The sequence below is a fragment of the Protomyctophum bolini genome (assembly GCF_963924005.1).
Source record: "Protomyctophum bolini genome assembly, chromosome: 8".
In the NCBI taxonomy this organism is placed as follows: domain Eukaryota; kingdom Metazoa; phylum Chordata; class Actinopteri; order Myctophiformes; family Myctophidae; genus Protomyctophum; species Protomyctophum bolini.
Genome location: NC_137869.1, coordinates 28,694,584 through 28,758,922, shown reverse-complemented (window position 1 = coordinate 28,758,922; position 64,339 = coordinate 28,694,584). Strand labels below are relative to the sequence as shown.

Sequence of the window (64,339 nt, the reverse complement as noted above, 5' to 3'; positions counted from 1 at the left end):
AGCTTTGTGTGTCCTTATGTACAGATATGTGTCTGAGCACGGACAGCTGCAACACCTAAAGTGGCCAATAGAGTACAGCACAGAGTAAAGTGGCACAGAGTACACTAAAGTACAAGCCCCTGGGCACATTCCTGGGAGTCTGGATGTTCCGGGGGCCCCCACACGGTAACTCTGTCATTTCTCGAAGATATTTTCCAAAAATAATCTAAATACAATGCAGAGCACAGTACACTAAAATACAGTACAGAGCACAGTACAGTACATTAACTATAACAATAAATGTATAGTTGCACCGCTCAGTTCACACAGGTGTGATTTAAAATATATATATAAGCTATAGTATCTAATTAATACATCAGAATGTTCCCTAATCTCTACTCTGACTCCAGTTGAGGGAAGGCATTTTAATCAATCCTTGCGTGAGCGTCCACAGCTGGGACAGGAAGTGGGCATAGAAGCTCTCATTTCACCCATGGCTCTAACCTTTCTTTAAGGGTTAATGTAATGATTCACTTTGTTGTGGAATATTTAATTAATTATTCCTCATTACTCTCTCTCCGGTAAAGGTTCATCTTATCTTAACAGATACAAAGAAAGGTGACTTTTCCAACCCTAGATGTCATGTGATTACTTAAAAGAAGGTATAGCCTACTACAGAATTAACATGCTGATTACATCAGCATTCTTAATCCAAAGTTTTTGACATAGACACACACAGCTCACTAGATTACCTAATACCATATATTTTGCTTTGAGAGATAGAATACCATAGTGAATGAATAGAAAGAACAGTGCAGGCAGAAGACAGGCAGATAAAAGTGCCAAGACCAATACCTGCAGACACAATTATTGCCATATAGTGTCTTCACAAACGTGTGTGTGTGTGTGTGTGTGTGTGTGTGTGTGTGTGTGTTTCAGGCTTTCATCTTTTGTTTGCCTACCATTTCCGTATACCATTCATATTATTTTCTTTTCCAAACACACACCATCCTTGTCCATTACAAAGAAGTTGTTCACATGTTTTCTTTCTTTATTTTTTCTTCTTTCTCTCTTTCTTTTAAATGTGGCACCACTTCATACTTCATACAATGGCACAGTCATTTGGGCCCTATCTTCTTCCAACCGTGCACCGGCCTTTCGCCCATTTAACTTGCACAATAGAGTACCTGACGTCAAAACCACGACCCCATGTCAAACAGAAATATGTTTTTCCCATTCTAAATCTCATAGACTTTAAATATGTATAATCATGCAATATAAGAACCGTGTTCCAAAAATATAATACAATGTGTTTTTGCATTCTGTCAGGGAGAGGCAAGAGTTTATATATTCGATACAGTCTGTGTTTGGAGAAATTTGATTTGATTTAGCGGTGAACCAGAAAGTATACTGCAATAGGAAATCACACGATTCACTGTTCCCACTGATGTAGTTTAAGTTCATTATAGTTTGATTGATGAAACGGAGAACTGACAACCTTACAGAAAGAAAAGATCCAATGCAACACGACGTAATGCTGATTGATTGATTGAAGTATTTATTAACAGTTTGCAGAATTACAGTACATTTCAGGCACAACTCAATAGAAAAACTGTTAACTGAGTGGACGACACCATAAAGCATTACACTTGTTTACAAGAGGGTCCACCGTTTTCAATTCATCATAACATTTAGAGACGTACGAATATACACTTATAGCCAAAAACAGGAAATCATCATAAAGGAGGTAAAAAAGGGGACAAAAAATATACAGTGGGGGGAAAACGGTGTGTGGGGGGGGGGGATTCAGATTTTACGGGGGGCAGTTTCGAATTGCAGCCGTCCGTAGGTGCCCTTTGAGAGTGGTTTTGAAGGAGTCAAGGGATTTGCATGTCTTAATGACTGTTGGTAGGGCGTTCCACATTTTTGTGGCATAGGAGCAAAATTAATTTAGTCCCTTGTTTGTACTCCCTCTGGTGTTGTGGGTGTGGACTTTTTTAATTACATTGGTGGCCATTTTATGACCGAAAGATTTGCCTCCAGGATGGAACCTAGGTAGGTAATTTCATCTTTTCGTGTGATAATATTGTCACCCACTCTAACCAAGAAGCCATCTGCCTTGCTGAGATTATTATTTGATCAAAAAACAATGGATTCAGTTTTCCCCAGGTGTAAAGATAGTTTGTTATCAGCGAGCCAGGTGCAGATTCTACAGAGTTCAGAGCTGAGGGCCTTTTCAACCTGCAGTTTGTTCCTGTCCAAGACTAGCAATGCTGAGTCATCTGTAAACAGGAACAAGTTGCAGTCACAAGCTGATGTCATGTCGTTTACATATATTTGGAACAGTAAAGGGCAAGGTCCTAGTATGCTTCCTTGTGGAACGCCACAGCTCACTGGGAGGGGGGGCGGGGCAGTGTTCTGTTCACCTCCACCATCTGTTCTCTTTGCATCCAGCTCACTGGTGTGCTATCAACACCAATTGCTTTTAGCTTGTGTAACCAGTATGGAGTGGTTCACGGTGTCAAAAGCCTTTTGGAGGTCCAGCATGACCATGCCGTAGTGTTTTCCAGCATCCACCTCATGTTTGATGTGGTCACTCAAATAGAGGAGGCATGTGTCAGTGGAGTGGAGTGTTAGTTGTAGTTGTTAGTTCATTCAGACGGCCTTTTACTTTCGTACTATTTTCAGTGTCCGTTGATGCTTCATAACCATGTAAAATGCACAAACTCATTTCAATGAAAGGAGAGATCGACACCAATTTGATATAAAAGCTAAAATGTTTGTTAAATAAAGTGCTGATTTAGGCAAGTAGACACCATTAACATTTAAAGTGCATAGCACAATAGCTATAGGCCGAAGATGTGCAATGCGGGAGACAGTGAGTTAAGTGGAAATGTAAGTGTATAGTTGCCATGTGGAGCTAAAGTGGGTCCTACGCTTTTTATGTTGACCTGAATGTAGTCTTTCAGTGATCTAATTTCCTCCAGACAGATGATGTGGTCTCTCAGTCCATTGTATGTGCCAATGCAGCAGCATGTGTAGTGCTAGTTGTCACTGATGGGCTCCACTGTGAGTACATGCAGTACCTAGGCACAAGTGGTATACCTATACCACTTGTCCTGGCACTCTATTGTCTCCGATGATGAAAATGTGGCCGAATTCTTGGAACAGGAACGCTGTTCAGACTTCCTTCGATTTCTGAAGAGAGTGGTGAAGAAGAACCAATACGAGAAGCATTAATCTGTCCCTTGTCCCTGCCTGTATACAGTACAGTATGTCCATCTAACAAGGGTTGATGAATAATGATTCAGTTGAGACATGTGCGCGGAGAACATCATAAACCAGGCAGTATTACACATGACACATTCTAAAGATTAATAGACCACTGGAGCAGCCATTGGTGCACACAGCTTTTTATGTGGGTGGGCCACGGAATGTGTCGTGTCACGTGTGTAATACTTTATATGGGTGGCCGTGGCCCACCCACATAAAGAGCTGGCCCACCCAATCAATTTTGGCCTCCATCGTGCTCAGAAACTGTCTTTATCAACCAACAAAACAGTCCACAGTTGTTGTAGGCAAGAGGCACTTCCAAGTTGGCCACAGAAGTGGGGTGTGGTTATAAGCACAAGCCGTGAAGTTCAGGATTTACAATATCACGCCTCTGTGTGTTGTTGGTGCGCAAAAGACTATACACATCCCAGAAAGCTGAGCTCCAGCGGCTGGGAGTCATGTAGCCTACTTCTAATTTAGTCCATCTACTTCCTCTAAATAGAAAGGCGAAAGGCTCTTATTTTGAAATCTGCTTTAAAGATCAATACTTCTGCTTGTTGTTAGCTACTCGTTGGCGTTGCAGCTAAACTACCATGCCGGTTTTCAGACGTAAACAAGAAAGACATCTCGTGGATTTTACTCACGATTTTGGCTAAAGTTCATATTTATGATACTAGAACAGTGCAGCGGGGCCGTTTGTATTTTATCAATTTATAATGTATAAAATATGTATATATATATATAATGTATTTTATAGGTCAGTGGCTGTTGGCCACTGACCTACTTGGAACGATGCAAGTTGGAAATGCATGCACCACCCAGATATTATGCGTTGGAGCCTCTACAGCGGTGCCCGTTGGGGCACTGGCCTACTTGGAACAATGCAAGTTGGAATTTGAAGTCGGTTCTCCAGTTAAGTGGATTACACACAAACAGAGACTTGGTGCATTTCTAGAAGAAAGCGGCACAGGTCTCCACCAGGATTAATATAAAAAAGAGTGTTGAGCATAAATGGGCCTCCTGGTGGCGCTCGAAAAGAGAAAGGCTGATTTGAAAAATGTCAATTGGCATTGCTTCCTCAGCCTAGTGGGAATATGCGTGCATAGTTGCACTGCACTCGGGCCCTGTGTTCATGATTTGCAGCATTTTGTACAAAACGGGACACTCCTGAAAACTTTGGAAGGCAATCACCAATCAGTGTATACAATCTGAGAAATGCAACAGTCTTGATCACATAACTACAGAGATCATGTGTACCGATTTGTGTGAGATTTGCAACTAATATAAACAAATGTGTTTTAATCGGCGTCATGGTGGCACTATAACCAGCAGATGTGGAGGGATGCAGGGAAAATGTTATCCATGGCTCGGGAGTGCGCATATACAAAGTTGTACACAGATTGATTGTGACCTGTTATAGCGCCACCATGAGGCTGATTTGGAAAAATGACGTTGCATGTCGTCCTTGGCCTAGTGGAAATGTGCGTGTATAATTTCACGGAAATTGCACACTTGTTTTGTTCTAAACGGACTAATCATGCAAAGCAGAGCTACAGTCTGTGTGAGGACATCATCTCTTTACCGCAGTCCGCAGTGCCACTTTAGCCAGCCCAGCACGAGTCCACTCATCTACTGTAATGTTGCAGAGGTCAAAAGAGTTTTAAAGCACACTTCCAAACGGTATACATAGTTTAAGTCACAGGAACGGAATCTGCTTTTCACATCATAAATATGAACTTTCGTGTAGCCTGTAGTAAAATCCACATGATGTCTTTCTTGTTTACACCTGAAAACCGCCATGGTAGTTTAAATGTCTTGATTTTGATTGATTGAATAGTTACTTATTAGACAGGAATGTAAAAAACAGCAACAGAGTATACAGTAAAACATTTAGTCCAAAAGGAATAGCACCAAAAAACAGTCTTGCAGTGTTTCTTTCCAATTAGGCCCTTACTCATCCCAATGCACCTGTGTCTCTTTCACACTGTCGCACGCACGCACGCACGCACGCACACACACCACTCTTCAAGGTTGGTGAACCAATAGGGAGCCCCCGTCTGTTTCCAGCAGGAGTTTGACCCGCCCTATCTATGCCCAGGAAAGCATAGGGTGGGGCCTTGTTGTTGTTGTTGTTGGGGCCTTAATTTACCAAATATATGCGCATGCACACACGCATGTGTGTGTAGCATGCCAGTGTGTTACTACGTCTATTAATAGACGTAGTAACTAGTAAGTATATACAGTACATTGTGCGGTCTCTAATGCAAGCGAGCACGTTGCCTTGGTAACCAGCAACCTGTGTGTGTGTGTGTGTGAGAGTGACTGTGTGTATTGTTGACGCATGCACGCACGCACGCACATACAGTACATCCAATAACAAGGATAGCCTTTGGGTGCAACACACTACAAATTCCGCAGCTCACCTTCTTGTTTCATGACACATCAATGAAAGGACCTATACATCTGTTCTGTTTCTGTTGAAAAAAGGCAACGCCTCAAACGCTCCGATTCCTGCTGTTCGTCTGACCTTTCCCTTGCTGCCCTACCTTTGATAGTCATCTTGTCCAGACTTGGCAAACAATAGATTGGCTAAAATACCAACCAGTGTTTCAAGCCTTATCTACTGTCCCTCTCTTGTCAGGTAATAAACCTGGGAGCAGGTTTCTTGGGAAAGGCAGTTGAACGGACCACTGGGATGTGGCTGTCATCCATGTCTGTGACCATCATTACGGCAAGTGCCAGGATAAGCCAATCAGACAGAGAGAAACGAGCACGAATCCAGACCTCACATGCCAGCAGCAGGTTCAGCTGACAAAGCACAAAAGGTTGATTTCTGCCATTTTGTATGGTCTTGACCTTATCATGGAGCACTGCAAAGCAGTGACATTTTGTATCAGTAATATTAAATGGGTGTTGAATAGTAGTCGCCAAGTTACAATGTATAATAGGAACTCCAACCCTCCGTCCCCCCGTCAAATGAAACTCAGCTTCTTCTATGCAACGGTAGAGTCTGTGCATCAGTACATAACTCAGCAAGAGTACACGTTACCAACAATAATCTGTACACATGACATGAACTGATGACATGAACTCTATGTTCAGTTTAAAAAGAATCATTGGCACATTATCGAGTCCGATCCTAGGTTAAGAAAAGCTTTTTCCAGATAAACCTAGACTTGTATTCAAAAGAGCTCCCAACTTTAGGGACAGTCTGGTATAGTCAGATGTGGGTACTCGGACTATTAACAATTTCCCTACTGTACCGGATGGTAACTATAGATGTTGCACCTGTGTGCAATGCACATACACTAAAAAATGCAAGGTTTTCAGTCATCCTCACACCGGCCGGGATATATCCATACGTGGTGCGATAACATGTAGAACCATGCATCTGTGGTATATCTTATTTGTTGCCCTTGTGGGTTGGCATATGTGGGCAAGACATCCCGTGCTCTACGCACTAGGATTACCGAACATAGGAGCTGTATAAGAACTGGTGACGAACACAATCCAGTTGCAGCTCATTTTAAAAAGGCGGGGCATAATCTTAATAAGTTGTGCTATGTTTGTATTGAGAAGGTTTTGTCTGTCCTGATGAAGTTCGAATAGACCGAAACATTGAATAAAGAGCAACATTTTTGGCAAATTTCTGACAGTGTGCGGGACCCTTCTTTGTTTTTCAAAGATAACCTTTTTAAGTATGCTTTATTGCCCTACACACCTGTCACTAGCCTCCTGAGGTGTGCATCGGCCTTTTGCTAAAAAGGTATTGAGAAGGTTGAAAAACCACCCAGAGGTGGTGATCTTGAAAGGTTACTTCTCCATCGTGAAACGTATTGGATTTATTTCCTCAATACCATGTCTCCTGATGGTCTAAATGAGGAATTTGATATAAAGCCTTTACTTTAGAATAAGGTTCATTAGTTTCTTGTTTTTCTGTTCCCTTTTTGGGACCTAGATTTAGTTTTAGGCTTGTCTCCCATACCCAGTGGTAGGGGGTGGCCTACCTGTTCCCCAGTGTACTCAGGATAATATCACTGCTTTACATGCAAGCTCACATGCAATATAAATGGACTAAAGCCCTTGAAATAGTTCATCAGAACCCAGAGGTTTCCTGCAAAACTGGGCTATTAGATTGGGTTCATTTAAAAAAGATGGAACCCAGCTACAGAATACTGACATCATTACCAGTCAGAGAGTGGGATAGCTCTGTGATAAGACAGCATGTCATTTCAAAATCTTAAAGAGGACACAAATCGTTCTTGATTTTAACGGTGCCAGTTGTAGACATTTGTGCAATGCAATCAGCATTTTAACTTATAGGCCGTCCTCAGATGAGCCCTCCCTCGTCACTTCCAGTCGTCCCGGTTCTCCATACATCTGGCCTGACTGGCCAGCTTGTTGGTGCTTTGCGTTCTTGCGTCTTTCTTGAGTACATTCCTGTCTGTTGGGACGTCCTCGTGACCGGTGCCCATGTGTTTGTTCCGAGAAGAGGAAGAACATCTGCACACCAGTTTGTAGAGCTCAGAGACTTAGGTTAATAGGACATCCAACATGACAAAATGTGTATATGCCTATCCATGATAGGGGTTCTGTTGGTGTGCCTGGTGAGCTTTGAACCAGGGATGTTCTGCATCTTGATTTCACTCACAATGATGCCCGGTGTGAATTACAATTTGCTGAACTATACAAATCTCTTAACTTGCTTCTGGAAGTCCCTGGAACAAGATACTTTTCAGAAAACGGTTAGCATTTAGAAGACATTTGTAGAATCTGTCTCCGGTCTTGGGTGAAAGTGAGCTTTGCATCCATATCTGTTTCTGTGAACACATTTGTGAAAGAGTCCCTCGGTGAGGTTTTCCAGGCGTCTAATGGCAGGTGTCAGAATTGATATAACAGAAAATGATTCCTCACAGGACTGACAGACATGTGTTATCCCGGTGTAGGTCAAAGATTTCTCAGCTGTAAATTGAATTCCAGCAATGCATCCATCTGTCAGTATATCAGTACCGTTATAACACAGTGTGTGTGTCTCTCACACACACACACACACACACACACACACAGACACACATTGTGTGTGGGAGGCCGATAATATCGGACTTCCCTAAAAATAAGAGTGCCTATACACATTTTGTGTTTGGCCCCCTAAAAAAGTAAATTGGCTACAGTTACAGACCTCTAGGGCAGGGGTTCTCAATGTTTTTGGCTGCAGGGGACCCCCAGAAATGCTTTGACCATGTCTCATGACATGCCCTAATACAAATTGACCGCTACAATAACCTTAATAATAGAGAAGATGAATCATGAATAAATACTGGAACCAGATAAATAGGAAGGTTTATGCATAATGTAAAATCGTCATTTCCATTTTCCAGCCATTCAGTTGCAATGGCTGGTTGAAAACCCCTGCTTCCTCTCAAGGAACACTGAGGGTCTGTGAAACCCACTTTGAGAACCACTGGCTGATCTATTCTGAATCATGCTATGAATCACTACTCTTTCTTTCTTACTTGTTACAGCAGTTGTGGCCCAAAAATGTTTATTCTCTGTTTTTGTTTGTGAGGATGTGACACTTCCAACTGACACCAATGACCTGGCCTGCCATTTGATCTGTTTGTCTGCTCTAAATGTGACTCATCATCCCCATGGAGGATGAATGATGACATCTGCGACCTAAAAAGAGAGCGCAGGCGGTTGAAAAAGACCAAAGAGACAGTTCATCCATATGAAGGAACTTCTCTCTTCTTCATCCAAAGAGTTTAGGATCAATTTAATTGATCTTAACAAGAATAAGCCAATTTAAGCTCTTTTTGACGTAATTAACTTTGATCAAACTTTAACCGATTTCCTGCTTTTTTTGACAATTGCGACAATTGGGTTGGATTTGATATAACATTGTGCATTGTTCTACTGTGACCATGTCCCTTTATCATATCGTCTCTGTCGTGTCGGGCTCATATGTCAAAAACTCTTACTTTTCAGGATACAAATATAGCAAAAGTAGCAGATTTACAAGCTCAAAACGCGCTGCATTTCGAGCTTGTGGATCAGCTACTTTTGCTATACCTTTGTGTTAAGTTGTACTATGTTCAAGTAGGGCATTCATTTACGAATAAATACTAACACCCGACAGCAATGATATTGTAAAACATTAATGACTGGGCCAGAGAAGTAGAAAACAAGGCTGCCTGATTCCGCAGGGGCTTGAGTAGTTCTTGTTTTTTTGGCCCCAATCCGATAGCCACGTCCCTTATCACACACCCTTGCCCCAAATAGAATTTTGCCCCAAATTGAATTTTGTGACCTACAGAGTCCAAAAAGGCAGTACAACCATGAATGAGTTTCACAGGTGCATAGCTGTTATGAATGAATGAGTTTCACAGGTGCATAGCTGTTATGAATGAATGAGTTTCACAGGTGCATAGCTGTTATGAATGAATGAGTTTCACAGGTGCATAGCTGTTATGAATGAATGAGTTTCACAGGTGCATAGCTGTTATGAATGAATGAGTTTCACAGGTGCATAGCTGTTATGGCATTATTATTACATCAGATCATGGAGTTGTAATATCCAGTATAGTCGCCTCTGGGCAAGACATTTTGCATCTGTGATTCAAAAACACAGATGCACGTCATTGAATCTGACCCAGCACTTAAATGCTGAATATGCTGTATATGTACAGTATACAGTATACATTATAGTTATGCTTAGTGTGTGTATACTGTATAAGTCTCTTGTATTTATATGGCTGTGGTACGATTCCTTATACTCGGTTCATTACTATTACCACCTGTTTAGACTAGAAGATGTACCTAATAGGTTAATTATTCCTTTGTATTTTCTTCTTAACTTCTTTGCATTTATTACAGCGTACACCTGTAATGGAAGTTTACGATGTTACTAGGTTTCAAAGACCAGGAAGAGAACACAGGACTGTATGTCAGGAATCAATGTCTTCTTTATGAGACGTCATCATACAGAGATCCTGTTGTGTCAGCCTATATACAAAACTGTCACAGACCTTTTTACAGAAGTACACAAGACAAAATGGTCAGTTTCACTAACTCACAAACACATTTTAGAACGTGCTAGGTTCGTGTCAATCGGCTGTTGTAAGGGGGTTGTATCCAATCGGTTAAGAACAGGGGATGATGTCACCCCCCTGCAGAGGGTGACAATTAAGCGGCATCTCGCTACCCAACTTATACTTTGACCTGTACATGAAATTAATACCATAATCACTCATGTGAATGTTGTGCAAGTTGTTAGATTTTTTCCTCTGTACCGTGTTAGATACATGTCAGTTGTGTACATACTGTATAATTGCATTGGGCTGTATGTAATGATGTAGTCACTGGGGCCAGTCGGCTGGCATAGACGTCCGGGAACCTATGCTGCTAAACCCACAACAGCAGACTTTTTTTTTTTTTTACCTGTGTTCGCAGTCACACATTGCACTATATATAGATGTATGTTTACTGTTAGTTTTGTGATGAGCATTGGATGTCATTGGAACTTTTCCACAGAGACTGTGCTAACTAAACAATATAATATTGTTTATGGCGGCTGTAGCTTATAATAATAATAATTATTATTATTATTATAAGAATAGCTCAAATTAATAATGCTTTTGTAAGTACCTAAAGTCGCTTTACATAGGGAAAGGAAGGAACCAACTTTAAATGACTAAAGCAAGTACTAGATTAAAAACGATAAAAGTGAAGCAGGGTGCAGTGCTGTGTCATCATTTTGGCATTGAATTGTAGATTCTGTTTTATCTTGCTTGGGGATTTCTGTCCCCCTTTCACCTCGCCAATGCCTTTTTGGCACTGCCGCCAGTGCCAAAAAAGGACTGTTGGGACAGACACCAAAATAAATACATTGACCTAGCTTTTCTAGCAGCAGTCCTCTACCCCCCCCTATACAGTTTCACATTGGCTAAATGAACTATCCAATTCCAGTTACACTCCTCTAGACAAAATTCATTATAATATTAAGAAAAGGCAACAGGACTTTTGGAATGTTTGGCAGCTCCACATGGATTACTTTGCAAAGTTAGTTAGTCTAGTTTTATTTTGTTGACGAAATTGTCAATATATTTACTCATAGTTTTATAAAATCAACACTAGGGTAATAATCAAAAGGCCACCACTTCCCCTCCTGGCCAGCACATGTCAAAGTGTCCCTGAGCAAGAAGGACACTAACGACTAACCCTAACCCCACTTTTGAGATGGAACCTGGACAGTGTGTCCACGAATAACCACATATATTACCAGGCCCGGTCGATTGAAATGAGCCTCCAGAAACCTTGTATCTCCCGGAAGCCTTCTAGAAACCCAGGTCTGAAGGAGTAATATGAAAAAAGTGTTGTACATAAGTACAGAGCAGATCAGAAAAATGCAGGTCAAACGTTTTTCCTTGGGCTAGAGAGTGTGCATACAAAGCTTTGCACAGATCAGTGCAGTTGTAGGTAAAAGCACGAATGGGCCAGTTATAGTGCCACCATGAGGCTGATGTGAAAATCTTCAAGTGGCAATTCTTCCTCTGCGTAGTGGGAATGTGCATGCAAGTTTCCCTCAAATTGCACTCTATGTTCATGATTTGTGGCATTTTGTTCAAAACGGACCAATCCTGCAAACTTTGGAAGGCAATCTCAGCCAATGAGGATTGAATATGGTGAAGTGGACAGGTCTGTGTTGATCACGTGACTGTAGAGATAGTGTATACCGATGTGCGTGATGTTGGGATAAATTATGTATGAGTAATGTAAAGAAATGTGTTTTGCAAAAGTCTGTCTCATGGTGGCGCTATGATATGACAGGCCGTTGTGGAGAAATTGGGGCAGAGGTTCGTTGTTGGCATCCACGGAGTGTGTGTGCACTGTTTGGCATCGGCCGGGCCAACAGTGCCGGAGATTAGCTGTACACGGATGGACGGACAGACATACAGACACATGGACGGAGTGCAAAACATACTCTCCCCATGCCTTCGGCCTGGTGGAGACCCCCCCCCCCTGCTTACAAGACATAAAAACCTGGATGGCCACCAACTTTCTAAAAAAATTTCAACTTCGCCTCCTCACCAAGGTCATGCCTTATCTTCCCCCAAAACAGTGAAGACCACAATCCACATCTTCGTTTAATCAAGACTTACTGTAACTACTGCAATTCCCTATACAGGCATCAAACAGTCGATTAGAGACGATTGGAATTGGTCCAAAATGCTGCTGCTCGCCTACTAAAAAAACATGAACATATAACCCCTAGCTGTCTTGGCCTCACTTCACTGGCTCCCTGTAATTTTTTTGAATTGATTTTACTGCAAGGTTATTATATTTGCTTTTAAATCTTAAAATGCTGGGGGCTGCCCCCCTTGCATCTCTCTGGCTTTGGAATAGCCTGCCCCTCCTACAGATCTGCTCAGTCCATCAAAGTTTTTCAGTCTCTGCACAAAACTTTTATTTATTGTGTTGTGTTGTGTTGTTGTTTTTGGTTGTCATTTTGTGTACTATTACTACACGTATATGTTCTGTTTTGTTCTTGCTTTCTTCTTTCCATAACTTCAGAGCTCTGACAGCTGCAAAGAAAAAACTCTTTCTAAGCATTGAGCCCATGATTGTGAGAAGAACCCTCCAGGTCTTTCCATTTTGCTTATTCCACCTGCTGTCGTATGTGTCGTGTCGGGATGGCAGAGGGCTTTGTGATTCTACTCTATGGCAGAGGGCTTTGTGATTCTACTCTATGGCAGAGGGCTTTGTGATTCTACTCTATGGCAGAGGGCTTTGTGATTCTACTCTATGGCAGAGGGCTTTGTGATTCTACTCTATGGCAGAGGGCTTTGTGATTCTACTCTATGGCAGAGGGCTTTGTGATTCTACTCTATGGCAGAGGGCTTTGTGATTCTACTCTATGGCAGAGGGCTTTGTGATTCTACTCTATGGCAGAGGGCTTTGTGATTCTACTCTATGGCAGAGGGCTTTGTGATTCTACTCTATGGCAGAGGGCTTTGTGATTCTACTCTATGGCAGAGGGCTTTGTGTGCAAGTCAAAAGTTGAGCCGATTCTGCTCTATGGCTCCGAGACAAGGACACTTTCAAAGAAACAAGAGAATCAGTTGGATGGCACTTACATCCGCCTTCTAATGAGAGCGCAAAATCTGTCTTGGAAGAGCCACCCATCGACTAATCTAATATACGACAACCTTCCCCGTGTTTCTTTACTGGTCCGATCCAGAAGAGCGCAGTTTGCCGGCCACTGCTACAGAGCTGCCAATGAGGTTATATCTTCCCTTCTTCTCTGGAGTCCTGCCTCAGGGCAGACCAGAGGTAGAAAGTTGTATTATATTATATATTGCTTCATAGCTTTACGGTCTATAGCCCATGGAAGAGTGATGTTTTTCTGCCTTGAAGTCTCACTTTTGTTGCAACCCCCCCCCCCCCCCCCCCACTGCTGCACTGGGGAACCACTGCTCTACACTAGAAAGACCTGTTTAAGAGCTCTGCCTCTGCTTACATAAATCCATGATGTATATGTGGATATGAGGAATACATCCTCCTTGATCTTTTCGACATTCATAAAAAAGGTGTTTTCCTGGTACCACTAAGTCCTTGGCTGCAACCTTCTCAGTGGTGTAAAGTAACATATACTCAAGTAGGCCTACTGTACTATAATTTTGACTGAGGTACATTTTACTTTCCTGTAGTATTTCCACTTTTCAGTATACTTTTACTTGGCGCTTTGGCATGGGGAGTCAGATCAACATATGGAATGAATTATGTACGTGCCATAGCCTATATGGAGCATGTCTTGAGTGTACAGGGTTTGATGAGGTCAGATCAACATATGGAATGTCAGAACAGGTCAGCTGGAGATGTAAGGGTGGCAGCGGGGCAGTGTCTTGTGTGTACAGTACAGGGTATGATGAGGTCAGATGAGGTCAGATCTTAGAGTATATTAATAGACGTGCAATGATAGTCAACGGCCAGCGTGTTCATGTGTTTGGCCCAATCAATCCCAGAATCGCCTCATGTGCTTTAGAGGTTTACTTAATGCAAGTGGATGGGAGGAGAAATCCGGTGCCGTCTCTACTAAGGGTCAGATCAACATTATGGAATTAATTCTGTATTGGCCATATGGAGCTTGTCACGAGGTGTGTCTGACGGAATGACTGACAGGTGTGACTGACTGACTGACAGGTTTTCAGGTTTTCCTACGGTCGCAATTATTTCAATACACACTATACCACCTTCAGCGATATATTTCGGCCATTTGAAAACACCAGATCTACAAGATCACAATATGTCGCGATGTGAAACATTGTGAGCTTTTTTTGGTCATCAACGTTTTTAATTATTTTACAATAAAGCATACAAAATACACATGACTTGAATAAAAACCAAGCCAAGAAAAAACAAACAAAAGACAAAACACTACTAGCAGTCAAAAACTACCCGAAATGGACAACATCCCTCCACATTCTGTTGTTGACAATAGTGATTATATCATCTGTAATGTATTACACTTACAAATTGTTAATGCAACAATTCTTTAATATACAAATAAAAGTAGTCCCATATTTCATGGAACTTTCCTTTGACATTGTTCCTCCTGGCAATTGAGTATTTGAAAGATGCCGTTTCAGTCATATAAATTCATATAATCCAGTCTGTGATCTTGCACTTTGCAGTTTCTCAGTATCAATCTGGCTGCAACGCATTGTGAGCTTGTAGATTGGCTGTTTTTTTTTTTTTTTTCAAACTAGATTGAGATGAGATGTTCGATTAGAACGCGTAATAGACAGGTCGGGAGTGGAACTGCCTGGACGCACAACAGCAGAACATTCACAGCTCAGAGGTCCCATTCTCCACAAATCACAAATTGATTGTAGCACAAAGCACAAAAAAACGACCGGATTAAGTTTGATGAGGGGTGCGTTAAGATGACGTTGGACACACAAATAACCCTCTGTATTAAATATTTAATTTATTCTGCGTGGCTCTTCCATGGGCCATATGTTAGGCCAGATATCACTCGTTGGAAATCACTCAACCGTCCTGCGTACCACCTGTTTCTAAATGTCACATAATGCAGGAGGCAGAAAAATGTTGTGTTATCGAAAACAAGCACTTCCAAACTCTGACACTTCCAGAGTGCAAGGCATGCAGGGCATTACTTGACAGAAAGTAGCTCATAACGTTTCTATGGTGGATTTTTATGAAACAAAAACGTTGCAGATAGAAAGAGGATATGAGCAATGTATTTTCTGTTTGGATGAATGGGCTGTCAAGGCCAGAAAGTAGTTTTTTGCCACTCAGTGGGCGTTCCCGCATAACTTCGATGGTACGATGATGTCACGAGCATACCCTCTATATACCAAAGTATTCTCAACTCCAGAATATGAATGGCGCCATCAAAGGCGCACGCACACACGCACGCACACACGCACACACACACACACGCACGCACGCACACACACACGCGCGCGCGCGCACACACACACACACACACACACACACACACACACACACACACACACACCACTTGAGGCTCAATTCAGTTTGCCCTTTTTCAACTTTCTCCTGTGCACTTCAAAGAATGTTCAGACTGAGTCTGCAGAGTGCAGACTGCTCAGTTTAATCTGCGGGCATGGAAAGATGCTCATCATCCATGCATGCAGTGCAGCGCAGCACCCTGTAATGACTGTGGAAAGCTCACACTCACTCACCTACAGGCAAGATTAAACATACTAGCAGCCCAGACGGGAAAGAAACGGGGTGAAAGATTCAGTTGGAGATGACAAACAAGGTCACAATTTAGTTTTAATATATTCTGCCGTGATGGACACATAGTAATGAGGACATCTCTGCAAATATGTCTTATTTACCATCCTAATACACACGCATGCACGCACTACAAAGGCTACAAAGCCAGTCGTTTGCACACCTACACGTATACGAAGGTAACGGGTGCTTAGGAGAAGACCAAGGAGGGCCCCAACGCACAGAAAGAAAATAAATCAGACCCGTCAGAGCTGAGTGGTGGTACTGTACTCTGTACTGTACTGTACTGTACTGTACTGTACAAGCTCTCCTCCCTGGTGTGTGTGTGTGTGTGTGTGTGTGTGTGTGTGTGTGTGTGTGTGTGTGTGTGTGTGTGTGTGTGTGTGTGTGTGTGTGTGTGTGTGCGTGCGTGCGTGCGTGAGACACGTATGTACAGATACATGTCTGTCTGTACGTAGACATAGGGACACACATTTTCTTGTCTATAGGAGTGGCTAGCAGCACCACTCAAAAACTCCCACACACTTCAAATGCAATTAAAGAATGTGAATGGGAATAACGTTCCGGTCTGTTAGTTAGACCTTCATCAGGCTATCTTCTATCCCAGGTGTCTGACATAGTGCCGGGTCAACCTCATCCACATCCCTGTGTGTATCCCTGAGCAATATGACTCTTAACCCCTAATTGCTCCTTCAGAACCGTTCAGAAACTGCTCACTTAAGTAGTCATAAGACGAGTACATTTTACAAATGTGCATATACACATACAGTGACACAAAAACACCACAAGGAGTGGCAAAAAAGTTAAACAATGTTGTCTGTTGTGTTTTGCTTGTGACATGGATGCATAGGCAAAGGATTCAGAACTGATTCCAACATTCTATAAGTGCTTTGCACAATGAAGAGATTGAAAGATGAAAGCAGCATATCAATAAAAGAAGAAGAAAGGGAAATTGGATTTGGTTTATGGAAAACTATTATATAACAAGGCACTATTGGGGACAATAAGCTGCTCAGGAGTCCTTTTGTCTACATTCACATTTTGGCCATTTTACATCACACTTACATCATGCATCTTCTCCTGCTGGGGGGCAATAGACTAAGGTGCTGTCTAGACGAGGACGTATTCTGCCGATCTGCCCTTTCTAAGATACGGGGACGGCAGTGGGTGGCTCAGGGGAAGAGTTCTGGTAGAGCAGCTGGATGGGAAGTGTGAGGTTCCCAGTTCGATCCTGCTCTCCCCAGGTTACAGTAAGAAAATGGCTAGTACTTTAATTTAACTTTTGCGTTATGCATCCTTTATTTTTCTCAGTGTGACTTCTCATAGTGTTGTTTGATGTTGTATTCCTTTTCGACAGCCACCTACTAGCATATTCAACTCACAGTAGAAATATGATGTTCCAGCCGGGGCGCCTGATGGAGAGGGAACGGCATTGAATGACATGTTCCTTTCATGCGAAATGTTCTTGAAGTAAAAGCAAAAGTAGTCATTGTGCAGACTGCAGAATGTCCCATTTCACAAGTTTTCAAATGAATAAAATAAAAGATGAATCGAATCTACTGAAAATAGCAGATGTAGGCCTACAATCTGTGAGGTTGTAGACGATCTACAATCTTATACGATCTTTACAATATACGATATACAATCTTTTTTCAAATAGACAAATTTAGAGATGTGTAACATTTGCCTCTGAGATGTAGTGGACTAAGTGGAGTAAAAATACAGTATGGAAAATTGGAAATACTCCAGTAAAGTAAAAACAAATACCTCAAAATTGTACTTACTTTAGTAAATGTAGCCTACTTTCCACCACTGCAGAGTATACTCTGTGTTTATATTGTGTCTGGCGACGTAGTTATATTATGGAAATTGTCTATTTATCTGTTGTCTACACAGGCTCCCTAATGGCTTTGTTGAGAGACTGCACAGACAGTGACAGAACCAGTGATGTAACTTCTGTCTATTGTTATGCTAAATACAACAAGCTCTCACCAGCGAGGAGGAGACAGCTACAGACAGCAACAGCAGCGAGGAAAGCATGAGAGGGGATATTAATTTTGTTTGTTTGTTTTGTTTGTTTTTCTGAAAATCATCTGGCAGGCTGGATTAGACCCCTTCGGCCTGAGGGCCACGTACCAGTTTGACATAACTGGGCTAATTGTTTCAGGACATCCTATTTAGTTTAAAGTAATTAAATGTATGTAAAAATCATACTTGTGTGAATCAAGGGGCGTCTTTTGTTTTTGCTTTTGTACATCTGGTCCATGCAGGACAAGACAACCAGGCTGGCAAATACATCCCTGGGTATAGGTTTAAGAATCAACCAGAAGAAGACCAACATAATGTCAATCAACACCCTGAACAATAACCCAATTACAGTAGGCGACAAACCAATTCAGGCAGTCGACTCCTTCACCTACCTCGGCAGCATTTTAGATAAGCAGGGCGGAACAGAGAGAGATGTCACAGCTAAAGTAGGTAAAGCTAGAGCAGCCTTCATCATCCTGAAGAACATCTGGTCCTCTAAACAAATAGCCTTGACAACCAAAGTGCGGTTCTTCAATTCCAACGTCATATCCATACTTCTCTACGGTTCAGAGACGTGGAGGATGACTAAGAGGACATTGCAAAGGATCCAGACATTTATTAACAGCTGTCTGAAGCGCATTTTCAAGATCTGGTGGCCAAACAAAATCAGAAGTGAAGAACTCTGGAGGAAAGGGAGTCAGGAACCAGTGGAGAAACAGATCCTAAGGAGAAAGTGGGGATGGATTGGCCACACCCTGAGGAAACCGGCAGCTAGTACAACGCACAAGGCGGGACACTGAGGCGGAGCTGAAGAGACAGGGAATCAGCTGGGGAGAGGCGGAAAGGATAGCCCAAAACCGCGTTGGATGGAGAAGAGTAGTTGATGGCCTATGCTCCACTGGAAGCGACGGGCCTAAGTAAAAGTAAGTACATCTGGTCCATAGACTTGGCTGCTACGTGACAAGGTGGCGGTGGTAATTAGTCAGTAAAACTATGTAACCTCAGTAAAACTAAACCATCCTAAACTTCACCTCAGTAAAATCTCACTGGTAGACGGCCGGGTTTCTCAATGGCCCACAGCCCCCCCAGACGAGTAGAACATAATTGTGGCATTTTATCATGAACATAGTGAGGATCAATTATATGAAGGTAGGTTGAAAAGTGGTGAAGTGGTCCTTTAATCTCAGTAAAACAAACACAAGATTTCAAGAACCGCTGGTGCGAGCCGTCTGCAAAAAATGAGGGCGAGTGTGTTTTAGGCAAGCCTTCTGTTTACCCTTTTGATTATAGATTCAGAGAGAGAATAATAAAAGAGAGCAATTAAGCCAGAAAAGTAGCAATACAAAATAAGTGAAAAGAAAACATGAGAGAAAAAATATATAGGCCTAACTAGAAAAAAAAAGACAGGGCAAGGAAGGGTGTGCTGCATGCATACACAGTTTTACACAGATCGGTGCAGTTATAGGTATTAATACAAATAGGCAATTAAGAGCAATTAAGCCAGAAAAGTAGCAATAGAAAATAAGTGAAAAGAAAACATGAGAGAAAAAATATATAGGCCTAACTAGAAAAGGAAAAAAAAGACAGGGCAAGGAAGGGTGTGCTGCGTGCATACAAAGTTTTACACAGATCGGTGCAGTTATAGGTATAAATACAAATAGGCCAGTTATAGTTCCACCATGAGCCTATGTGAGTCTGAACCTGGCCATCATCGGCGCAATGAGCGCATCTGCATTAAATCTTTGTGCCCAAGACGTCTCCAGATGTCTTTAGAATTATCGCATGGTGTGCCCAAGATGTCTGTACTCGTCTTAGGAGAAAAAAAAGGGGGAAAAAACTATTATAAAAACATTTCGTCACTGGATAGGCCTATGTCATGTCGTATGTTATATGTTCATTCGAGGGACCGTCACCTCTCTCTCTCTCTCTCTCTCTCTCTCTCTCTCTCTCTTCTGGGCAGGCAATCAAGCAAATGCGATTATGCATGTGAATGATTAATAGTGGCAAAGCAAGCAACTGCTCATTTTACTTTGATAACCAGTAATTTGGGCTGCAGCTGCAGCTTTCCTAGTGTTTAAGATTTTGAGATATTCCTCTAAATCTGGGTAGAAATGTAAAAGAAAAATAAAGGTGCCTCTCTCTCTCGAAAAGCAACTGAACTTGCTGACGGGGTGGGCGGGTTGATGATTAATATATTGTTTTGCGAGGCAGGTTGGCTCCCGTGGTGGGACGAGATGGGCGGGTTATGCAAAAAAGCCGGCCCGCGCAACACTAGTGTGCAGGCTGCGATCAAGCCAACGGTGCCAGAGATTAGCACAGACGGATACACGGACGGGGACACAGACGGACGGACGGACGGACGGAGTGCAAACAAATACTCTCCCCATGCCTTCAGCTGGTGGAGACAATAAGGACTGTGGAAAAAACACCCAAGGATTAGAGTAAATAAGAGGCAAAATGCCACAAGCAGACATAACCCAGTCATGTATCTAATGGCACCGGGGTCCAAATGTTCTGCCTGCATAATTGTCAAAACTGGTCAAAAAGCCATTCCTATGCCCCTCAGCAGTAGCAGCATTTAACCTTTTCTGGTATGCGTATCTGCTTTGAAACCTTGCTGAGATGCAGATAGGTATGTTAATTTGACTTGGACAATTTTAAGCCTACACAATGCCTGGCAGTTTCCTCTGTCAGTTTAATCAGTGGCTCCCATGGCACTCGCCGCACTTAATCAACAGCAACACAATAACTGTATAACAGCAGGGCTGTTTCTAGCTTTTTGGTGGCCCTATACAATAAAATGTACGTCCCCCTTCAATGAAATTTACAATTGAACAATAAGTGCATTATTATAACATCTCCCTCGGTTGATCCCTTATCAATTTATTCAGGCTCTGTTCCAGTAGCACAGTGGTTCTCAAACTTTGTGGAAAGTGTACAAATGGAACCATATCCATTTGTACACTCTCAGAGTTACACTTTATTTCAGTATAGCTACTCTGCTATGGAGGACAAACGGAATGTATACACTAGGGAGCTATACATTGTGTGACATACGTGTGTCATCATAAAAGGTAAAAATACCAAAAATATGTACAGGTTGGGGAATAAAGAAGGGGTTATAAGGAGGTGGGGGCAGGGGTGGCCTTAGGAATCTGGAGGCCCGTTTCAAGTCCAAATATGAAGCCCCCATATAACCATAATTATTTTGTTGATGCAGAGATCCGTTTATCTACATATGTAATATTTTCAGGCAACGGACCTATGTCCGGTCGGGAGTTATTAAACCGAACGTGGACGCTGTTCCAGTGTTACATTTGCTGTGCATATGGGATTAATTGTAACGGCATGCGCGATAAATGTAACAACAAAAAACACCATTAAACATATCATTTTCAGCTTAAATCAATTATATTTCATTGAAGCAACTTGTTGTGAATTATATCCATGCTGTCAGAATGGCAGCCTCTGGTGGACACTCCCCATTCCCTGCATCCACAATCACACATGTGTTTGCCATCACATCACTCAACTCACTAGCCAATCACAGTTTAGGTGTGCCACATATAACCAGCAACTCGCTCCACACACCTCACTCAGTCTCCAGCCTTCACACAGGCAACATACAGCACCCCACCTGCAGATCTCACTGACCCACTACTCCAGCCATGCGTACTTGACCAAAGTAAGCCTTTGTTCCCCTGTACTGTATTTACTTTAATATATTATTTGTACAACATGTTGATCGGTTATTGCTCACTTTGCCATAATGTTGAGATAATATGCTGTATTCTGAGTACTTTGCCATTGCACTAGTTGCTAATGTATTCCTTTGTTTGTAGAAACCATGGTGAACGAAGATAATAAACTGCCTACTTGTTATTTGTACCGTGGTGTCACAACAATCCCTCTGACCGGGGATACTTGGGTGGTCAGCTCATAGCCCACAAACACAACCAGCTGAATATTTATTACAACTCTTTAACATTGTTTTCATGCCATCGATGTGATAAGAAAATGTATCAAACATAAGGGAATTATTAGTTCAATGGAAAAATACATTGATTACACAAAAGATAAAACGTTTGAGTTGTACAATGTTATACAACCCTAAACTAATTTAGAATACACTCTGTAATTGAAAGACAGCTAACTGAACATAATATTGGCCAATGTCAAATATGTAAATATTACATGAAATAAGCCCTACCATATCGTTGTTCTCGCTTCCTCTTGTATTGTGGCTGTGGGAGGCACTCACTTTTTTGAGGTAGTTTGTCAGGTATGCGGGTACAGAGGGCATAGAGGGCAAAGCTGCATTTACAATTTTAAATGTCAGTCCCAATTTCAATTGCTGCCTTAACTCTTAAGGAATTAGTTCCTTTTCCAGACTAGTAACTAATTACTAAAAGTAACTTGAACAACACTGCTTTTTAGGCCCAATTGATATCATGTGTGATGACTTCATCATCATATACTTCATCTCCATGATAAAAGGCACCGCTCACTTCACACAAGTTGAGGGACGCTATTTTCTCTCCAACGTCTGGCTTTTGAAATTACATCATATGCACACACACACACACACACACACACACACACACACACACATGCTGTACAGAGAGCATCCCACATTTCTTCCCCACACTGGTCCAAATGCAGTGGGTGTAGGGTTCCTTCAAGGTTGAGTAGAGGGAATCAGCATTAAGTGTTGCTGTTAACAACTACTATTAATTCAGCATCATACAAGCAAGGAGAAAGCGTGTCAGCCTGATTGTCCAGTGCCTATTACATGGGAGCACTAATAGCACGGAGAGGGACAAAGGCAAGGAGAAGTGTATGCATGTGGCCTTGAATGGATGTTGTTTGTTATTCATATAGGAATCTTCACTTATTGTGTCCTTGGCAGGATGCTAATAGAATTGCTATAAAGCCCATCTAGTGTGGTGTTGGCACATTGTGTGTGGCTACTTAGCTATGTTCAAATAGATTTCTTGATTTTTGTGCGGTGCACACCGCTCCTTTAAATGGCTCTGTATCCCTGTGTCCGTCTGTCCGTTCGTGCCTATTTCTGTCCGTTTAGAGTAGGACCTATTGACCCTTACGACCTATTGAACAAAACGTTATAGAGGCATTTGGGGGTAAAAGTTTGGAACCAGACAATTGAACATAATTCAAGGGTGCTGCATCTGAAAATCATGGTTCCTAAGCAAAACAAAAATAGGTTTTAACCTTTTCATTTGCATAACAAAATGGCTACCAATGTTGAACTATTTCTTCAATAACAAGAAAAGCTGACAAAGGGGCTGGGCGTTGCCTGTCCCCTTTTACGTTCCCAGTTCAGGCATTCAAATGCTAATCTCGTGGCTTTTGTCTTAACGTAAGTTCTTAAAAGGTGTCAAGGGGACTACTTTACCAGAGATCACAGGACTGGTGAAAGTCCAGACTGTCCCTGTATCATGCAGCTCAGAAAGGTCATTTTCAGGGTGCTGAAATGTTGAAACAAGATGCTGAAACAAGTCAAAAACAAATGAGTGAATAATTTGTTAATTGTGAACTGAAATCGTACCACTGTTTATTAGCAAAGTAGTTTCCCCCCGCTATGGGGTACACACAAACAGACAAAGATGGCTAGCACCTCTCAAAAATCACACTTGTGTGAAGTGAGGGGCGTCCACTGTGGCTGTCAGATGACGTCACTGCATGCTTAAAGCAAAGCATTAAATTGGGGGGGGGGGGTATGAATAAGACAAGCCAGCCAGACATCAATTCCTTTCCAGAACACATAATCCTTTATTTGTACAGAATAAAACCTGTAAGCCAGATCATGGGTCATGGCCATAATTTTCATCTCACAGGCTGTAATCCTGCACTTGGCTTATACCTATACCTTCTGAAGTTATACCCTCTATATTGTTATTGCAATGTCTCACAGCTTTGAGACATGAAGCAGATGGGAAATATTTAAGTTATGAGCCATCATTGGTAGAAAGTTACTACGTACATGTATACAAATATACTGTACTTAAGTAAAAGATTGAGGTATTATTACTTTACTGTAGTATTTGCAATTTTCAGTACTTTTACTTCTACTCCACTACATCTCTAACCTGACCCAACCGCTGAAGGTGGCAGGTGATTGGATGGGACTGTCTGTCTATCACTGTCTGGGCCAGAGTCATTATGATGAGAGAGTTGCGCCAACTCCGTTGACTTCATGGTGAATTTAGCCATTCACGGTCACATTATTATTGCATCATCAATGTTGGTGAAAATAATTCCGATTCCTACACACTACAGATTATATCGTTTATCTATACTTTAAAACACCTGTCATGTTGCACACATCATTTATTAAAATTGCTGATATTTGCACGGCCTCCTTGAAAACAATGTACTTAAAACACCAGCTTGTCACTCTCTGGTCATGTGACCGCATGTTTTCTTCCCCCTGGTTGGTGGCACTCTCTCTACTAGTACTACACATCTCTGGTCTGGGTGTGCCAACTCCAACCAATATTATGATATTGGTGTGACTACATGACTCATAGCTGTGCCAGCAGGAACGTACTGTAAAGACTAAACTAACGGAGGAGAGCAAAAACATATTTTCCACACACAAAAGCCTTCAGTGCCATTCTTTGCTATAGCTTGTCTTACCTATTGAGTAGCCTGTACTCCTCTCCTATTATTATTCTTTCTTATGAAGCAACCTTTTGAACCCCCCAATGGCCCCATCAGTCTTGTCTTCAGTTCACTGCAGCATACTGAGACTGTATATGTCTGACATGGTCGATACTGCTAATAATGTAGCAGAGCTTTTTAGCCCTGACTGTGTTGTGAACCACCACATGATCCTTGAATGGTTGCCCTGGGTCAGCACTCAGCACTATGGTTTTCTCCCTGCATGTCTGACCAGGACACCAGGTGCTCCATTTTAGTAATGTATATCAGGAAAGAAAAGATGTGTTCCTGTGTGAATGTGTAATATGTGTGCATGCAATTGGGTAGGCGGTAGGGGAGTGCGGGATGAAGATTTAATTAGATTTTTCAGCACACCTTCAGTAGTCTTGTATGTGTTGTTGAGTCTTGAGAGGCCGTCAGACATGTGCGAAATGTTGACTGGACTGGAACTCCTCTTTGGATGGACGGACGGACGGACGGACGTGGGGGTAAACCTCCACCCTCTGCCCCCCCCCCCTGCCCACAAACACAATTGAATGACTTCTGTGTTTTCTTTGAAACATTAGACTATGTGAGGCCGAGCAGAGGGTCGAACAAACGGCAACCTTCCATTCCCAGACGGCCTCTCCCACTATGGTGGGGTTCGACGTTAAGGTTTGCACTGTGTCCTCACACTGCCTGAATAAATGAAATGTAGCGAATGTGCACCGAGGCAATTCAACGACTTTATCAGACAATGGATAAGTTTTCTTGTGTGCAATAGTGATTCTATTTCTTGAGTGACGGTGGCACCAGCCACTTTAAAGAAAGGGATTGTTATTTTAGTACATTTCAACATATGAAAAGCCAGTACACTCGCACTGAGGGACCAGCCTAATGATCATCATGCAGGTGAAATATTAACTTTTACACACTCATTTAGCTGACAGTCTATAGAGCCCTGCTCGTGCAGAGAGATAGCAGTTGAATATCCTGTAGTCCATGAGCAAAAATGCCAGACATGAGCATGATTCATTAATCCAAGGCCAGAGCGGTACGCCTGGTGGCTTTGTTACATAGATTCATGACTACTGCGTGTGCGTGCGTGTTTGTGAGCACATTAGTACCGCACTGGACAACTGAATCTAAATACATTTTTGACAGAATTGATTATTCAACAGAAAGCATAACTTAGTGGTTATTGGTTGCAATGCAATTTGGGTTTCAACAGAGGTCTTTCATGGTTATTATTAAGTCCTGCAGCATCCATCATCCCAGTTATATCAGTATAATGACACTTTGAAGTGAAGGGCTGCGCAGGCCTGCTATGTGTCTGATATCCATGTGACAAATTGACAATATAACCGTAGCCAAGTCAAGTAAATGTAATGCCTCACTGGTCTAGTAGGATGGGCTGTCAGATTTTGAGGTAACAGAGTTTGAACAAAACACGCAAACAACACAGAACTGGTGAAATCAATGGATATAATTTGAAAGACATCTTTCTGCAGGGTATAATGTCCTCATGATAGCTTTTCAAGGGAGGGAAGCTATGATCAAGGGCCACATAATGCTGTCTTGCTTTTCGAAGGGCTCTCTAATCCTGCTCAAGTTTTTGTATGCGAGTAGTCATGCACATACTGTATCTAGGGCACATGCACCAACAAAAGGTTCTTTGTTAAGCCTAAAAAAACGTGGTGATACAGGCAGATGGCATAGAAATGAATTTACACTTTTTATTTAGCAACTGTCCATATTGATATGAGGAAAGTAGCACCATATTTAACAAAACACGTGGATTCCGAGGCTACACCATATTCAATCCCACTCTAAAACTTTGCTTTACGTTTCTCACTCAACACAGATGGTCAGACTCACAAGACAAGACCATTTACATTTAAATGTACATTAAAATGTGCATTTAAATGCATATTTCAATGCTTATTTCAATGTGTATTTAAATGCATATTTAAATGTGTATAAATAGTCAAATACATTTAATTATTGATTTATATATTTATTTATTTATTTTTGCATTTATTTATTACATTTATCCATGTATTCTTTATCTTTTAGATATGGCAGTTTTATCCCTATTGACAAGGTAGAGTTATGGGCAGAGGTCCCTATGGGGTCAGTAGTTGCAGAACTACAAGGTAGAGTTATGGGCAGAGGTCCCTATGGGGTCAGTAGTTGCAGAACTACCTTACAACAGGGAAAGTGGTTGAGTGCAAACAATATTATTGCAAAGTGACAAGGACAAGTATACATTTTACCTGCCTATTTGGCATCTATAAACAAGTAAACTTCACAATATATATGTATAAAAATCCCGTGTGAAGTGAGGGGCGCTCTTATCATTATACATCTTGACATACATCATCTCACGAACAGCTGAATTTATGTGATTGGTTGGTTAAATTCATATTTGGTGGACATTTGACCTAATTTCTCCTTTCAATGGCAGTAGGGACAAAAGCTGTAGGAGGGGCTAGCACCCCTCAAACATCACACCTGTGTGAAGTGAGGGGCGCTCTTATCATCATACATCATCTCATTCCGGCCAATCATAATTGCGTCCTCACTTTTTTTGTCTATGTCCGTCCATTTTATCCTCAATATGTACTTATATCAAATCATCACTATGGGGTGATCAGCCAATCAAATCATCGCTATGATTCACACAAACACACTAAGCTGGGCATACGAGGGGCTAGCGCCCCTCAAAAGTAATACAATCTGGTCTCTGTCTCCACTCGGTCTCGCCTCCCGTCGGTCTCGGTCTTGACTTGGACTCGCCCTCCTTCAGACTTGGTCTTGACTTGGACTCGCTTTAGGTGGACTCGACTGAACACTATCACAAACGCATCACAAACTTGTATATCTGCTATTTTCACTTATTTCTAAAAAGTCTAATAAATAAAAAGTCCTTTCTAATTTGTAGCTACATTTGGATAGGCAAGATGGAGAGCTGTGATCCCCCCCCCCCTAAAACATGATCATCGGGTACTATGGTTCATACTAGAAGGAAGATCTTTTTTCTTGTATTATATATTTTTTAAAGTGTACATAAAATGTAAAGAAAATTAACACTTTCTGTACGCTTAAAAATCACACCCCTGTGAAGTGAGGGGCGCTAATATATTAAACTTTTGTATCCATTTTTGGGGGTTAAACCATATTTTGATTTACCTAAAACTACTCGGTCAAGGACAGGGTGATCGCACTATTAATGATCTCTACTACCGTCCGTAACTGTAATGCACAATCGAAGCGCCTTGGATAAAGTCGCTATATGAATGCACCATTTAGCATTTACCATTTATTAGAGTATGTTAACTCCATAGACACATATAAAACAGAAAACGTACAAAAATCATCACTCCATCTTAAAAAGCAAACAAAAAGGTAGGAGAGCACACCAATAGTGGGGAGGTGCTGACCACGGGAGACAAACATGGAAATAGAAAGAGGTCGCACAGCTCGTAGTCACGATGCAAAAAATACTTTTTATTGTGTTACCAACCTTTCGCCAAACAAAATGAATTGCCTTCTTCAGGTGAGAACACATCCTGAAGAAGGCAATGTGTTTGCCGAAAGGTTGGTAACCCAATAAAAAGTATTTTTTGCATCGTGACTACGAGCTGTGCGACCTCTCCTTTCTATTTCCAACTCCATCTTAAAAAATGTACATGTACTTTCAAATAGCCTATTTAAAAAAATATTGAGAGAACTGCCGATTTAGAAGGCATTTAGTAGAATCGGCATCGTCCACCTGCAGGTCTTTAACGGGTTAAGTCAAGTACACGTTTGACAAAGCAACCCTCACTGTTGAGTAACATTCGACCAGGAGTATATATTTTTTTACTTTCTTTTTTACTCATTTCAAGTGTACTGGAGTTGAGTACTTTGTCCACCTACTGTCCACATTCCCACATAGCTCTACTCTTCAGTCTGCTGCCAGACTGTGTTCATGTGGCCAACATGCTGTTGACATTATGGCCAAATATTCTATAGCTTTCAGTCTCCCACCTGTGGGGTTTAATTGCCAGAACTTCCGCTTGACAGCGTGTTTCTCTGTTACTTCCGTCTTTGCCAGCCCTGCCTGCCAGCCTGTACCCCCCACGCTGTGTGTTCTGCCAGCCAGCCAGCCTGCCTAGCTCGCTCGCTCCACCGTTCCGCAATGTTTGTATGTCTGCCTCATTCAGAATCACTTCCACCTAGACTATAGTCACATACCCTTTAAGGTTGAGAAGAGTCAATTTACCTACTTAGGCGTATCGGTTACGCGCAAATTTAAGGATCTTTTCCCAAAAAACTCTGTCTCTCTTGCATCATATATTTGGCAGAATAATTAAGAGGCCGCGTGTGAGCAGAATGTTACTTAAAAGGGTAGAGAGGGATGGAGGCATGGGGCTCCCAGATTTTCGTCATAACTATTGGGCTGCTAACATCCGTGTCTTGCCTTTTGGAATAATTTCTACCTTAAGCCTAATTGGAGCTCTGGAGCTCCATCTCTGGAGCTAAAGTCGTGCAGGGATTTATCACTCGTGGTGCGTCATATGCTGATTGTGGGCCCAGTTCAGGAAAACTTATAATTATATACCTCTCCCTGGTCAGTCCTGTGGCATCCAACCACCTTTTTGTTCCATCAATGCAAGACATGACCTTTCAGAGTTGGCATGGGAAGGGCATCAAATGGTTTAAAGACCTATTTATAGAAGGGAGCTTTGCATCCTTTGATCAAATTTCAAAGAAATATAGTCTACCTAGACCACACTTCTACAGATTTTTGCAGGCCCGACATAATGTGAGCTCTATATTACCTGCCTTCCCCAATAAGCCTAATGCTAACCCTATTGATGAATTTCTGTCTTTTGACCCAACAATTAAGGGCGCCATTTCAATATTCTATGATATCATTTCAAATTCGAGGCCAGCGCCCTTAGATAAGATAAAGGCTGACTGGGAACATGATCTGGGGCTCACACTGTCTGAAGTGTGGGATTCTATTTTTTCTTCTATACACAAGTCCTCTCTTTGTGCACGACATTGCTTAGTGCAGTTTAAAATAGTCCATAGAGCTCATATGTCTAAGGCTAAACTGGCTAGTATTTATCCTGACGTAACTCCTACCTGTGACAAGTGCAAGAGCGGTGATGCAACTTTGATCCATCAGTATTGGATGTGTCCGAAATTACAACCATTTTGGGGGAATGTGTTCAACTGTGTTTCAATGTACTCTACATCAAAATCTAGACCCAGATCCCTTAATGGCTCTCCTTGGCACTGCTGTAAGGGATGACCTTCCTTTAACACTCATAGAGTGTCGTATGGTTGACTTTGCCTTGTTGCTCGCTAGTCGTGCCATTCTGCTCAAATGGATTAAGGATGCTGCCCCGCCCGTGCTCCGTCAGTGGCTTCGTGATATAATGTCCTGTCTCGAGTTGGAGATGTTAAGGTTTTCAATTGCCGGCTCTGAGAAAAAGTTTTACAAGACCTGGGGCCCGTTGGCATTCTACCACAACACACAAACTGCATAGTGTGCCGTGCCTATGCCTCGGCCAACGCCAAACCACAACAGAAACAAATTCTGCTCTGCTATCTTTTTTATTATTTTTATTACATTTTTTGTATTTTTATTTCCTCCAGACTGTTTTTCCGACAATCCTTGGGATTGTGGGTGGGGGGAGGGTGGGATAGGGGATTGAGTTTTATTTTTATATTTTATATGTCTGTTTAATACTTGCCCCTGGGCTTCTGTTACAAAAATAGAAATATTTTGAAAAGAAAGAATCACTTCCAACTGCACTTCCCTCTCCATAACAAACAGTTCACTGTTCCCGCTTGTTCTTTTGCTCCATAATATTGTCATTGTGGTGCGACTCATCGACATCGTCACCCTAAATCACTGTTTAATAAACCCGTTTTTGGCTTTTCTGCCTTTATTGATATAGTTTCACGTGAAGACTGACAGGAAAGAGGGAGAGAGAAGGGGAGAGACATGCAGCAAAGGTCGTCATGAATGGGACTCGAACACGCGATGCGCTGTCAGGCCAGAGCCTATATGGGCATGCGCCTCGACCACTAGGCCCGGGTGGCTGGTGTACCTAGCTCGACAACGTGACGCGGGTTCGATTCCCGATCCCGACAACCTTTGCTGCGTCACTCCCCGCGTGAATCTATTCTACGTCCGAGCAAACTCCCCGCCTGCCTCTGATTGGCCTATACCGACACTGCCCGTCTTGCCCCCATGGTCTCACCAGACTGTTCTCTGAGAATGACAGCTTGGCACACGTGACAGGCTGCAGCCTTCTAACTAACTTGTGACTTTTATTTTTGTAGAAGAGGCAAACTAATATTGTTTATGCCGTTTGCTTTGATTGAATGATTGAACACGTACGTTGTACTATGATTTGATTTGGGTGTGTTATAATTAAAGTGTTAGTGTTGATTATCGTGTATTAACCTATAGTAAACTAATGCTATTATACTAAAAAGGATAAAGACTAGACACATCAGACTATCCAGCATAACGCTATATCCACCTCGGAAGCAAGTTTGGTAAGGCCGGCAGTGTCAGTATAGGCCAATCAGAGGCAGGCGGGGCGTTACCATGTCTTTGCTCGGACGTAGAATAGATTCACGCTCACTTCCCATCTCTCTTTCCAGGGCTATTTCCTATTTACTATAGTCCTAATAAACCCCAGGAAATTTAATCTGGCCACAAAACATCACGAGATCTACTGAATGTGTCAAACTGCATATTGAGCCCATATGACACAGTGTGGCTTCCCCCCAGTAGGCTACCTTCACATTCAGTAGATCCTGTGATTTTTTTGTGGCCAGATGTAATTTCCTGGGGTTTATTAGGACTATAGTAAATAATAAAAAAACAAATCGCCATAATATTTTGTAAAAGAATACATATTTAGCCTCATGCCCCCTGTCAAAAACAGCTAAAATCCCTAAAACGAAAGAAAGCAGCAAATGAAAAAAAATTAACACTCGTCTTTTACTTTCTCTAATAACAACCTGAACCTTGGTTGAAAAAAACTAAAGTTGTCCTTTAAGTGAGAACCAACAGGCTTGAATTGTCACTCTGCATGTGCCTTGAAGAAGAGCTGACTGTAATCACTCCCAGGTGATTGGCAGTGTGGGTAGTGTCACCATGAAATATGATGGAATGGAAATGGAAGGAGACCAGGTTCAGTTAGGGACACACACTTGCCTCCAGCAGTCTGTCCAGTCACTTTGACACTGCTGCCATTGCAATTTACAACTCATTTTCCAATTAATAGTTCTTAATCAAAGTTAAATTTCCATTTAAATAAAATTTTAAACTGTAAATTTGTTCGTATTTTGTATGCATCTTGAAAATAATAGTTAAAAACATGCAGCAACATGGATTAAGGGTGGTGAAAATGTTCCTAATTTGATTTGACATATTAGCTACATTATTACTTGGAGCCATGCGTGTTCAATAAAGATTCTGGTAGAGTGACCTCAATTATCATAAAAGTAATAAAATCTTCACATCTTCCCTAATTATAATCGAACCTACAGCAATGATGGAATATGTAATAGATAAGGATAAAATGAGAAAAGACATGATGATAATAATTCTAGACATATAACTTCACTGCACAAAAGGCTTTTGCTAATGTCACCGGTCACAGAAGATACAATGAAACCACACATTTACACAAAGAGAGCATTCAGACATTCAGAAAAGTCAATACATTTGTGGCACTGGGAGCATATGTTATTCCTGCTGAAATTACTTTTCTTTCCCATACAGGTACATCAGGACGCTGTGATGGGTGATATTGATATAGCCATGGTTTAAGTAACCTGACCCATTCTGCCTACACGTGACGTGTCATTCAGGACGTGGTCTGCGCCACTTTGAAATAGGGCTAAACAGTCAGTTGAAACCAATGGGAAGCAGTGCAGCAGTCTTTCATCGTATAGAGTTTCATTAGTTAAGCTGTTAACTTAACTTTTCAGTTTTTTGAGGGGCGCTAGCCTGTAATGGGAATTTTAGAATGTCAATACAGTCCACATATATGCATTATTGTGTATTTATCTTCCTTCCATTAAGTCTCTTTGCTCACCAATGTGCTCAGTCTAATTCATGCAGCTGTCAATCTAACTAGCTGACTTGACTCCTCCACGCTGTCAGCTACGGTATACTTATTTGTGTGTCGCCCTTATATTTAGCGCAGATCCGTATATGGACATTCAGTGTGTCATCTCTGTTAAGACAAGACTATAAGGACTGTCTGAGAATAGGGTTGAGGAGGCTTGCGCCCGGAGGGGCTGCTGGAACAGGCAAGGAGGCCTGTTCCTCACTCACTGTATGTTGTTACTCTGCTGAATCTTCTACATCTACATTGAAGATGGTGAGGACGCAAATTCTGATTGGCCAGAATGAGTATGATAAATATACAATGGTAAGAGCGTCCCTCACTTCACACGGGTGTGATTTTTAAATGTCAGCTGACTACTTTGAACTAAAGGGCTCGCACCATTTAAGAGCATTAGCTCAGTATAAACAAAAGTTGGCGACAGAGTGTCCATACACACTCCTCGGAGACGGAAATGCCCCGGGCCACGCCCCGAAATACCCGTGCCTCCCTATTATGTTTGAACAAAAGGATCAATCAAAAACAAGTGTGTCCAACTGTCCATATTAGATAATTAATTACCTCACCAACCACTGCTAAACTAGGTCATTCGCACATCCCATAATTAAATTTGTCTGTGAATGGGTGGAAGGGGCACTTTTCAAATTTCAATTGAGTACCTCACTCAAATCTTGAGTGGCCTACCAAATATGAATGCTTCTTAGCAGATAGCAGTAAAACAAAAGGAGCTTTAAGACACGATAATGTGCTGCTAAGGCCAAAAGTAGAAGAAATCACATTCAGGTCTGAGTTCTCGCTGTCATTTCAATCCATAGCCAATTACACAGCTGGAGATGCCTGCCATTTCTCCCTGTCTATCCTGTCTAGCATGCTGTCAAAGTATTTTCCAGTGTCATTGCAAAATGGTTGATACGGCATAACTGACAGGTTAGGTGTGGGAGTAAATTAAATTAACATTACCCTTTTCTTGCTCACCTTCTATCGGGTAAATTAAACTGCCGTGTGTGTGTGTGTGTGTGTGTGTGTGTGTGTGTGTGTGTGTGTGTGTGTGTGTGTGTGTGTGTGTACAAAGCTATGTTTGTACACTCTCAGAGTTGAATTAACAGTCAGGAGTTTGCAGAGTTGTACTGCAAGTCTATCTGTAATCAAATCATTTCAGAGAGACTGGGCGAAAAAGGTGAACAAACAAACACCCTGCTATTGCTGCCAAGGTTCCCTGCTCAGCCTCAGTGCTCATACATACAAATAAATCAACAAAAATCACACACGTGTGAAGTGAGGGGCGATCTTATCGTCTAACTCATGTTGCTATGATTAGGTGATGTAATGATGATGATGATTTAATGTTTGTGTTAGGGATAAAACAAACATTAAACCTGTATATAGGAAGGGCTAGCGCCCCTCAACAACACAGATGGGATCCATGCAAAAGCACACAAGATTTGTCAATCATTCCCCCCTGGGCAAGACTAGGGTGAGGGCACTTGAATGTGTTGGGAACTCCAGTGTACGGAATTTAATTAAACTAACCTCTTAGCTTACGGTTACCTGAGCTGGAACTATCAGTAAAATTACTCAATCACTCAAAATTGTAATAAACCCAAGCAAACAACAACATTGTCTTTTTTTTAAATATATATATGATTTTTATCTAATGTGATCCTGGGCTCTACACACCCTCCGCCAACCTAGTCCCCATATATGGGGGACATGGGGAGAGCAACGGACTTGAACTCATGCTTCCTTCATGCCTGCAGTGTCCAAGTTGCTCCTTTACACCTGACCGGGGGGAGTTTCCCTGGTTGGACGTAGCGTGTGGAAGGAACACGTTATTCCAACTAGTTCCTTTCCCCTCCATCAGGTGCCCGGCTGGCCAGGGGGAGGCAGTATAGAGACCAGGATTACTGCATGTTTTTTGTGAGGGTACCTACTACCTACTCTAGGGGACACGGGGAGAACATGCAAACTCCACACAGAAAGGCCCTTTCGCCAACCCGCCAACTCAGGTATGGGCACTGATGATGCGGAAGAGGAAACACGCCGCCAGCACCCACAGCGTCCCGAGCGGGAATCGAACCCAGGACCTTCTAACAACATTGTCTTTTAGTAATTTATTTACTAATCACACAAAACACGTATTAATTAAACTATACTGTGAAAAGATATATGAACATGCCCGTCGCCCGACTTGCGTTCCTCACAAGGCGGTTAGTTAAAGTCAAAACTTGAACTGGTAGGTATACTGTAACACTGTCTAACACAAATGATTACAAAGAAAATAAACTATTAACATCACGGTAACAGGTACGGTTGCCCCTTTTCCATCTCGCCCCACTACTGTACCTAGCTGTAAATAACAAACATAATTCATGTTGGTGATTATATGAAAGGTATTATCATATTAATTTATCATTGTTAAGTTCACTCTGTATATCCACAGTATAGAGATTGACTACTATACAATCAAATAAATCTGTATACAAGATGTATACTCGCAGGGCGAGTCGTTTGGTATTCAACATCCCCCTCAGATGTCTACCATCTCCGACTTAACTCCTAGTAGCTGCACATCTAAAAATAGACGTGAATTATTGTTTTGAGAATATATTATGTCGAAAAGAAAAATCAATAAATATATGTAAAACAAAAAGCTGCACATCTAATATCCATGAAATAGATTGTAACGAGCGAAAAAGGTGCTAATTTATTACCAGTAAGACGCAGACAGCAGACTGCTGGGCGAGCGCTGGCGCTTTGGCATGGGGGGTCAGATCAACATATGGGCCTGTTGAGAACTGCTGCATTAACAACTTTTGGGCAGGCCTGTCTAGTTTATTTTGAGCCCCAATCCCGGCTGTCCACCTCATGAACAGCTCTCAGCGGGTAAATGGGGCTGGTCAAGGTCTCAGGTTCCAACTCCGATATTTTAGGGGGGGGGGGCTCAGAGTGCGTCCACTAAGGAAAGTAGTCTTTCTATTGACACAACCCGTCTTTGTATTGGTGAGTAGGTCAAACGTTCGTGAGATTTCCACAAAAGAGGAGAGGCTGGTCTGATTTCGATTTGAGTCCCATAGCCTTACTGCAGGGCAGAATCAAATAATAATGCATTATTATTATATTATTGAGATCAATGAGATGCCTGAAGAAGGTCTTTGACCTAAACGTTGCCAATAAAGTTCATATTGCAAGTGCAGACGGTGTGCGGGTCTTTGTGCACCTTTCTGAATACATTGAGCCCTGCCTACGCAGTACGCACCCTTGCAGAGCATACAGGTGAATACATTGAGCCCTGCCTACGCACCCGCCTCAGAGCATGCAGGTGAATACATTGAGCCCTGCCTAGTGCCTACGCACCCGCCTCAGAGCATACAGGTGAATACATTGAGCCCTGCCTAGTGCCTACGCACCCGCCTCAGAGCATACAGGTGAATACATTGAGCCCTGCCTACGCACCCGCCTCAGAGCATACAGGTGAATACATTGAGCCCTGCCTACGCACCCACCTCAGAGCATACAGGTGAATACATTGAGCCCTGCCTAGTGCCTACGCACCCACCTCAGAGCATACAGGTGAATACATTGAGCCCTGCCTACGCACCCACCTCAGAGCATACAGGTGAATACATTGAGCCCTGCCTAGTGCCTACGCACCCGCCTCAGAGCATACAGGTGAATACATTGAGCCCTGCCTACGCACCCACCTCAGAGCATACAGGTGAATACATTGAGCCCTGCCTAGTGCCTACGCACCCACCTCAGAGCATACAGGTGAATACATTGAGCCCTGCCTACGCACCCGCCTCAGAGCATACAGGTGAATACATTGAGCCCTGCCTACGCACCCGCCTCAGAGCATACAGGTGTGCATAAGACTTTGTTGCCTAATAATAATGTATAAAATTAAAATTCACAAAGTAAATAAAGTTTTCAAATAATTGTGTTGAGTAAAAGTATAGTTGCCTCTCAGATGTATAAGTAAAAGTATAGAAAAATGCATTATGGGAATAGTGCAGATAGGCTACAGTAAAGTGAAAGTAGCCTACTTCCAAATGTAACGAATTTGAGTACTACATTGTTTCTTATACCACTGGACTATGGAATATATAGCACTGACTAACATGGAGCTGACACAGCTGGTTAACATTCTATGGCACTGATATGAAAGCAGAAATCTCTGAATATGATGCAGAGGCACCATCTACTGGAGGGACGAACATAATGTGACGTGGCACTGCCAGCCATATCCAGTGGTGGAAAGTAACATTTTCTACAGTTTTGAGGTATTTGTACTATACTTTCCAATTTCCAGTACTTTTACTTCTACTCTTCTATACATCTCAGAGGCAAATGTTGTACTTTTACTCCACTATACATTTATTTGAAAACATTAGTTACTATAGTTGTTACTTTGTAGATTTTGATTATTATTACAAAACATGTAACAATTAACATTAACATTAACAACTTCAGCCCTATATTTCAGCCATTTGAAAATAGCCGATCTACAAGATAGCCGATCTACAAGCTACAATGCATCGCGATAGAATGAATTGTGAGCTTGTAGATCTGCTATTTTCAAATTATTTTTATACATTTGGAAAACTTTAAATGGAATATTCTGCATAATGAGTACTTTATACTTTTGGTAGACCTACTTAAGTACATTTTGATGCTGATATTTCTGTACTTTTACTAAAAAATGTAATTCCGGACTTATTTCTACATGCAGTATTGATACTTAAAACAAAAATAGTATGTTTTCTACCACTGGCCATATCTTTATTATATTTAATGCACTGAGCCAAACCAATATGACATGAATGAATGGGATTATGAATACATGAATGGGATTATGTTATATCCATCTATTGCCATAAATATTGTAAAATCTATACATTTCGTCTTCTGCAGACAAGGAGATTGGCTTCACATTCACATGGGTTTCTAATCCTTATTAACTAATGTAAACTAGAACTAAATCCTTCTTTTTTTTTTTTTTTTAACCCGTAGAAACCACATTGAGACTAAAGTCTCTTTTACAAGTGTGAACTGGCCAAGAGAAGAGGCAAAATAAGTAACACAGCTGAGCTCTGCCAGTAAAAATACAAGACAATAACAGGAGAGACAATCATGCAACGTTCATAAATACAGTAGGCCTACCGAAGAAACTCAAAGGGAGAACAGGAACATTCAACCAATAAAGGCTAATATATTGCGGTACATTATTTTACAGGACACCCTAGTCCCTACCGTATACTATACACTGTACAGAGCAGTGTTGTTTTCGTCGACTAAAACTAAGACGAAAAATGTTCGTTGACTACCTATTTTTACTGACAAAAACAAATGGAAACTAAATGAAAACTAAGCTACGATGACTAAAACTAAGACTAAATATACTGACAATTTAGTCAACAAATATGCCTATCCTCATTACATAAGAACCACCATTTTGCTATATGTCAATGCAGGAGCAATGTTTCAGAAGTGTGCCCATGGCAGTCCTTTTAAAACTCACTAGGGGAGTCTGGTCTGTAGGTCATTCCAAGACCAGGATCCAAAAAAAGCAAGACTTTTTTCCCCCCCAGACACAGAAGTGAGAATTACAATATGCCATTGTAGCAACCTGCGAGACATTAAAGAGCACCAACCCACTAAGGCGTACAGAGTATAGCTACACTGACAGTGATGAGTCACTGCAGGGAGTCACTGGGAGTTCTTGCACCACCTCTCTTCAAAGGACATGATATACTCTCTTTATTTAATTTCCTTTATCCTTCATTGTGTTGAAAATGTGTTGCTCACCAGTCACCATCCAAAATTATTGTAAAATGGCATTATTATTATTATTATTATTATTATTTGCAACCAGGCGGCTTGGCTGGATGATTATAAGCTCCAACTTTGGACTGGACTCAGCTTCGGTCACTTAGAAGTGAGCCATAGCCTGGGAAATTCCTTTTGGGTACTTAAATGTGTGTGTGTGAGTGGATTGGTAATAGGAAATTATGTTGAAAGAATTTGAGATATATGCCCACCCCGAACCATAGGCCTTATGTAGGCTATGATTGTCACGGCCACTCTCTAGGGAGGCTGGTGAGCTTATAGTCCAAGACTCATGAGTAATCATATTTTATTTGTAGGCCTACTTTATAACATTGTAAGCTTACTTCAAAATATTGAGAGGTCAATCCAATTTTAGTGACATTAAAATGCATAGGCCTATTCTGAGAAAACAAGCTGAAATTAATAATTAATTAATTATATTCATTATTCATTTTAATTACCTACCGGTATTGCATTTTGTCATCGACCAAGGTTTTCTCTTAAAATTCAATAAATAAAGTGCTGATCTTATGACTCAAGCTGCTCAAGTGGTTGCAGGAGACGAGATGACGTAAAAGCAGTACGTGCTTACGCAACATGTTACGCACATGGTATAAAAGCGTGCGTGTTGACGTCAGCTGTCTCTTCCCTGCCAATGCCCCTCGTGAGCTGGGCAGCGTAACAATACTCTCCTTTTCTCCACTAAGCGAATCACCAGCCATCTGTCAAAATGGTAAGTCGAAATTAGATATTTGTTTGGTTTATGTACCCGATGCTTACATTAGAATTGTCTAACATTCCTATTTATTTACATTTAGGTTTGTTTTTATTGCGGATTTGATTGCCTAACTCAGCTGTGAATTGTGCCTTGGAACAAAATGGCGACCATTTTATCTTTTGCCGCACCGTTATTTCTCAACATAACATGACTGAAGTGTCACACATTCCGTTATGTTGTCAGGAGCTTTTCCTCAATATTCACGGTTTATAGCTGCTCTGTTTTGAAGACTGTTCCACCTGATCCAATGAAGCATAATTATCAGGAATGAGACTACGTCTCAACATTGGTCTTACGCCGGTTGTCTACGTGTCGTGCTTGTGTCGCAGCATAAAATAAACGAAACGGGTTGTCTGAAACTCGAAACGACAGTTTATACCAGTATTGTGGCCTTGAGTAGCTCCCAATGTTGACGGTGTTAATGTTTACTGTCACTGACATGTCTAGTATGATTGGGTGGATACCGGCATTTCGGGTCGTTTGCTAACTGGATAGTCTTAGCATTAAATGCTACTCTGTACACGTGGCCTATTATGCCGGGCGTAGCCGGTTAGACTGTAAATGTTGCGAGGTTTTGATTATCTCAGCCGGCTTAAGTGCAACTGCATTTTAAGGTTGCCGAACCTAAACCTTATGGTTTCAACGTAACCATAAGTGACGATTGCTGGCCACTAGCAATGTGATGGCAGTTGGCAGACGGCCTTGTTAAATGGGCCTGGGAGTGTTGCCTCACAATGACGCACTGGCTTTTGCTCGCAAAAGATGTAATTTTGCTTCCGAATGATAGCATATGTTTTTTGCATCAAGTGGCGTTATATATCTACGTGTATGGCTTTTGCTCACACAAGATCAAGATTCTGGTGCAATATTGCACGTAGACCACATCTACGTTTAATTTTGCATCAAGTGGCGTTATGTCTACGTGTATGGCTTTTGCTCACACAAGATCAAGATTCTGATGCAATATTACACGTACGTGTAATATTTCATCAGAATTATTCGCTGGTCTCACAAGACACTAGGCGGGTTATAAATCTATAATATGTAATTTGTTTTGAGTGAGTTTAGATTGGAGCATGCTGCTCAGATGACAGCTGAGCTGTCATAGCCAATTTATGTGTAATCACTTGGAAAGCTGACCATAATGAACCACCCTGAATGCAGTATAATGGCATGACAATCCAGCACTTTCCCCCATTATCTATGTGTTTAGAAATCATTGTCGTAGAACAATGGTCAGTGGAATTCCTGGCCCCATGCTATAAAACATGTCTCAATGGAGTAAAATAAAATGGGATGAAGCTGCAAGTGAGAATTATAAACTCCTTAAAAATATCTATTTGCATCTTAAAAATATCCATTTGCATCTGACATTGTTATGTTATGCATTATGACATTGTTATGAACGTATGTTCTGCTGCAGTGCTCTAATCAAAGCTTTCCCCTCAGGTGAACTTCACGGTAGACCAGATCCGTGGCATCATGGACAAGAAGGCAAACATCCGTAACATGTCTGTGATTGCGCACGTAGACCACGGAAAGTCTACCTTGACTGACTCGCTGGTGTCGAAGGCTGGCATCATCGCCTCTGCCCGTGCCGGTGAGACCCGTTTCACCGACACGCGCAAAGACGAGCAGGAACGTTGCATCACCATCAAGTCCACGTAAGTGTTCTGTGTTAAATCTTATCTGAATCACTCCTTAGTCCCATAGTTCCATTCTCAACATAATCTAATGAGATGCCCTTTTTTGCCTCAGAATGCTGACTCACCTGGTCACGCCACATTTGGCAGCAATTGGAACAGTGTTGACTTGACTCCAAGTTTCTTATACTGGCGTTTGCTCAATGTGATTTAAGGAATGGAATATTCCTGTGATTGGATATTGTCTCTATTCAAATCTTGGTTCCAGGTTTATGTAATTTTTGCAAGATGCAATACTTGCTTACATAAGAGTCAAATTATGTCTGGTTACTAAATGAGTTATAAAAATGACAAACATCTGAATGTGAAAGGTTCTTACTCCTAGGTTCTAAACATCAGAGTGCAGATGTTGTAAAGTGACCTGGCTGGTACATGTCTAACTGCTTGTTCTGTCATCTCAACTTCAACAGTGCCATCTCTTTGTACTATGAGCTGCCAGAGAATGACCTGGCCTTCATCAAGCAGAACAAAGATGGTGTGGGTTTCCTAATTAACCTGATCGATTCACCCGGGCACGTTGACTTCTCCTCTGAGGTGACCGCCGCTCTTCGTGTCACTGACGGAGCCCTCGTTGTGGTCGATTGTGTGTCTGGTAAGATATTTCATAAATCAAGAGTGCCATGTAAATCTCTTTCATTATTGTAATTCTGTGAGGTCATGTATTTTAACTGAACCCGTTGCACTATGCTGTGTTGGACTTCTAATCATCCAAGTGGCTAAATATGCATCCGTCTGTGTTTTCCCACCAGGTGTGTGTGTGCAGACCGAGACTGTGCTGCGTCAGGCCATTGGTGAGCGCATTAAGCCTGTCCTGATGATGAACAAGATGGACCGTGCCTTGCTGGAGCTGCAGCTGGAACCCGAGGACCTCTACCAGACATTCCAACGTATTGTTGAAAACGTCAACGTCATCATTGCCACCTATGGAGAGGATGAGACTGGACCCATGGGTAACATCATGGTGAGTGGGCAGTCTTTGTCCCATTTGGTATTTTTATTTATTTGGAGCTATAATGGCGCTGCTTGTCTGCTTCCATTTTCCCTTGAAGACATGAGTCACTTCCCAAGAGTAATTACACTTTTGTACTAGCGAAAGTGTCGGGCCCTTATTAAATGTATATGAAGCCAGGAAATTAATAAGTTGTAATATCGGACTTGTAAATACAATGGACGGTTTCAATCTAAATCTTTTCTGATTGTGTATATTTCTATACATTTAATTTATGCTTCCAGATTGACCCAATCGTTGGTACAGTTGGCTTTGGTTCTGGTCTCCACGGCTGGGCCTTCACCCTTAAGCAGTTTGCTGAGATGTATGCAGCCAAGTTTGCTGCCAAGGGCAATGCACCATTGACGCCAGCTGAGCACTGCAAGAAGGTGGAGGACATGATGAAGAAACTGTGGGGTGATAAGTAAGTTTCAGTCCAGAATGTATGAGATGGATACAACTTAAAGGAATTGTCCTTACGTTAGGTGCTGAGACACACAAACCTAACAATTGATTCAAGGCTAAGCAAATTAATAGACATTCGAGTATCTATTTATAATCTAATATAAAATTGCTTTTGGCTGCTACCTTGGAAGTTTTATTGGCTTAATACACATTAAATATACAGTCTAAAGGTGATTTCATTTTTTAGGTTCTTTGACCCTGACACTGGAAAGTTCTCAAAGGCTCCTGTTGTCGATGGCAAGAAGCTGCCCCGTACATTTGCCCAACTCATCCTGGATCCAATCTTCAAGGTGATTTATTATAGCAAGCTAGCTGCTGATTTTCTAAATCTGTCATTTAAACATTTTCAGTTAATCCAATTTACGCATTGGAAAAATATATATATTTTCAATGCTTTCTTTCAGACAACTTAAAGATGACAATTGTAAAACACATGTAAGTGTGTAAAGCATGAGTGTAAAATGCTTATTGTGAGTGCATAGCATTTAGCAAGCATAACATTTACCACAAATGGAAGTACTGCTTTTGCTTAGGCTTGTGGTTTTTTCAGGCTATTCATGTTCTGTTATGTAGGTGTGTGTTTATTGCGGAGAAATGCAACCATGCGATTAAGTGGGTTGTGTGCACGTTCACGTTTGTTGTTGCTTTTTTGGCAGGCAGTAGTTTTGCAATTCGACCACACCCATGACAAACCTCATTTCCACCAACAAATGGAGCTCACTGAAAATAAATCTCTCCTTGCATTAGTTTTCCAAGAGTGCAAACAACTCTGGCAAATAACTTGTAATGTTTTTTACACCACTTTTGTCCATGCAGCTACATTACTCACTGCTCTTCTGCAGTGCACACATCTTGAGAAAAGTGTCCACTCAAATGAATCTCCACAATTGGATGCACAGAAAATTCAGTGATCAAAATAATTTGGCAGTGTTATCTTATTTTTGATGTAAATTAACAGTGATTACCAATGGTAAAACGTGGCTTAATTAATATTGCCATTCAATGGGTACTGATGCCTGGCCTGCTCAAATATCAGTGCATGTTCCCCCACTAAATACTGGCCTTTACAGCACTGATTGTTGTACTCTTAAGTTCAAATGTGTACTGCTGCAACTAATGTATGGCTCACTTTCAGAATGAAAACTTGTGGAAAATGACATCTTATTTGTAATTTATTTTGCAACAGTTAAATGTGTGTGGATTTATTTGAGTGCCTATTTGACAGATTATATTAGTCTAATTCTGGAAATGTCTCTTATCTCTTCCTATGAATACAAATGAGAGTTCCTCTTAGCATATAATGGGTGTTTGTCACATGAATACGAGGCTAGATATACCTTTTGTCTTGAGTAGCTTACTTTTCTGTACTCTATTCATGTGTTGGCATGTTTTCACTTTTTGAGCCCAGAAAAGCTTAATCATTCTTCCTTTTCAGGTACTTGTGCATAACTGTAGCCGTGTAGTGTCATGTAAGCTCACCTTTGCACATTTAGCTGTCAATGGTCTTTAAAGACTTGAAGGCAAAGTGTTCCCATACGTTGGAAGATTTGGGTTTCACTCGTATCGTGTTTAGCAGTGTTGGCGACTTGGCGGTCAACATGAAACATTTGAAATTAGTTGCGAACATATTTGTTATACATTGCTCATTATATTTGTGTCTGCGTTAATAAAAGCTACCCAGTGTCAAGTCAGTGGGATATTAATGGATGGGAAATTGACATGTCTGATCAATATGTAGTCTGCGCCTGCAAGTGATGACACATTATCTTCACTTTGACCTGACTGTCCAGTGATGAATATCTTAAGTCTGAGCATGGCAAGCAGCGGTTTGCCCCCATACCTCTACTCAGATGATCCTACACTACCGGTATATCGTATCTCCATATACAAGTGTTTTGTTCTCTGCTGTTTCCCCAATTTAGGTGTTTGATGCCATCATGAACTTCAAGAAGGAGGAGACGGCCAAGCTGATTGAAAAGCTGGACATCAAGCTGGATGTTGAAGACAAGGAGAAGGAGGGCAAACCCCTGCTGAAGGCTGTGATGCGTCGCTGGCTGCCTGCTGGAGATGCTCTTCTTCAGATGATCACCATCCACCTGCCTTCCCCTGTCACAGCCCAGCGCTACCGTTGTGAACTGCTCTATGAAGGACCTGGAGATGATGAGGCTGCCATGGGTATGAAATGCTTGATATGACTATAAATCAATTCCTTTGCTACAATTATGGCTTATCCTAAAATATTTCTTGATCAGTGTTTGGTGAACTAGTTGTGAAAATTGTGGTCTTACTATAATTTCCTAGGTATCAAGAACTGTGACGCCAAGGCTCCCCTGATGATGTACATCTCTAAGATGGTGCCCACCACCGACAAGGGACGCTTCTATGCTTTTGGCCGTGTCTTCTCTGGCACCGTTGGAACTGGCTCGAAGGTGCGCATTATGGGACCAAACTACACCCCTGGAAAGAAGGATGACCTCAACATCAAACCGATTCAGAGGTTTGTTTCTGCTGTTGGATCAATGCTTTTTTTTCCACTTAATTTTTATTGACAAAGACAAAGGAGAGACACAAACAAGGCTGCATTTTTCATATTACAAGATGCATTCATTGAAATGATTATTACTAGGCTGAGAAGAGATCCAATATGGAACTTATCCTCTTGTAGTCCAAGTATGAATGTTAGTTTTTTCCATAACATATACAGTTCCTCAGTAATGTCCATCCAATATTCTTTCGTTGGTGGGTCCTGTTGGTACCAGCGTCGTGTGGTCGCTTTCTTACTTGTTAAGACGATCTTGATTAAATATTTATCATGTATTAGAAACTCTTCAGGGATATTTCCCGGCAATAAAAAGGAACAAGCCTGAGGTATCTTAAAACAGAATGGTCTCCAAGGTAGAGTGGATATCCTGCCAGTATTTTAGGACTAGTCCAGAATATGAGTGATCCGCCTCGTTGGATCAATGCTTTAAAGTTTGAGTTGAGAGAAGCAGCTTCGGGTTTTTAGCCTGTACTGTATGTGAAACTAGACAGATGTATAATGATGCATTTTTCTTTCTTTTCAGGACCATTCTGATGATGGGACGTTATGTTGAGCCCATCGAGGATGTACCATGTGGAAATATTGTAGGTCTTGTGGGCGTTGACCAGTACCTTGTCAAGACCGGGACCATCTCCACCTATGAGCATGCCCACAACATGAGGGTGATGAAGTTTAGTGTCAGTCCTGTGGTCAGAGTGGCTGTGGAGGCCAAGAACCCAGCTGACCTGCCTAAGCTGGTGGAGGGTCTGAAACGTCTGGCCAAGTCTGACCCTATGGTCCAGTGTTCCATTGAAGAGTCTGGGGAGCACATCATCGCTGGAGCTGGAGAACTGCATCTGGAGATCTGCCTTAAAGACCTCGAGGAGGACCATGCCTGCATTCCACTCAAGGTAGGAAGTACAATGTGAAATGAAAGCTGAATTTGATCCACAACCTACTCCTTGTATAGCTCAACTGAAACATCATCTTTTGTTTGTGTAGAAATCCGACCCTGTGGTGTCCTACAGAGAGACAGTCAGCGAGGAATCATCAGTGATGTGCCTCTCAAAGTCTCCCAACAAGCACAACCGTCTGTTCATGAGGGCAGCTCCCTTGCCAGATGGCCTTGCAGAGGACATCGAAAAGGGTGACGTCAGCAATCGTCAGGAGCTCAAGGCTCGTGCCCGTTACCTGACTGACAAGTACGAGTGGGAGGTCACTGAGGCCCGTAAGATCTGGTGCTTCGGACCTGAGGGAACTGGACCCAACCTGCTGGTTGATGTGACCAAGGGAGTGCAGTACCTTAACGAGATCAAGGACAGCGTTGTCGCTGGCTTCCAGTGGGCTACCAAGGAGGTAAGAGGAGGCGATGACTGGTGTTGAGGCTAGATGTTTTTGCCATATTGCATGAAATCGGTAGCGAGTAGCGATGATCATAGCTATGATGGCGCACTACTGTTGGGTCGGCAGTGAAATGTAATTTTGCAAGTATCTAAACATTCACTCTGTCTAGGGTGTCCTGTGTGAGGAGAACATGCGTGCTTGCCGCTACAACATCCATGACGTCACCCTGCATACTGATGCTATCCACCGTGGTGGCGGCCAGATCATTCCCACAGCTCGTAGAGTACTGTATGCCTGTCAACTCACAGCTGCACCCAGACTCATGGAGCCTGTATATCTGGTTGAGATCCAGGTAAGTGCCCCTCCTTTGCTACATGTTTGACTCGTTAAAAATGTAAAATGGTATTCTTTTTTTTTTAAATTTCCTCCAGTATATCTGACTTAACCCCTTCTCAATTTCCCCCCCTAGTGTCCTGAGCAAGTGGTCGGTGGAATATATGGTGTGTTGAACAGGAAACGTGGACACGTGTTTGAGGAGTTCCATGTCATGGGAACACCCATGTTTATTGTCAAGGCCTACCTGCCTGTCAATGAGTCATTTGGTAAGTTTACATTGTGATGGGAATTTCTGTTATCTGCTGTGGTGTGTAAAATATGAAACTGGATGACGCAGTGTGAACTTTTGCTTAGAAAAAGATCCGTTTTAACCTCCCTTTGCATTGTTCTGTCTAGGTTTCACAGCTGATCTGCGTTCCAACACTGGTGGCCAGGCTTTCCCACAGTGCGTGTTTGACCACTGGCAGATTCTTCAGGGAGACCCAATGGATTCTACATCCAAGCCTTGTCAGGTCGTCACTGAGACACGCAAACGCAAGGGTCTCAAAGAAGGCATCCCTGCATTGGACAACTATATGGACAAGTTGTAAAAGGAAGCCCCCCACTTCTTCCCTAATTCCGCCCCGCTTAAATTACCTACACATTGTAGGACGGACTGTACAGAACACCATGAGCACCAATGTTTGCCAAAAGGATTGTTATTATCCACAAAATGATTAGAAAAATTGTAAACGTTAATAAAGGAAATAAAAATTTACATTGTGTAGATCTCATTCATAGTTGTGTGGTTAAGTTGTGAGAATTGAGTTGTCACACAGTGGTAGAGACATAAAATTGAATGTGGCAATACACTTTATTTACAACTTGCATGAACAAATGGGTGTTGGGGCTCAAAAGCAAACATGTACTGTGTGATATGGTCTTGCTGGTAAACCTGTTGGGCAATGCACTCAAAGCCCATTTTCAGTTTACATACACCTTGAGTATTGGCCAGTGTGCAATTTTTGCTTTGGCTTTTCTTGCATGAAACTTATGACATGCAACAACTTGCTGCTATACTTGTATAAAGATATCTAAGCATGTTAAGATGCTAGCATAGAAATTATGCAAGACTAAGTATAGCATTTATGAATTGTAAGCTTTAACTACCAGGTCAGGAAAGGTACCTTTTGTTGTCATGGAAGGATAAAATTGTTGGCTGCGCTTGCACCCAACGTGGGTTTAAAGCGCCATGTCATAATTCTGGCATCCTGTCAAAGTGCTTCAGTGCCACCATTGCTTGGGTAGGAAACTACTCTTGCTGCCCTGCATGGTTTTTCCATTGTTTCTGCACATTAATGGTATTTACATGTTGAGAGGGGTAATTAAACCAGTTCTGCATGCCATTTACAACCTGACCCCACACCAGATGAGGTCTCACTAGAAAACATACCTGTGCTAAATTGTTTTCTGGAAAGAAAGTTCAACCCTGTTGGATGACTGCAGAGGTCAAGTGACGATGACGTTCTCCTGACAAGTTAATTTGCCGTGGAAGTAGCTTATTAAAAAGTCAGACTATTCTAATGGCATTTGAACTTCACACAGTATGAGTCAGCATGTGATGGGTATAATATACAGAAGGTATTAAAGGTCTTATGTATAGAAGATAACTTCTGGGATCTGTCCATCTTCTACAGAAGTGCCATTGTTGTTGCCTGCAGCATAGCAGAAAGTAAAGCATGTCTTGGTGCCAGTGGCAGAACCCTCATGGGTGACCTTCCGCATGCCTTTGGTACCATAGTGAGAGTCTGGCCCCTATGAAATAAAATTGGCATTTTAGTTCAATGTCACATGTTCATACTAACCATACACTAGGTGGTTTGTTTCAATCAAAAATGGTATCCCAAAATGACATAGTTAGTAGTTACTAGAGGTGCTCCGATCAGGTTTTTTGGGACCGATCACTGATTGGTTTCCTCGCGCTTGGCCGATACCGATCTTGGAAAAACTGTTCCTGTGCGTTTGGCAAGGAAGGGGAGAATGTTCAAGCCTCTCACAAAGATCCAAAATGATATACTAATACTATACGTGTGTGTGTGTGTGTGTATATATATATTTTATATAGCACTTATGTTATAAAAGATCGCCTTCTCTAGATCAGGTCATTTGGAGTGAAAATCGGCCAATCAATCGCCGATTATGTAACAGAGCACCTCTAGTGGTTATGAACAGTTGTGAAATAATTGTTGGGGTATTCCCTTAAGACTTTCCCCATAATGGATAACTGCAGTGTACTGTAAATATTGGAGAATGTGTGAGATATGCATTCACCTTGAGAGTGGCACAGGCAATATAGTTGACACTAGGCAGAATTTCCACTGGTTCCTTGAACATGACGCGGAATGCACTGGCAGAGCCATCACAACTGAAGCCTGTATCATTCTGGCCCAGGATTGTGTTACTGTCTGTGTGAATGATCTGGAAGACATATTTAAGGATTGTACATGTGAGAAGATTGTGCTGAAATTAATCTGAGTGCACAATCAAATTGAGACCAACCATTTTTACATTGCTATAGGAATTCAATTAAAATCTTACAGCTCTGTGAGCTTGTTAAACTTATTCGTTGTTATAACTTAATCTGGGACTGCATCTGTGTCACAGTAGTTGTTATATACGTAATTTATATATTAGCATATGTTTTTCAGAAAATCTAGGTTGGGGTTTAGAAGGAGTTTTTAGAATTGGCCTCAGGTCTAAATGGGTTTAGAGCTGCCAAATAGTACATAGTACAATAGGAATATCACATGTCTAGAAGTAAAAGAACACACCCTCTCATATAATATTGCTTAATTTGACTATTCTTTGAGAATGGAAGTTGTACAGGAACCTCTGTCTTCTGTACAGCTTCTAATACTGGTAACAACAAAAAACGCAACACATGGTTGCTATTCAAGATGCACTGTTGAAACTGATCTAATAAGCACCCCAACATTCTTCCATACCTGTATGTTGACCTGGTAGTCTGTAGGACCATGTATTGAACCATATAATCCGAAGCCCACAACAAATATCCTGCGATTTACTGAAAACCTGCATGAAGACATCATACAATAAAGTTTAATAAGCAACATATTGTCTTTGTACATGAACATGACTGGTGTGTGTGTGTGTGTGTGTGTGTGTGTGTGTGTGCACGCGCGTGTGTGCGCGTATCCATTCCACATGCATTAATATGACTAGAAGACTCACCGAATGCGGTCACTGGTCCCGCTGTATCCCCATCGGCTCTCCACCTGTCCAAAGCGTGTGATGCTGCACTCCTTGCCCCTCAGGCAGCAGCGAGGACGGTCAATGAACTCCACATGAGGCTTGGGATTAACTGTGAAGTGGAGGAACAGACTCACCACCTCCCGGTCTGTCAGGACACCAGACTGTGCAGGACCTGATATAAAACCAACAACATTGAGACATGCGTCATCAGCACAGAATGTATCATTTTGTATACAAGTGTTTGTGTGAATAATGTCTGTCATATCAGCACTGTACCAGCGGCAAACTCCTCGATAGTCATCAGAGGGAAGCGGATGAGAGAGATGGCTTTGCCCAGGACTTTGCGTCTGTTCTCTGGAGTGGGCTGGAACTGCTGCCGCGGAGTTTCTGCCTCTGACCAACGCACTGCTGCTGCAAACAGACGTATCTCACGCACTCCCAATGTGTCCCTCTCAAGAACTGCAACCAACGTGTCTGTGTAGCAGGGCATGATAATATTACCTTAGTAAAACTATTGCTTTTTGTTCAAGTCATACATTTGTTTTGCTTTCTGTGGGCTTAAAAAAAACACCATGCATAACCAGCAGCCTCAATGACCTAATCCTTACCTACCCAGGTCAATATCAGTGAAGCCCTCTGCAGCCAGAGCATCCGCAGTGTTCTTGTCAATGTTCTCGAGACAGAGGCTGGCCAGCTGGGGCTCATCAAACAGTCTAGCCTGAAATAAAATAATGATTGTTAATTTGCATTTTGGTTGAAGACTCAACTGTGTAGAGTACTGTGTTGTTATTGTGTTGTTACCTATACATTGAAAATGAGGGCCTGCCCCTCAATTGTACTTCCAAATTGAAATAACGGTTATGATGATGAACAACGATGACTAATTATATGGACATGAGTTCTCAATAATCACACTGATTCTTGGTCTACTTATATTTAGTTTACAAATTCTCCACTTTCAACTATGTGAAACTATGTTTGGCCATCTAAATGTAGGCTATAACCTGTCATGTTACACAAATGTAAGATTGGGCTACATATATAAAACCAAGGTGGAGCAGTACAAGTGAGTTATTCTGTAGTGTGGGAGTATACACTTTTCATGCCTTACTGACTGAGAAACTTAATGTATAAATGTATGTGTCGGCTCAATGAGTCTCAAAACTGTATAATTATGCTGCTATGTAACCCCAGCTTCAGTAGCACTAGGTACCGGTCTGCTTTTAGGAAGCACTGGTATCAATGTTTATTGTAAAATTTATGTTTTATGGGTTAGGGGTGTTTCTTCTCTGTATGTAGTGTTTTATGTTGTCTGTTTTTTATTGGACCCTGAGTCTGAACAAATAAAGTTGATTGATTGATTGATATGGACAAAATATGTCACCTAAGCAACTTTGACCATAACGATGATTGATGCCAGCACATCAGAAGAAGTGGTTGTTGCCCTCCTGAGCTCTTATCACACTAGAACAAGTCCTAGGCATAAAAAAGCCAATGCATGCAGTCTGAATATCAAGGATTACCTGAGTGAGAAGCATGAAGGCGTTATCAGCCCTCAGGTTTTTCTTAAGAAATTCGACACAGTGAGCCTCCAACGCTGGAACAGCATATTTCTTAGCCGAGTACAGAGTGGTCATCACTGTCTCAGGGCCGATCTGCACCTCGTCGGAGTACAGAAACCTGGAACCATGGCATACAGTTGACATATGTTAATGAGTATGGATGTAATTTGGGTAGAAAAACACTCTTTTCTTCAAGCAAAAGAGTTGCACCTTGAGGACAGAAAATAATGACCTACACCAAGTAACACGATGGACGCATCAAATACATTGAACATGATTGTAGGAAATGGGAGAGGTTAAATCTGGAAGAGCATCACTTTAGAGTGCAAGAAGAGCAAAGAATAAAGCATGGTTTGTCAGTTTTCTCACTTGTGCATTCTGTTACTGCTAAGCTTACTTGAGCAGGGCAAGGAAGGCAGCAGGCTCCACGTCAGGCAGTTCGATCTCAGTGGAGGTGGTGGCCATACCGCCATTGAACATGGCATCGAACACTGCACTTCCAACTGCAAGGGCAAATCTACCAAGACAATTTGATATTAACTAATCATATAGGCTACTCCCTTTCATCTCTGGTAGCTTATTGTAAAGCATATTGAATAATATTAAATAATACTAAACAATGATCTACAAAGTAATGACATAACATAAACAGTCTTTTTTAAAGTGCAATTATTAACCCATCTATGTGGCTATAGTCCAAGTCCAATTTCAAGCTGTGTAACAGTGTATCGATTAACAAAATCTAATTTGCTGCATTTTTGTCAGAACGTATAGTGATTCACCCTTTGCTATACATTATGCCCATTCTATTCTGATTCTACCGTTACTTACCTATGAGCCGGTATCCGCTGCACTCCCATTCCCTTCCCCACAAGAAAATGCACGTCACTTAGCACTTCGTTATTGAACAAGAATGCGAATCTCTCTTTCACTGTGTTTTTGGTGGCCTGCCAGTTGTAAACCGGTTCCCGGTACACCAGCACGGCTGCGGAGGACGACGACGGGGTATTCGGCAGCGACGGCGACGCCAACGAGACGGTTGGTGCGTCTGCAGAAGAGGTTGAGGAGGATGCTGCAGATGAAGAGGAGGCTGCCGCTCTGGCTGCCATGGCACCGGGAGGAGCCGTCGGCTGCTGCGGGGCTGCGTGCTGTCGATGCGGGGAAGTGTCTACTCGAACATCGGCGCCAGCCGCGCCAGTGTCCCTGCCAGCAGGGCCCGTCTGTGGGTTGTTTGCGTGACTGATCGCCGTCCTGCTCTGGGCCCCGCTGCCCCCCGGTGTCCCCTCGTTTGTGATCGCCAGAGAATGAGCGTTGTTGTTGCTCGGCGGAGCGTTGCCCAGCGGTCCAGGTGAGGGGAAGCGGAGCGACGGCGCTCTGCTACTGCTTTCTCCAGAAGCCATCTTGGATCGGATGGTCGGATGGAGCGCAGCGAAGTCTGCAGGGTTCGCTCTGCTGCTGCCTGGGATCAACAAGCAGCACATGCAGCGCCTGGTTTAGAAACATGAGAATGAATGACATGTTAATAGGCCTATGTGAAGCCAGATGCAGGATTTAACTCAGTGGTTAACTTCTCAAACCTTTTTGTGCCTAAATGTATATATTTGGCCGCGGACCCCTTTGATTGATTGAAGTATTTATTAACAGTTTGCAGAATTACAGTAGGCTAGATTTCAAGCACAACTCAATAAAAAACTGTTAACTGTGGACGACACATTACACTGGTTTACAACAGGGTCCACCACTCCACCATCATCTGATTTTCTTTTCTTTCTTTCTTTCTTTCTTGTGCCAGTGTAAAACAAACAAACACCGCAGGGGACAGGTCCTAGGGACCCGTATAGGCTACTCCCGGGGACCCCACTTAAAGAACCGTTTAACTCACTGCGTATGTGCAATTGTAACAAAATGTATGTAGGGCCTACGCATGCTATTTGTACATTTTGTAATAAGTCTCTCTGAGTTAGGATTAGGAATGAATCAATAATTATGTGTTGATACAATTTTAATTTCCATCACACAGTAATACCCACTGGGAATTAACAGATAGCCTACCTTTGTCAATTCCTAAGATGATTTATTGTGTCTTAACTTAAACTTTCTTACAGGTCGGCTAGCTGTGCTGCTGACTTTTGTGACGCGAGGTTAACATGTGTAACCTAACCTAACCTGCTGTCATGGCAACGCCATGAACGGCGGTAAGTTAATTAGTAAACGGAAACGTATGGTATGATGTCATATGACTCATTTCTCATTTAGTCGTTTGTCCAGGACAAACGTATTTCGTATTTCTTCTTATACAATATTTTGGTATAAATTACTGAATACGTTAACAAACATCGGCTCCAGTGGTACATTGTAAGGTATGTAGTTAAACGTAAAATAAATTATTATTGTTAATCATAATAATAATAATAATAATAATACATCGTAAAAAATGAACACACGTGTTCATTTTTGGTTGTAGCCTAAGATGTTGACTCGTATAATGTCAGAATCAATAAATATGTAGCCTCGGTCCCAGGCTTAGGCTATGTTGGTTGGTAGAATGAACTAACCAATCGTCAGGGCGCATGGCGTCAGCCAATCAAATGTGAGCCCCTCTTCCTGTTTGGGTAAGAAGAGGTTCATCATAAGGTGAGTAACCAAATGTTTTCTACGGCTAAAAGTAGCCGTTCTTTTTTACGAGAAAAGCGCTGATTTGTATGCATAAATGTCCACCCACCCGATGTCTTAACGATATGAACTGTACGTGTACTGTTTCTTGTAAGCGATCGCATTCGATTGCCGTATTTTCCATTGTCCGTTGCTTGCACGTCCCATGCGAATTGCAGTTTACATTTCGTTGCACGGCGGTGTCGCATGCCGAAAATAGCCGATCTGCAAGCTCACAGCGCGTCGCATACGCGACGCGTTGTGAGTTTGTAGATCCTCTTATTTTCTATGCATGACCGAAATTAACCAGCTAGCGTCGCCGAGCTAGTAGTACTATCTAGGGAGATTAAGTTACAAACCAGCCCTTCGTTTTGTAATAATACCGCGCCGTTAGCTGGTTAATTACTAAATGAGCGCATGCTTCATTGCCGGTAGTTAATATGGTCATAATATGATGTCTTCATTTATTTTGCTATTCGTCGTCGCTTGAGGATTGTTGGTGAACAAACTGCTTTTGCACAGGGATTATGGGAGGAGTGAAACAGGAGCAGAGCGATGCACCGCCGCAACCCAAAGGTACACATCCATCTGGGCCAGCAGTACAAGAAGAGGTGAGTAATTGGTTTTTCCAATTTAGTTTATTTTCAGCACTTTCGGAAAACAAAAATGCATGTCTGTGTGTGTAATGTACAGCAGTACGATTTAGAACAAGGCACAAACGATGTCAAAAATCCAAGGCACAACCTGTCGTGTCCACCACTTTTCATAATAAGGTGTCTCTACTAGATGCCTAAAAAGGGACAGGGAGAACTAGAAGCATACTGCTTATAGTTATCGAGAGATGCATAATAATAATAATAATAATAATATGCAAATCCATGGCTAAGGGGTGCTGGGGGGACAGAGGTGGATTTTTTTTTTAATCAAAACGGATTTCTGTTACTAGGCCTAATAAATATGCTATCACAGTATCGGTGCCTTATCCTGGTTAATTGCCTGTGTCAGTATGCTCGTGTGTGTGTAGAAGGAAAGTAAAAGTCACTTTTCCACGTGCACGAGCATTTCGCACACCTCCTACTGTAAATATCTTCCCGCCGCCATGCAAATATAGCAGTTAATTGTTTCCCATTGATTCCCAAGGTGGGAGTAGCATTAGGCAACATTTTTCAGGTGAAGGATCCCTAGCTGAGAGAGGGATGAAGCAGGGACCCCCTACTAAGCTAGTAAGCTACTGTATAAAATTGTGTTGCATGACACTTAGATAATCATAGATAGCTTCCTAGACTTGTTTGACAGCGCTATACTCATACTGTAAAGGTGGTTGCACACTGGACGCGTTTTTCAGAAAAAACGACGGAGAAACGCAGCTAAAAATCGGAAAAACACGCTCTGTGTGCAGGGGCCTTTCATGTTGTGTAAATTAATGTACCTGTATTTTGTTTAAGACATCCAACCACATCATTCCTGCTTATAGTATAGCTTTCGTACTTTGTTTGCTCCTTTCCCCCTCTAAACGACACCTCAAGTTCATAAAGGCTCGGAGCGTCAGGCCTTGTGAACTTGTAAATCTGATCTGCTATTTTTAACTTAACAACCCCATACCTATGTGATAATTAGGCCTGTCACAATTATTTGAGATAATTGCAATTATTTTGCATATATATTGCAATAGTCACAATCGTCATCATTGTTTCCATGTGGAGAAAATAATAATCCCAAAATAGCATGAATAGCAGATCAACAACCTTACAACGCATCACGTGTTGTAAACTTGTAATCAGCTCTTTCTGGTATTTCTTCTGCTAGTATTGTATACTTTAATTAAAAGTATACAATTATTAAATGTCAGGAATTTGTTTGTATATTTAAGTTGTTTGTCATATCTGCCCCATGCAATTTTTGATTACGAAGCCTAAAAGGCAAACAGAAATGATGTTTTTATTCATATGTTTCAATGCCACAAACGCAATTAAATTGTTATTTGCAATTATTTCTGTGACAATTAATCGTCCACTTAACCATGACCGCGCTAGTGATAATACATATTTCCATAAATCTGTAGCCAAAGAAGAGAGGGTGGCCAAAGGGGAAGAAGAGAAAGAAGGTGCTGCCCAACGGTCCCAAGGCACCAATAACGGGATATGTGAGGTTCTTGAATGAGCGACGCGAACAGATGCGAGCCCAGTACCCAGAGTTGCCTTTCCCAGAAATCACAAAGAGACTTGGAGCAGAGTGGAGTCGATTAGCTGCTGGTGACAAACAGGTAGCCAATGTGGATTCATAGGCGTGTTTGTGTTTAAGTGTCTATGCAAAGTTGCACTTCACTGTGATCATAGAAACTTGCTGTGGTACAGGACGCATAATTAATTTGCCCCAAATCACACTTATAACAAGTAAATAACTCTGATTTGTCTATTATTCATACCTACATACTGATTTTCAAATATTATTTCACAATATATAGTCATAGCCTAAAGGGCCTTGCAAACGTGAAGTGAGGAACGCAGGCGTTGTTGCCTGGATCAACACAGGTCTCCTTCAGGTCTGTTGAAGAGGGGCACAACAACGCAAGCGTAAAAGCGCTACAAATTCACAGGACCGCGCTCACGTAAATACGCTGCTTGTGTTGTCGCACCGTGACTTCTCAGAGCAAAAACGCAGGTCTTATTGAAAATTAACTATAAGCGCGTTTGCAAGGCCCTTGTGACCATGTGACCACCTTTCTTGTACACGCAGACGGCTAACCTCTGACAAAGCACCTGACACTTTGACTGACTATGAAGTCAGTATTGTGCTCAGTTGAAATAAGTCTAAATGACTGACATTATCAATATAATGTCATCGATATGCTAAGCTCTGTAAAGGTGCGTTCAGACAGATGGTTATTTTGGGCAAGACTGATGTTGAAATCAACACAATGTCAGACATCCATATGAAGACCATGACCTTATTAGACCATGTCTTATTAGAATTTTCTATTCACTTAAAGCTATGACAAAATCAGGTGTGTCGTTTGTGTGCTGACAGCGCTACCTGGACGAGGCAGATCGGGAGAAAGAGCAGTACGCCCGGGAGCTGAAAGAGTACCAACAGAGTGAGGCCTACCAGATAACCTCTGCTAAGATACAAGACAAGAAGGTCAAGAAAGGTAACGGATGGCATTCATAGTGTGATGTGTATTCTGGTTTCTGCTACAGATGTCTACTAGGTGGATATGGGAGGGCCATCAGCGCAGGTCTGGAGCACCTGGGCCCGGTGCTCTCAGGCTATCTCATTCTCTCCTTGCACATTTGTTTTTTTTTTGAGTGGTGCAACCACTCCTATAGACAGCTATGTGTGTCTCTGGCTGGCTGGCTGTGTCCGAGCACGAAAATTTAGTTTGGTTTGTTTGCACAACCAAGTGTCACTGTTGCACCGTTGCTGTTTATCTGATGATTTGGGATGTTACAGTACCAGACCAGTACAGTACAGCACCCTGGCCGCGTTCTTGTGGGTCTGGAACTTCCGGGACCCCTGGGGACCCCCAAACAGAGTTGCACCACTCTCTTCACAGGGGTGTGATTTTGTTTTTAAATTTAAAGCCATCATTCAACACCATACTTTACAGCGGCCGACAATATAACTGCCCAGATGTACTTTCCAGATCGTCCGGGCCAGTAGAAGTCATCAATAAAAAAATATAAATACAGTCTAATTACCACTAAAACAAAAGCGTTACTTGATCCAGAATCCAGAAAGGTGCGCAGCGCTGTGCCCACCAGTGAGGAACAGCGTAGGCTGGTCTGCAAGCAGTTCACAGCAAATTGTTGGTATATAGTGTTTGTTAGTTCAGTAACATACTAGGTCTCCCTGTCTCTCCAGCTCTTTGGTAAACCTAAAATATATTTTCAGTTGGGTTACAATTACAAATCCACTAGAACTCCACTAAGATCATTTATTAGTTTGTGTTCCAGGTACAATTCTGTCTGCTTCATCATCATAACCTTTATTTAAACTCGGAGTACAATTGAGGGGCAGGCCCTCATTTTCAATGTATCCAAGATATTTGATTATTTATTTGCTGTTGTCACTTCCAATTTCACTTGTATGAGTTCTCTCTCCTGATTGGTTATAATCGTTGAAAATGTATTTTGAGAACTTGAGAGACGTACTCCTCTTACTGAACAAATCGACTTTAGCAGTGGCGGGAAATAACTCAACTTTTATGCACGTGTAAGAGGCTGTGTCCAAAGAGCGTTTTTTGAACTGCCAGCGCATGATATTGTTGGTTTCAGACAGAGACCTCTTATCTCCATATTTTAACTTAGTTTTCTGCAAATGAATGCCTGCTTACGTGATCCTACTACAGCCACATAACACAAAAGTAGCGGAGCTGCAAGCTCGTTTAGCAATTCTTGACTTTGAATCCGGAAAAGTAACAGTTTTGAACATATGAGGTTTCAACCCGACAGGGACATGGCCCACAACAAATATAAAGCGCTGGAAAATGCGGCATGCGGCTCAAGGGGAGTGCATGCCAGGTGCACCGTACCATAGGAAAACAATGGTTTTGCTGGCGATGTGGTTCTGGTGACCCTTAACTCATGTTTTTGTTTTTCAGAGGACTCTCCATCAGTCATTATCAATGCTACCGCCACTTCGGCATTACCAAAGGTATACAAACGATCCTGCGATTCTTGGTATTAGTGTATATGTTTATTATAAACAAACGTGCTGGGTGGACCTTTATGAATGCACGATTGTTGTCATGTAGGCTTCTGACCCGCCCAGCAGATTTGACATCCCCATCTTCACAGAAGAGTTCCTGGATCAGAACAAAGGTAACAAGACAAGCTGTTTGGTCAAATAAAAAAAAGTAAATTAAGCTACGTTAAACATAACCATACATTCCTGAAAATCTCAAGTACAATAAGCAAATGCATAACATAAAAAAGAAGAATCATCACACCACAAAATACATTAAGAAAACATTTAAATCATGAGGGCATAGCTAGAAAAATGCTTTAATTTGTCCTCTTAAAAGAGTCAATCAACTGTGGTGGGCGGGGAAGGCGTTCCACAGTTCGGGGGAGGGGGGGGATAAGGGATTTTATACACACTACCCCATGCAGTCTATAAATCCCATTGTTCTGTTGAATGAAAATATGACATGGCACTTCCCAATGCCTTTTTTGTGTCAAGAGCACACAATGGAAAATGGCACTTCCCAATGCCTTTTGTGCGTCAAGAGCACACAATGGAAAATCACTACCAGCCGACATACCAGCCATTTTACATGAACATTTCCAGCGGGTACAGGCTTTAGTTCCGACACACACACACACACACCAAAGTGATTTCCGCATGATGTCACACCTTCGGTGTGTCGGATAAGCGTGCGCACCCCATTCCAGCGTCAACATGTCTGGATTTTGCCAAGGAAAATCTCAGGTAAGCATCTGATTGGCTCTGTTGCTACCGCGTTAAGTCCATAGTTGGTCTATGCTTAGCTTAGTTAATTTTCAATTTAGGCATTTAGCAGACTTTCTTAATCCAAATATATAATCTGTATTTTAGGTCTACACTGACCTGGCATCTGTTTACATTTTAGCCTTTGCATAAGCCTGCAAGGTCAAGTCTAAGGTGGAGGTCTATAAATTGGTGAATTCATATGTCTGTCACACATTTACGGTGGGGCTCTGCAGGAGAGTGTGTGTCTGTCTGGTTTGTCCGGAGCTGAAGCATTTAGCACCAAATGTTTTGTGCACATGGCAAGTAGGCCAACTTAGTACGTCCATGCAGTTCTTTTCATACGTTTGTATTGTCTTCCATTTTATAATGTAAGTCAATGGGGCTTGTATCAGGCTGAAACCATGCCCATATTTTGAGATGTCTTGCATAATGTCATGGATATGCCAGAATAAAGTATACAAGCTGGGTGCATGCAACATTGTCATTTTTGTCCTACAATACACTGCCTCACTACAATTGTACAAATGTTAACCTGAAACATGTTCTATCTGTTCTCAGCTCGAGAGGCTGAACTCCGCCGGCTGCGTAAGGCCAACATTGAGTTTGAGGAGCAGAATGCGGTGCTGCAGAGGCACATCAAGGACATGTACAATGCTAAAGAGAGGCTGGAAGCAGAACTGGGACAGGATGAGCTTCGTACCCAGGCACTGCACAAGCGCCTGCTGGCCATAAAACACACACTGATCAGCAGTCTTTCATCGGTCGCTCTGCCAGGTGAGCTAACCACAGACTTTATTCTCCTGACTAGGAAAATACAGAAACGAAGGCATATTCTATAGGCGTGATATTCTATAGGCAAGATATTAGTCAGAATGTCTACAACATGTCACAATCACATTGAAATGGTGTTGACTAATACAGTATGTTATCCTTATCACTAGATTGTAACAATCGCCCTTTATATCTTAAGGCAAATTATGAACTAAAAATGAAGCGGGATCGTGGGGTTATAGTTTCAGTTATTTATATAGAGATGCAGCAAAAGTGTATTGTCAAACAAATGGTGTTCAGTTAAACCAATGCATGTGGTAAAGTGTGTCTGTCCATGTCGCTCTCCCTATAACATAAAAGAAATAAACAGGCAGACAAACTGAAATCAACAAACAATATTCTCTTAAGTGTTCCTAGGTGTCCAAAGAAACATAAACATTGGTCTAGATTCTAGAAGTTGGGTAAACCACAGGGAGACGGGGTCAATCCTTGGGAGGCGGACTTTTTTCCGACAGCATTCTAGCCGACGGGGAAACGGTCCGATTCGCAGCGGGGGGGACATTCGCTGCGATGCGAAAAAGCGATGGTCCGACATGCGCTGCTCCCGTGCTTGCGGTTAGGGTTAGGTTATGATTGAGGTTTCGGATCAATATGCTGTCGGAAAAAAGACCTGCACCCCAATCCTTAAGGACATCACCGCGAGTATGATGGCCTCAACTAAGCTATCACCTAAAACGGTGATAACCTATCACCAAAAACTGGATTATGGTTGGTTTTCACAACCAAGTGTCACTGTTGCGCAGCCTAACACACACACACACACACACACACACACACACACACACACACACACACACACACACACACACATATTAACTGTATATATGAACCGGCCCGGGCCCCTGGGCGTGTTCCTGGGAGTCTGGATGTTTCCGAGGGACCCCCACACAGTTTTTTTCCGTGACCCCGTTTCTATTTTCTATCAGGTACAGGTGAGACCCCATCTCTAGGGAACTTGGACACATACCTGAGCCGTCTGAGTGTTGTGCTTGAAAGCAACCCTCACAAGCACCGTGCTTTCCTCACCCAGCTGCGAGAGGTCCTGGCTCACCTGGACAGGTAACTATATAAATTATAATCATGGTCAATAGCATAGGCGGCGGGTGTGTAAAAATTAAGCTGGGTATTTTTTTTAATATAATATATGTGCGCACTGTGCATTATAGAGAAGGCTGGTGTGTGTGTGTGTGTGTGTCGCTGCCCCCTGGTGATCGCTGATCGGGTAGGCTATACACTATACAGCAACTGGCCTAATCAGCATATGATTGGCTACTATTGGTATGTCTGTAAACCTCGTCCTTCCAGTCGCTTTGTAGCCAATCTGAGAATCCCATCATCAAATATTCGGCGAGGCAACAGTCTGTCTTGAGAGACTACTTTGTAGCAAACAGTAGCGCGCGCTGGTTTGTTTTGGGAAACAGCAAAACGCAAAATGTCTTTTTCAAGGCAAAGATAAAGTAATTCAGAAGAAGCTGTGAGTCGGCTGTCAGAACTCAGCAGCACCAGTGCCCGCACGGTTCACACCACTGCAGCAGCACTGACACGTTCAGCGGAGTGGCTGCTGTCTCTGTGCCGTCTGTGATGAGCCGGGAGGGGAAGCAACACCGCCGGCGCCGGGTAATTACACTGACTGACTCGAGACTTCATATCGACCCATATCGTCCAAAAGTCGTTGTCTGTGTATACTATACTTGGCCTATACAGTGTATACTATACACTGTATATTACATCCATTTGCAATAAAAGTGAATATAACGATTATGGCTTATATTTTGTGGTCATCATATTGGGTCTCATTCAACTGAAGTACTGTATACAGTGTATACTATACACTGTATAGGCTAATTCATTGGTAAAAGTATGCTAAATAACTCATTTTAGACCATCTGGTAAATAAATAAATCCGTGACGAGAATCCCCCCAACGCCATTCTATAGCCTACCCAAAGGTAAAACGCACCCGCCGCCTATGGTCAATAGTCATGTGAATGTTTGTCTCATATGGTCGTGAGCTGTAATTTGTAAGTGATACTTTACTTAAAGCGATACTATGAACACCAAATACTGGTTTAACCAATTTAGGACGGAAACCCCTTTAGGGGTTTTTACCTTTTTAAAGACGGGAACCCCTTTTGGGGTAGTAGTTGCTATGTACAGCCTATAGTATAGAATCGGCCACAGGTCTAAATGGGTTGAAAAAAGAAATGTCTTTACTTTATTTTATGTCAAACTACTACAACTAATACAATAATTGCAAGTGGTCTTTCACAAATAAAATAATGACACTAGCTGTTTTTGGAATTTGGCAAGTTTCTTCGACCTATAAATGAAAAAACACTATTACTAACATCCATTTTATTAACTGAAGTCAAGTGATGTGCTAACTGCAGTTTGCATTTTTCCAGTCAATATGCATCCAATACTGTATAAGTGATGTTGTACTGTATATTTGTCATCTTATCTTATTGTCAGTGAGAAATTATGAAGAAGTTGCAGCCGTCCATCCATTCCCTGCTTATGATGACGGTCTCGGTGATGTTGAGTAAATATGTGCCATTCATCTGTAACTAACATCTAAAGGACAGACTGCACAAAGTGCAAAACACCACGCATTGTCAGGTTCATTTGTCAATACGATGTATGGTACATACCGTATGATCATGCAGAACGTGTGTATTCTTGCACAGTATTAATTGTGAGCGTAAGCCTATGTTGCAGTGTGGAGAATATTACAGTTAAATTCAGGGAAGGAATTTTATTAAATCTCAGAAATTCTGTTTTTATAAAGTAGTACTTAACCTACTAATTATATTTACAGTAATTTACACAATAGATATCTGTTATTTCAATTAATTAAAATGTAATCTAGTTGCTTTCTGAAATGACTGAAATTAAGGCATTTGGACTCAAACTGTTTGTTTTTGTATTCGCTGGTACCGTTTAGTCTCAGACATTGGTTTTATGGTCTGTGCAATAAGAGAAGCCTATTTGTCAGTTTACAGTAAATGCCTTTATGGCATTGTGCGTGAGATCATAGTTTCCAGATGGAAAGCTTAATTTGAAATGAAGAGAGTGATAATTAGAAAAACTCAAAAAAATGAGGTCATAGGTGTTTGACATGGTATTGTGATAAGTGATATATATGGTTTTGGGATTGTTTGTCTCTGTAAATTTGTTGAAGTTTGTACCATGTATTGAATGAAAAGAAATGTTAAATGAAATCACGTTACATCCATTTGCAATAAAAGTGAATATAACGATTATGGCTTATATTTTGTGGTCATCATATTGGGTCTTATTCAACTGAAGTACTGGAGGAGTTGGTGGGAAACCGTATTGATGCATTAAGTCTTCATTTCTTAAAATGATCAGTGTACAATATAATGTGCTTTTTATAGACCAATAGAGTGATTGCATATTTGCCAACCATGAAATTATTCCCATCATACAGTATAGGAATAATCCATCCCAGATATTCAATGGATTGGATATATGTGTATGTGTGTATAAGTAAACTATATGTGTGTGTGTGTGTGTGTGTGTGTGTGTGAGTATGTATGTGTATATATAATTATATATATATATACACACACACACACACACACTACGGTTCCCCATAGTTTTATTTTCTTCCTGATGATTTATAGCTATGCACATTTCACGTTTTCTTTTTCTATGTTTTGTGTCCTTGATATGTTAGATATATTGCTGTTGTAAAGTGCACAGAGACCCCTGGTGATTTTGTACTATAAATA

General features: G+C 41.8%; 3 protein-coding genes across 7 annotated transcripts; 2 read left to right on the top strand and 1 right to left on the bottom strand.

Annotated features, from left to right (window-relative positions):
* Positions 1 to 39,317: 39,317 nt before the first annotated feature.
* On the top strand, positions 39,318 to 47,594 carry LOC308320396 (elongation factor 2b). The gene is made up of 13 exons (XM_080770758.1): positions 39,318 to 39,435; positions 40,930 to 41,144; positions 41,594 to 41,775; positions 41,933 to 42,144; positions 42,417 to 42,595; positions 42,824 to 42,926; positions 44,559 to 44,811; positions 44,938 to 45,133; positions 45,702 to 46,068; positions 46,160 to 46,513; positions 46,671 to 46,853; positions 46,971 to 47,103; positions 47,234 to 47,594. The coding sequence occupies exons 1-13, from the start codon at positions 39,433 to 39,435 to the stop codon at positions 47,425 to 47,427; spliced, it is 2,574 nt and encodes an 857-aa protein (XP_080626884.1). The 5' UTR covers positions 39,318 to 39,432; the 3' UTR covers positions 47,428 to 47,594.
* A 126-nt stretch (positions 47,595 to 47,720) lies between these two features.
* Positions 47,721 to 53,132, bottom strand: btbd2a (BTB (POZ) domain containing 2a; the record flags this gene model as incomplete). The annotated part of the gene is made up of 9 exons (XM_080770759.1): positions 47,721 to 48,631; positions 49,148 to 49,294; positions 49,822 to 49,909; positions 50,069 to 50,261; positions 50,366 to 50,563; positions 50,702 to 50,807; positions 51,613 to 51,769; positions 52,049 to 52,168; positions 52,483 to 53,132. 9 exons carry the CDS (start codon positions 53,130 to 53,132, stop codon positions 48,470 to 48,472), a joined length of 1,821 nt encoding a protein of 606 aa, XP_080626885.1. The 3' UTR covers positions 47,721 to 48,469.
* A 630-nt stretch (positions 53,133 to 53,762) lies between these two features.
* hmg20b (high mobility group 20B) lies at positions 53,763 to 63,845 on the top strand. 5 transcript variants are annotated; one of them, XM_080770765.1, is made up of 11 exons: positions 53,763 to 53,846; positions 54,144 to 54,285; positions 54,826 to 54,914; positions 55,444 to 55,526; positions 56,366 to 56,566; positions 57,331 to 57,451; positions 58,904 to 58,956; positions 59,057 to 59,123; positions 60,313 to 60,528; positions 61,512 to 61,644; positions 63,057 to 63,845. In XM_080770765.1, exons 4-11 carry the CDS (start codon positions 55,500 to 55,502, stop codon positions 63,067 to 63,069), a joined length of 831 nt encoding a protein of 276 aa, XP_080626891.1. In that variant the 5' UTR covers positions 53,763 to 53,846; positions 54,144 to 54,285; positions 54,826 to 54,914; positions 55,444 to 55,499; the 3' UTR covers positions 63,070 to 63,845. The 5 variants fall into 5 exon arrangements, with proteins under 5 accessions (XP_080626891.1, XP_080626890.1, XP_080626888.1 ...); XM_080770764.1 differs by lacking the exon at positions 55,444 to 55,526; XM_080770762.1 differs by lacking the exons at positions 53,763 to 53,846; positions 54,144 to 54,285 and adding an exon at positions 54,306 to 54,734.
* The last annotated feature ends 494 nt before the right edge of the window (positions 63,846 to 64,339 follow it).

Coding starts and splice junctions, on each gene's coding strand:
- LOC308320396 (XM_080770758.1), top strand. Junction 42,596..42,823: donor AAGAAACTGTGGGGTGATAA/GTAAGTTTCAGT, acceptor TTCATTTTTTAG/GTTCTTTGACCCTGACACTG. Junction 46,069..46,159: donor ATGCCTGCATTCCACTCAAG/GTAGGAAGTACA, acceptor TTGTTTGTGTAG/AAATCCGACCCTGTGGTGTC.
- hmg20b (XM_080770762.1), top strand. Junction 55,527..56,365: donor AGGGACCCCCTACTAAGCTA/GTAAGCTACTGT, acceptor ATAAATCTGTAG/CCAAAGAAGAGAGGGTGGCC. Junction 58,957..59,056: donor CCACTTCGGCATTACCAAAG/GTATACAAACGA, acceptor GTTGTCATGTAG/GCTTCTGACCCGCCCAGCAG.